Here is a 72,089-nt window from a genome sequence, read left to right as displayed (position 1 = left end):
GAACGTGCCTTAGGAATGCTGCAAGGAGGCATGAGGACTCCAGATGTGGCAGGGAAATAAATTGCAATGTCCATACTGTGAGACGCCTAAGACAGCGCTACAGTGAGACAGGACGGACAGCTGATCGTCCTCGCAGTGACAGACCACGTGTAACAACACCTGCACAGGATCGGTACATCTGAACATCACACCTGCGGGACAGGTACAGGATGGCAACAACAACTGCCCGAGTTACACCAGGAACGCACAATCCCTCCATCAGTGCTCAGACTGTCCGCAACAGGCTGAGAGAGGCTGGACTGAGGGCCCGTAGGCCTGTTGTAAGGCAGGTCCTCACCAGACATCACTGACAACAACGTCGCCTATGGGCACAAACCCACTGTCGCTGGACCAGACAGGACTGGCAAAAAGTGTTCTTCACTGACGAGTCCCGGTTTTGTCTCACCAGAGGTGATGATCGGATTTGCGTTTATCGTTGAAGGAATGAGCGTTACACTGATGCCTGTACGGGGAAGACATCCTCCTCCCTCATGTGGTAACGTTCCTGCAGGCTCATCCTGACATGACCCTCCAGCATGACAATGCCACCAGCCATACTGCTCGTTCTGTGCATGATGTCCTGCAAGACAGGAATGTCAGTGTTCTGCCATGGCCAGCGAAGTGCTTGGATCTCAATCCCATTGAGCACGTCTGGGACCTGTTGGATCGGAGGGTGAGGGCTAGGGCCATTCCCCCCAGAAATGTCCAGTAACTTGCAGGTACCTTGGTGGAAGAGTGGGGTAACATCTCACAGCAAGAACTGGCAAATCTGGTGCAGTCCATGAGGTGGAGATGCACTGCAGTACTTAATTCAGATGGTGGCCACACCAGATACCGACTGTTACTTTTGATTTTGACCCCCCCTTTGTTCAGGGACACATTATTCCATTTATGTTAGTCACATGTCTGTGGAACTTGTTCAGTTTATGTATCAGTTGTTGAATCTTGTTATGTTCATACAAATATTTACACATGTTAAGGATGCTTCTTTTTTTCCTGAGTTTATTAAAACCTACCCTAACCAGAAACCGTGGATAGATGGCAGCATTCGCGCAAAACTAAAAGCTCGAACCACCATATTTAACCAAGGCAACTGGGAATTTGGCCGAATACAAACAGTGTAGTTATTCCCTCCGTAAGGCAAAAACAACAGGCAAAACGTCAGTATAGAGACACAAAATGTATGTGGCAGGATCGATAGACAATCATGGACTACAAAGGGAAGACCAGCCACGTCACGGACACCGATGTCTTGCTTCTGGACAAGCTAAACACTTTCTTCGCCCGCCTCGAGGATAACGCCGTGCCACCAACACGGCCCGCTACCAAGGACTGTGGGCTCTCCTTCTCCATGGAACTTGTTCAGTTTATGTCCCAGTTGTTGAATCTTGTTATGTTCATGCAAATATGTACACATGTTAAGTTTGATGAAAATAAACGCAGTTGACAGTGAGAGGACGTTTCTTTTTTTGCTGAGTTTAGTTAGTTATAAAGTATTTACTCTGTGGTGGGAAGACATACTCAGTCAAGACACAGTCGTTTTTAATTTATAAAATGTTCTATACTTTTTCTTTAAATTTGTATTATTAAAACAAATCGTCTGGGGCTTTATCCTATTCAATTATGCCTATAGAGAGTTACTGTAGACCCCTCTAAAGAAGGAGGAGGTCTGCATACCTGGAAAAGGCCTCCAGGCTAATGCAGGTAATGAGCTTTAGGCCGCTTGTCCTTAAGATGAACTCGGATCAACTCCGTTTTACTCATTGGCTTTTGACATTTCTGCCATTCACCATCAAGTGTTGCACTCCCAGACTCATCAGCCGGCCTCTGCAGGCCTCTAAGCATCTGAGTTAAATCTGTTTCATATGACTTCTCTACCAGAGGTCTAACAGAGTTTATCCTGAACCTCTGTTCTGCTCTCTGACTCCTGGGTGGGTCTTTTTTTCTTCCCTTTTTGGTTTGTCTCTTCACATAATCTCCCGGGGGTATTATCATTCTGGCATCTACTAGTTTGAGGATGACAGTTGATAAGATGCTTAGCCCACTATGAGTTACTACGTGATCTTCTCTATGTATGGCCGACCATCAGAAAGACTTGAATCAGAAATGTCAAGACCGTGCACACTGAGTGGCTTAACTTTCGTCTGGTAGTCTCCGATTGCGAGCTTGCAATGAATGTTTGTAAAGGAGCGTGATTTTCCCCTCCCTCAAACTGATATCAGGCTTGTCTATTCTATTTTATTCACCAGAGGGGGGAATGGAAGCTGATAGTTGGATATTGCCAAGTTACAAAAGGCTAAAGGTGATGGAATTCCTCTCCCTCTGATAGTGTTTTCCTTGCATACAAGTGAAAGTAGCTCTCGCTCCTGGCCTCTCGGTTGCTCCCCTGAAGAAACAATACACATCCTCTGTTGCAATGTGCTATCCTTGTGTTGCTATAGTGCCTCGACAACTGCTCCAAGGCACATGCCATGTTTGCCTGTTCCTTATCCCTATTCTCATTTTCTCTTGACATGTTACTCATAAGGAAAAGAGCAATAAACTGATAGACCTCTGCCTTCCTTCACAAGCATCCATCAAGGTGCTCAACTGAGCACTGATTACAGTTACAGGACATGTTTGGTCTGTAGTCAGACTGATATTGTGATCATATTCATTGGAACAAACTTGTTCAAATATATACTGATAGAAAACTGATCTACTCGATGGGAATTGGAAGTGTACTGTCAGTGTTCAGATGAGATGTTTGTGAATGGTAAACCACAGGTGCCACACAGTCCTCCAAAACCAACACTGACCAAATGCCAAAAGTCTGTATTGTATTCCATGACCAAATCCACTGAACCCAACCAAACCACACAAGAGTGAAAGTAATGGACCCAGATCTTTGGGTTTGGAATTATAACAATGCGTTTTAGTGAGTTAAATTGGTTTGATTGCAATTGTAGATAGCAATCAGGTCTGCTACCCTACCGACGAAATGCCAGCTTTTAATTGTATTGTGTTTGAAGTCTGATGAGCATCCAAATGTGCACACACACACACACCCCCCCACACACACAAAAAAAACAATCTCAGACAAGAACCTCTTTATCCCCCCCCCCCCCCACACACACACACACACACACACACACACAGAAAAAAACAATCTCAGACAAGAACCTCTTTATCCCCCCCTCCCACACACACACACACACACACACACACACACACACACACACACACACACACACACACACACACACACACACACACACACACACACACACACACACACACACACACACACACACTCCCGTCTGGAGTACCTCGTCAGCGCAGGTGTGAGCATTCACACATTACCCCGTCATCGGCTGGTTTATTTTCTGATCCGTGGACACCCTTCTCTTGCTCTGACTTTGCTTTCTCTATAAACAAATATATTTGAACATGTTCTGTTACTGTTTATGGGACTCTGTGTGTGTGTGTGTGTGTGTGTGTGTGTGTGTGTGTGTGTGTGTGTGTGTGTGTGTGTGTGTGTGTGTGTGTGTGTGTGTGTGTGTGTGTGTGTGTGTGTGTGTGTGTGTGTGTGTGTGTGTGTGTGTGTGTGTGTGCATGTGCGCGGGAGGCAAATATTTGAGCCGATACTGTGGAAACAAGCGATATTTAGAGCTGATAGTTTCTCCCTTTAATTGCGGGAAATGGGTTTCAGATGTTGCTCCCTGGCTGATCACTTTGGGCCTGAGCTCCCTCGTCATGTCTTATAAAACCACTTCAAGGGGAGGCTGATGTGGGATGATAGCGCCTTCAGAGACAGAGGCCCAGGAGTTAGCCTAAACGGTCCTCTGGGTCCCTCTAAAATAACAACGGCAATATTAGCAGTAGCAGTGTGACCTATCAGCCCATAGGACATTAAAACAATAACAAGTCAAGCATTTAACCACGCTCCATACAGACACTTAAACCAACCGCTTTTGGGATTTAGTTTTTGGATGTTAAAAAGGCCACTAAGCATTTTAACAATGTACATCAACAACTAATTAACACAACATTTGCTGTAATTCATTTTCAACACATGTTAGAAGGATCCAAGATGATTCATGTGGATGTCACAACCACTATCCCCGTAATAGGATGATTTTGTTTATTTTCTTTGGATGACTTCTTTCTACTGGGGTGAGGACTGGTAATTCACTAAGGAGACTTGGGAGTTGATATCATGATTAGAGAGAGTTAGAGAGATGGGGGGGTTAGAGATAGAGAGAGAGAGAGAAAGAGAGAGAGAAGGGGAGAGAGAGAAAGAAAGCGAGAGAGAAAGAGATTTGGTATTTGGTATCCTTTGTTGCCCTCTGTTGGAGGTCAGATAAGGAGAGGTACACTCAGACAGAACCAGTATATAGCAACGGAACTGGGCAAAATCGGTATTCAAGATACACTCGGAAGCAGTTATGTTCATAAGTATATTTAAAAGAGTATTTAGAAATATATTTAGAAGTATATTTTTTACCCTGTATCTGATATCTCTCAGCTAGATTACAAACTTCTATAAGAGGATGAGTTTTGTCTTTAATCAAATAGATTGGTCAGGCTTGTCTTTAACCCACAAATCCAGGTCAAGGAGGAGATGCAGGGTCTGTTATGATATCCCATAATGATTTTCCTATGTTTATCTCAACATTAAGGTTTGGCAACAGGTGGAACTTCTCCCTCCAGAGACCACTGCCTCTGAACGATACCTTTCCCCAGAAAAAAAACCTTCCTTCTTCCTCTGTGACTTTTTCTCTTTTTCAACCGTGTTGTGCTATAGTGGGATGGGATTACATCATCCCCTGCATGGAACGGAGCAGAGCGCTGCTGCTAGGCGCTGCTAGGCCTTTTCAACACGTGCTGTTGATCTTGGCCCAGGTGTCTGGAGCAGCGCGAGGTCCGGGGAACAATAGGTCCCTCTCAGGCTGGGAGGAGAAGAGGGTGGCAGGACAGGGAGAGGGAGAGGGCCAGTGGTAGACCTCTACAAACCACCTATCGATAGGAATGCACCTACCAGCGGGCCTTGAAGCTGTCCCTCACTCCTGGCTGCTGGGACTGGGAAATAAACCCAACGTTTGCATCCCAAATGGCACCCTCTGCAATACGTATTCAAGGACAGTTGCATGGCTTTCGTTGAGTTATACACGTGATGCAGTTTGAGTCTTATTAGTTGTTTTGATTCAAATCAAAACATAAATCACCAATCAGCTGTTGCGTAGCCAATAGGCAAACATCGGTAGATAGACCAGTGGCAACACGGAGCTACTTAAAGTGGGTTATCACGTGAATGTCTTCTATCAAAAGAAGTGCGAGGCAGCTCTAAAGATGGTGAAACATCCCCGAACATCAAAGGTGCCAGAATGTGTTCCTGTGGTGAAGGAACCTTCCCTCTGTGAACAAAGGGTCAAGATGGGCCCCACTCTGTCATTCACTCCTGTCATAAAAATAACAGCAGGCGACCAAGTGATGATCATACTCATTTATTTATATATATCTGCTCTGAAATGAAGCGTTGAGAAGCTTTCCAGCCAATTGAACGTCCGAGTGCGATTCTCAGGCCCAGGGAGGAAGAGGGTTTATTTTGGGAGGGAGAGGGAGAGGGTCAGACCATCAAAGAGCAGGACGATGACAACAGGAGTTGTGTGTAATGTATTTATCTGTCGGTTTCTGTCTTTCATGATCCGCTTCTTGTTCAACGTAATCACGGCTCTGTGTGTTTCTCCTGGCAGGGCCCAAACATTAAGGACAATCTCCCCACACGGGGCTAGCACCATCTACTGATAGACACCAGTCAACACTCACAGGTCACAGAGCCTTTCTGATGCACAGAGAACAGGCAAGGGTGCCACCTGGCAGGAATTAAGGATACTGCACTGACTGGTATAGGCACTGGTATGATTTTATCATGACATGCCAGACAGCCCAGGCATTAAGGATACTGCACTGACTGGTATAGGCACTGGTATGATTTTATCATGACATGCCAGACAGCCCAGGCATTAAGGATACTGCACTGACTGGTATAGGCACTGGTATGATTTTATCATGACATGCCAGACAGCCCAGGCATTAAGGATACTGCACTGACTGGTATAGGCACTGGTATGATTTTATCATGACATGCCAGACAGCCCAGGCATTAAGGATACTGCACTGACTGGTATAGGCACTGGTATGATTTTATCATGACATGCCAGACAGCCCAGGCATTAAGGATACTGCACTGACTGGTATAGGCACTGGTATGATTTTATCATGACATGCCAGACAGCCCAGGCATTAAGGATACTGCACTGACTGGTATAGGCACTGGTATGGTTTTATCATGACATGCCAGACAACCCAGGCATTTTTGCAACAGGTTATTGTGACTTTTGATAATTATGACTCATTATTCTTCGGATACAAAATATGAAAAGTTTCCAAAATCACCAAAATGGCCGCTATTAGTGCTGTCATACTAATCACACTAAATCCATTAAGAATCATCAAATACTTAAAATAAATGTAACATTTACAGATATGAGAATGTAGAGAAATATTTCCTTCGGAATGGAAAAAAACCCCTGGTGAAATATTAGCTGGAGGATCAGTGGGTTGTGAATGGATAGTTTTATGAGGAGAGCCTGACAGAGCTGTGATGTCTGCCTGCTGGCTCAATCAAAGACTCTATTTAGTTAGATATCAGACAGAACATATCTGTCAAGACCAGCAGGAGAACCACCTCGCTCTGTGTTCACAATATCCACTGCCATTCTTCACATTGCTGTCCCATCTCTTCTCTGTTTCAACGGGAGCATCCAAAATACCACCCTACTGCTTTTATAGTCCACTACTCTTGACTAGGGTTCTGGTCAAAAGTAGTGCACTATATAGGGAATGGGGTGCGATTTGGGACAATTTGTTTCTTGTTCATGAAAAAGTTTTAAAAGAGTCCTTTTATTTTTCTAAGCTATATGATAAAGGGTAAAGGCTATAGGAGAATGACGAATTAATAAATATAATTTGACCAAAGAGAGTCAAAAGTTCATCAATGAGACAGAATCACATCCAGACAGAATGAATTTGACCATCCCATCTGGATATTTATTTATATTTCAACTTTATTTAACTAGGCAAGTCAGTTAAGAACAATTTCTTATTTTCAATGACAGCCTAGGAACAGTGGGTTAACTGCCTTGTTCAGGGGCAAAACGACAGATGTTTACCTTGTCAGCTTGCAACCTTCCGGTGACTAGTCCAACGCTCAAACCACTAGGCTACCTGCCGTATACCTTGATTGAGATAGCTGAATGCTCATTGTTCAGGTTCACTCGTAAGGGCTAGTATTTATTTTAATAAGCACTTTCAAGCAATCTAACCAAGTAATGATGGTAACTGCCAGAATAATGAAAACAATTGAGCAAATGAGGGATACAAAGTATATTGAAAGCAGGTGATTCCACACAGGTGTGGTTCCATCACCTGTCCACTATGCGAGAGGTGGTGTGTGTGTGTGTGTGTGTGTGTGTGTGTGTGTGTGTGTGTGTGTGTGTGTGTGTGTGTGTGTGTGTGTGTGTGTGTGTGTGTGTGTGTGTGTGTGTGTGTGTGTGTGTGTGTGTGTGTGTGTGTGTGTGTGTGTGTGCGTGCGTGCCTGCGTGCGTGCGTGAGTGTTCCCTTCCTCTCATCTGTTAGGATGTGTTATGACAATGGAGCAGCAGCTGATGTTCCCTGACAGACCGGTCCTGATAAGCACAACAGAGCCTTTTCACTGATAACTGTGCGTCCCTAAATATAGCAGCAGGTTTGTTTGCACGACTGGAGTGTGTGTGCTGCGCCTTGTGTGTGGCCTTCAAATGACAGCCTTGGATCACCTGCTGCCCTGGAAAAGGATGCTTGATGTCATTGATTTGTGAACTCATGTTGCAACCCAACACAGGTTCACACCGGATGTTTGTATGATCTCTGTTTCATCCCCGGGCAACAAACAAGGCCTCTATTACTGTACCATTAAGTCCAAAACGGCACCCTATTCCCTATGTAGTGCACTACTTTTGACCAGGGCCCAGGTTTATGTAGTTCAGTCTTTGAGCTGTTCTTGTCTATTGATGTTCTGTGTGTGTCATGTTTTGATTGGACCCCAGGAAGAGTAGCTGCTGCTTCAGAAACAGATCCAGGGAATCCAAATAAAATACGAAAAATACTAAATACCAAAAGTAGTACGCTATACAGGGAATAGGATGTCATTTGATATTGATACGTAGCCCTGCTGTAGAAGTCTGGCCCTTGGCCTTGACAGCTTTGTAGACTGGTTGGCGTTTTTCTCAATGAGATCCTGAAACGCTCCCAACACCGCCGCTGTCTTTCAGTTCTTGGTGTGGCTTGAAACTCCTCTATGATGGCCCTAACAATCGCTCCTTTTCAAGGATGGGAAAAATAGAAAAAATGTGAATGCCTCTGATGTGGTGGGAGTGTGTGTGTGTTTGTGCGTGTGTGTGTGTGCGTGCGTGCGTGTTTATAAGTGTGTGTGCTGTATTTCTCTGTTGTGTTGCTCTGTGTCTTATCAGGCTATGGCCAGCTGTGGCAGCAGACAGCTCCCCCGAGGAAGGACCTGTGATCTGGCCTGCCTGCCTGCCTGTCTGTCTGCCTGCCTGCCTCCCTCCCACCTGCCTCTGGCCACAGTGGTGTGCTAAGCCCCTGCTGAAGGGCCTGATGGACAAGGCCTAGATAAGGCAGGATACCTGATCCCTCTGTGTGCGTTTGATGTGCTCCACAACAACAGCCATACAGATTCTTCTTGTAGAGAGAATGGGCTGGGGGTATAGGCTAGTGGGAAAGTGAGAGGCTTCATCTTTCTGGGAATGAGTGACAAATTATTTCAATGTTGTAGTCCAATTAAAGTTGTTTTATTATTGCTTACTACTTCTCCTATACAATAGCATTTTTAACTGTCTTGGATTCAGTTATTTCATTGATCTAATAATGGATTCACAGACGTATTTAATTATCTGTGAATATTTTCACTCTCGTGCTTTATGAGCATTGCTCTTGCCATATAAATGATGCGTCTAAACTTTAACTAAAGAACAATTAAGTTCATGTATTTAGCATAGAAAGAGCTTTTCCAGTAATAGTAGTAGTAGTAGTAGTAGTAGTAGTAGTAGTAGTAGTAGTAGTAGTAGTAGTAGTAGTAGTAGTAGTAGTAGTAGCTATAGGCAGGTAGCTTTCATTAGTTGTGTGACTAGACTCCTGGCAGTGGCAGATGGGTTGAAAGGAGGATTTCTGTCATGATGGGCAACATTACCCTGATAGAGGCCTTGGGGTCTACCATTTTACCTTGTGGACTAATTAAATGCTAGCTTGAAGTGGTGAAGACTGTTGCTGATAGAATAGATCAACAAGCTGCTGTGCCTATGACTGAAGGACATGGCTGCCCTCTGGTGTTCGTTTTAATTGTTCAGAAACAACCAGGATGGTAAATTGAGACATATCAGTTCCTCTACTTTCCATATCTTTGAATGACGTACCACAAGAAGACAAAAAAAGATTAAATTGGATCTGTCTCACCCCACAAGCAAAGGTTTGCACATATTTTTTTTATCTCAGAATTACATGACCCTCTCTTTCTAAATTATTCAATGCATACAAGACATAAGCTAATATTTTGTTATATCTTCATAAAAAACGCAAATATGAATAGACACTTTTATCATTACATGGATACAGGTGATACACTGCACTAGCATTTAATAACCACAAGGTGACAGAATTCAACCAGCGTGAGAGTGGAACACAAGTCTGTCATTGCATCAGCACAGCAAGCACTCAATCATTAAGCTTATCTAGAAGCTTACATAATATAAACAGCTATTCCAGTACACTTGAGTTAGAACTAATCAAACTTCGAAAAATGAATTACTTTGTAGTTACAATAGAATTACAAAATCAATGTTCATTCTATTTTGTCTATGCAACTTCAGTGTTTTTGTAATACGTGCTATTGGTGATCATGAATTGCATTGTGGTCCAAGTTGCTTTTTATTTGAGAGGAACTAAATTCTTCCAACCGATAAAATCGTTTCCTCCACCCAACTCCAGTTGTCCTTAGTGAACAGATGTGATATGAAGCCTCTCACTTCTCTCTCCTATCGGACCCACTCAATCATCCCCCCCCTCCCTCTCGCTCCCTCTCTACCTCTCTCTCTCTATCCCTCATTCTCCCTTTCCATCCTTCCCTTTCTTTTGCTCAATCACTCTCTCTATCTCACACAGCGGTCATCTTTCTCCAGATGACTGACCATGTGAGGCAGCGCCTGCCTGAACTCCACTGAGCCTGGATCAAACTTTCACAGCAGTCCCTTTGCATATTCATCACAACAGTGTCAAATCTGCCGCGTCTGCAACAACACTGTGACTTTCCTCCCTCTGCTCACATCAACTCAAATTCATGTTTTATTTGTCACTTGCTTTGTAGACTAACAGTGAAATGCGTACTTATGTGCCCTTCACAATAATGCAGAGAGGAAAATATATATATATTTTTACCTTTATTTAACTAGGCAAGTCAGTTAAGAACAAATTATTATTTTCAATGACAGCCTAGGAACAGTGTGTTAACTGCCTTGTTCAGGGGCAGAGTGACAAATTTGTACCTTGACAGGTCAGGGATTTGATCTTGCAACCTTTTGGTTGCTAGTCCAACGATCTAACCACTAGGCTACACTGCCACCCCAAAATAATAATGTGAGAAATAAATACACAATTAGTAACGATAACTTGGCCATATACACAGGGTACCAGTACCGTGTCGATGTGCAGGGCTACTGAAGGTTACTGAAGTAGATATGTACATATAGGTGGGGGTAAAGTGAGTAGGCAACAGGATAGATAATAAACAGTAGCAGCAGCGTATGTGATGAGTCAGAAGAGTTAGTGCAAAAAGGGTCAATGCAGATAGTGTGGGTAGCTATTTGGTTCACTATTTACTTTACTGCTTGCCATGCGGTAGCAGAGAGAACAGTCTATGACTTTGGTGGCTGGAGTCTTTGACAATTTTAGGGCCTTCCTCTGACACCGCCTGGTATACAGGTCCTGGATGGCAGGGAGCTCAGCCCCAGTGATGTACTGGGCTGTACGCGTTATCCTCTGTAATGCTTTGTGGTCATCGTACCCCTGCACATCGATACCAGGCGGTGATGCAGCCAGTAAAGATGTTCTCAATAGTGCAGCTGTAGAACTTTTGAGGATTTGAGGACCCATGCCAAATATTTTCAGCCTCCTGAGGGGATGAGGCATTGTCATGGCTTCTTCGCGACTTTGATGGAGTGTGTGTGGACCATGTTAATTCCTTAGTGATGTGGACAACGAGGAACTCTCGACCCGCTCCACCACAGCCCTGTCAATGTGAAAGGGGACGTTCCCTATAGTCCATGATCAGCTCCTTTGTCTTGCTGACCTTGACAGAGAGATTGATTGTCCTGGCACCACACCGCCAGGTCACAGACCTCCCTATAGGCCAGGGGTGGGCAATTCCAGTCCTCGAGGACCTGATCGGTGTCACAGTTTTGCCCCAGCCCCAGCTAGCACACCTGACTCCAATAATCACCTAATCATGATCTTCAGTTTAGAATGGAATTTGATTAATCAGATACACAAATATATCTCTGAACCTCATAGTTATCTATCTAGTTTAAAACGGGTCCAAAGAACCTCAAAAAGAAAAAATACACTACATGACCAAGAGTTGGGATGGAGAAAAAGTGTATTATCAATCAGGCCCCCGAGGACTCCCGAGGACAGTCTATGAGAGAAAACAGAGAGAACAGTCTATGACTAGTGTGGCTGGAGTCTTTGACATTTTTTAGGACCTTCCTCTAACACCGCCTAGTATAGAGGTCCTGGGTGTTAGGAAGCTTGGCCCCAGTGATGTACTGGGCCGTACACTCTGTAGTGCCTTGCAGTCGGAGGCCAAGCAGTTGTCATACCAGAAAGTGATGCAACCAGTTAGGATGCTCTCAATGGTGCAGCTGTAGAACCTTTTGAGGATCTGAGGACACATGCCAAATCTTTTCAGTCTCCTGATGGGGAATAGGTCTTCACGACTGTCTTGGTGTGCTTGAACCATGTTAGTTTGTTGGTGATGTGGACACCAAGGAACTTGAAGCTCTCAACCTGCTCCACTGCAGCCCCGTCGATGAGAATGGGTACATGCTTGGTCCTCTTTTTCCTGTAGTCCACAATCATCTCCTTTGTCTTGATCATTTTGAGGGAGTTGGCACCACACGACCAGGTCTCTGACCTCCTCCCTATAGGCTGTCTCGTCATTGTCGGTGATCAAGCCTACAACTTACTGATGGTGTTGGAGTCATCCTTGGCTGCGCAGTCATGAGTGAGCAGGGAGTAAAGGAGGGGACTGAGCACGCACCCCTGAGGTGCCCCTGTGTTAAGGATCAGCGTGGCGGATGTGGAATAATGTCTTTAACAATTTCTAGTTAGTATAACAAAAGAGCCGATCATTGATTGATTCGATTTGATCAGTCGTCATCATCAAGGTTCATTGAAGTCTTGTTAGGTAAGAACACTTCCCACTTCCATTCTGTGTGTCTTCATAACTTCACTATTGACAAAGTGTGGCTACTGGCTAGCATGTATGATCACATTGATCAGAGCTTCTCTCAGTTCCCCTCAAAGAGGGCCATGAGCCAAGTCACTGAACAAAGACGAAGACTGGCCAGGCTGTTGGAACGAACAGGGTGTGTGCCAAATTGCAGCCTATTCCCTTTATACTGCACTACCTTTGACAAAGGCCCATGGGGCTCTGGGCAACAGTAGTGCACTAAATAGGGAATAGGGCACCGTTTGGAACGAAGCCATTGTCTCAGATTTCCCCATGCCATGAACAACCATATTTCTCAGACAGATCCTTCTTGTAGGAGGTTCTGTAAACATGCTTAGAACCAGTTCACAGTTCACAAACCAGTGTCAGTTCCTGCGAGCTAATAAAATAATAAAATTGTCCTCGCAACTACCTTGCCTATGAAGTAGACTTACAAGTTGTGAGACCAGGATGAAGGTAGATGACGCTATGAACGCCATAAGACATTTGGGTGTATGTTTGCAGCCTGTTTCCATTGTAAAGCTCTCGGAAAATAACATTAAGCTCTGGTTAAGTAACCCAGTGTATTTTTGCCAAGTCTGGTCAGTCTTGTACAGTGGACAGTGTTCTAGCTAATAGGATCTACTATATGGGTTCCTAGAGGATGCACAGTATGATTGGACAACGAGATTAGTAAATTAGACTATAGGGCAAGGAAACACAACAGCCAAGGGCAATGCAATTTGGTGCTATAATGTATAAATACTGTATTGTGTATAACATTTTGAATAAAAAATGAAGGAGTTCAGTTTACACCTTCAACATTCAAGTCACAGTTCTGTCATCTGTAAATGAAATGAAAATACTGTAAGCCAATTCACCAGCACTACTGTCTTCTTCATTGAAAAACTACTTCCAACTTGTGGTACTACAGTGTTTAAAAAGTAGTTAGTTATATGGTTTGTAAACCTATAACAGCTTTTGCAGGACACAAATAGCATATCTAATTAACAAATAACATCAAATCTAATTTCATGGCGTCCCAATCTTTAAATATTTCTGTTCCCAAGAAATCTGAGCTCCTGGTTGTAGATGTGTCCATAAACTAGAATACACATGTATTTGTTGCTGGGATTTACCGCCCCCATGCTGCCATGGAGGATGCTATTGCTGCTATATCTGAGTGTTTAACACCTTTTCTGTCCTCTGAGTTTTTCTGTCCTCTGAGGGGATTTGAATCTATCTAATCCCCAAGCCTCCCCCATTTCTCCTTCACCCAAATCCAGATATCGGATGTTCTGAAAGAGCTGCAATATCTGGACCCCTACAAATCAGCTGGGCTAGACAATCTGGACCCTCTATTTCTAAAATGATCCGCCACAATTGTTGCAAACCCCTATTACTAGCCTGCTCAACCTCTCTTTCGTATCGTCTGAGATCCCTAAAGATTGGAAAGCTGCCGCGGTCATCCCCCTCTTCAAAGTGGGAGACACTCTAGACCCAAACTGTTACAGACCTATATCTATCCTACCCTGCCTTTCTGAAGCCTTCAAAAGCCAACTTAAACAAACAGATCACTGACCATTTCGAATCCCACCGTACCTTCTCCACAATGCAATCTGGTTTCCAAGCTGGCCATGGGTGCGTCTCAGCCACGCTCAAGGTCCTAAATGATATCATAACCGCCATCGATAAAAGACAATACTGTGCAGCCCTCTTCATCGACCTGGCCAAAGCTTTTGACTCTGTCAGTCACCGCATTCTTATCGGCAGGCTCAACAGCCTTGGTTTCTCAAATGACTGCCTCGCCTGGTTCACCAACTACTTCTCAGATAAACAACAATTTACTACCTGTGATGTGTTACAAAAATCCACTGGGGCTGATATGCTTGATCCATTTCTGCTGCAGCTCTCTGCCCCCCTGATTGCTGAATCATTAACCCATATTTTTAACCTGACAATTATATCTGGCACTATCCCCAAGGTTTGGACGGTCGCCCATGTACTCCCCCTTCACCAAGGTGGTGACCCTTGTGACCTAAATAACTATTGCCCTATTTCTGAACTTTCTTGCCCACTAAAATATTAGAATTCTTGATTAATTCTCAGCTAAGATCTTTCTTCTTTATCTAATGTATTGTAAATGTACATTGGTCAGGTGTTAGACCAGGTCATAGCGCTATCTCTGTTGCATCCCAAGTAATAAATGATGTGGTTAATTGCGTGAATAAATGTAACATGGTGCTGCCCTCTTCATTGACCTGTCAAAGGCCTTCAATACTGTGTATCACTCACTGCTAATGCAGAGGCTTTCCTCAATTGGCATAGACCAACCTGCATGTTTATTTTTGTATTTTATTTGACCTTTATTTAACAAGGCAAGTCAGTTAAGAACAAATTCTTATTTTCAATGACGGCCTAGGAACAGTAGGTTAACTGCCTTGTTCATTTAACAGGTTTAAGAATTACTTGACAGATAGAACTCAATGTGTATCTACTGATGGTGTTAAATCAGGTTTTTTGGACATAACAAAATGTGTTCCACAGGGGTCCATTCTGGGTTCTGTACTTTTTACAGTTTATATTAACAAAAACGTAATCTGCCGATGATACTGTTGAACATGCTATTGCCCCCACGGTTGACAATGCTCTATCTGAACTACAGTATGTCTTCATTGTTTAACAGAAAAACTTTATTGACCTGAAAGTAGTATTGAATGCAGGTATAACTAAGTACATGTTGTTATCTAGAGCGCATACAAATGACTCTAATGATTTATGCGTATGTACTTTGGATGGTCCCCATATTGATTGTGTCCCTGCTTACAAATATCTGGGCATCTGGATAGACGACAAGTTATCTTTTAAAAAAACACATTGATTAGTTAGTTAAGAAGCTGAGAAACAAATGGGCTTCTTCTATAGAAGCAGGTCATGCCTCTTGCTAAATAGTAGAAATCAGATTGTTAGGTCCACGGTTCTATCAGTCCTAGACTATGGCGACAACATGAACGCAGCTGCCACTTCACTAGAGCCATTATATGCAGTTTATCATAGCGGACTGAACTTTATCACGGGCGACAGGTTTAGTACTCATCAGTGCATTATCTACCAGAAAGTTGATTGGCCTTTTTTGATTTCACGTAGGTTGATACACTACTATGTTTCATTTATTAAGCCCTTTTAAGCCCTTTTACAAAACTCCCACTGTGCCAAACATCATTACTAACCTTTAGACATATGAGTTACCAATCCCGGTCTCATAGATGGTTAACTTTTGAAATTCCTTCCAGTAAGGTAAAACAGCTATATATATATTTTTTTTTTACGTATTTATGTAACAATTTTCTAAATATTCTTACATTTGATGTTTTGGTGCCTCTAGGGGAATTGAGAAAGCTGATTGAGGACCTTATTACGGATTAATGTGTTGGTATTGAATTACATTTTTTGAATTATTTTTATGCTTAGTACCATGTTTTTCTTTCTGCTTACATTCTGCATTTGTATTTTGATGTGTGTATATCTGTCATTTCTGTCATTCAGGGCTCATCTGTAAAAGAGACCTTGGTCTCAGTATGACTCCTTGGTCAAATCAAGGTTAAATAAAACATATCATAAGGTCATGGATTTGGCTTAGTTGTATGGTTTTGATCAGTTATATTGCAACATGACTGCTTGTCAAGGTTTGTATGAATAAGGCAAGAATAATTTCCAGCAATTATTATGCATTATTGTTCAACCCTTTTAGATTACAACTTTATTGTTAGAGTTTTTTTTTAAATTAAGTTATCATTAAGTATTTTCTTTCAAAAGCCCTAATTTCCCCTAAAGATATACCTTGCCATGTGGGCCCTCAATTGCCTTTCTTATTCTCAAATGATTCATATTGCCTTGTGCAATGTTGGCCTGGAGGTTTCAAGTCTCATTATTTTATTCAAATCCTTATGACTCAAAGACAGATGATTGATGTTATGGTGTTTAATATGATTAACTCATCTACTGATTAGCTTTGCTCTCATTTTCATATTTGAAGATTAGGTCATCTATCATTGGAAGCTTGTTCTAAAATGGTCACTGATTATCTCATTGGTCTAACCAGCTGACGGTCTTCCTATGTATTGGGGGCAGGGCTCTAAAGTGCGACCTATTTGCTTCTACTCCAACCAGGTCAAAGGATCTGACACACATTACCACCACAACAATACCTGTAGTGGGTCGCCTGGACAGCATTTTTCATTCATAAACCATGTCATAGGCAGTTGTAAAACTACTCCCGCGTAGTTGACATTTTGTTTACACTTTGTTCAATCATGTTACCTCGTTTTCTAGCTAGCTAACAACCTGGTTACTTTACCGATACATCTAAACATTTGGGGTCACAAAAAGAAAGGAAAAAGGATAGCTTCTTCAGGAGATCAATGATCATTGCAATAAAGGAATGACCGATCTCTTGCATGTCGTCATCACAGGCTTGATGTTTAGAGAAAAAGTGTGATTTTACACAATGTAGAAACATAATATTACACAAATTACTGTGTAAAATGACAGGCATTCGTATTAGCATTTTAGCTTTTATAATAAATGGATGTATTTACAGTGTTAGGCTACATGTCCGTTTCTAGGGCATAACATGTGCTTCAAAAGTAGCTAGAATTCATGTAGACCCAATATAGTATCTCAATCAATAACAAATTAAAGCATGTATTTTCTGTCGCTTCTAAATTGTATGTGGCGTTCCTAACTCTTTTTTATTTTTTTAATTGGGAGCACCAGTGCAGCCAATTAAAAACGTTAATTTAGAGCCCTGATTGGGGGTTGGCTAATTCTTCAGACTTGAACAACTAATCCTCGTTGAAGGAACTGTCCCTGCTGGTTTTGACTCTCCGAACATTCCCTGAGTGTGAAGGTCTGTCTGTATACAGCTGACTGCTTGTGGGGTAGTGCGCTGTAGAGGGAGTGTCGTGTGAGGCGACCATTGCCTCCTGGAATTTCACTCATCAATATCCACTCAATTCCTATGAGAATCTATTTCCATCTGTCAACGCAATGGACCCGCATAGTCAATGGATTTAAATTCGCTGCTCTGACTTGACCGCTGTCGTCTAGGACGACTTCTCCGCAAGCAAGGAACGCCGCCCGCAAACGAGGAACGCCGTCTCTCCAGGCTGTAGCCTACGCCGTAGCCTACGCTGCAAGAATGGGGACGGTGCTTTCCATATCTCCAACATCTAAGAAGGAGGCTATTCTGGATGACAGAAAAGAGGGTGACCACGCAATCAAAACGGGGAGCGTAAAGAACAATTCCCTGCTTGTCCCAGTTCTCACATTGAAGAAACTGTTTACCACATCGACCAAGAAAAATAGTTGTAAGCAAGTCAACCCAAACGCCGCACAGGTGAATAACAGCCACGTAGACCAGCAAAATAATGAAAATAACAAAAAATCCCAGCAATCGAGTACGGATGGTAAGAAAGCACCACTCGCTGTACCAGTACCGGCCGTTCCTACCCAAAGCCTTGAACCTAACCAGCCCCAGGTCCCCTCTGAGAATGTGAAGCTTTTGCCTGTCCAAAAGCAACCTAGTAAAGTAGACCTCTCGCCGAGGCGTGTGATTATCCAGGCATCGACCGGGGAGCTGTTGCGCTGTCTTGGCGAATTTATGTGCAGGAGATGCTGTAAAGTCAAGCTCACCTACAGTGAGGTCATCCTATGGTTCCGAAATGTCGACCGAACCCTTCTCCTCCAAGGCTGGCAGGACCAGGGATTCATTACACCTGCTAACTTAGTCTTCGTCTACCTGCTCTGTAAGGAATCGATACCCGATGATATCGACAGCGCATCCGAACTCCAAGGTATCTTCCTGCTCTGTCTCTATCTATCCTACTCGTACATGGGCTGCGAGATATCATACCCTCTGAAACCATTCATGATTATGGAAAATGAGGATAATTTCTGGGATTGTTCTATGAGCATCATCAATAACACGAGTGCCAAAATGTTGCAGTTAAATGCAGACCCGCACTTTTTCACGGAGGTGTTTCAAGAGCTAAAAGATGAAGGCGAGTCGAGGGACAAAGACTTGGACCGTTAAATCAAAGGAGAGCTCCGATGTATGTTTCTCAAAAGCCCTGAAATAGTGGTTTGAATGTAATATTCAACAGTTTAAGGCCTATGCCTACGAGATTAGGAAAATCCAATCTAAAGTGAATATACATTTCTAAGACATGCGTGTTGACTTGTACCAGTGAGTGTTAAAACTAATTGTATTGCGTAACCACGGATCAGTATATGCATGTTGTATTCTGAATGTAGGCCAATCTTCTTTTGTACACTTCTGCGAATACTGTAGGATAGTCACGGGGACTCCGTGGATCAATGGAATGTCTGCAAATACACATATGTGGGTAATCTGGACTACTTTTATAATTGCCTTGATGTTCACTTATGGAGTTATGTTGTGGGCAAAGAAAAGCTGTATTTTATGCGTCGAGAGGTGGAGCTATCCAAGGTACTGGCGTAGCCTTTACGCATCGTAAACCTATGCTAGCACTTAGGACATTGAAGGGAATGCACAAAGAAAGATTCTTTAGCATAATTTGTGCCAAGTATCACAATATTAAACACTGTGGTTTACATCATTATTTATTTGTAACTATTATACCAGATTGTTTCCATTTGAAAAAATATATTTTAATTAAAAAAATAATTGTTGCCATTTTGTTGATGTACTTGTTGAAGTGACAAAAAAAAATCAGTTCTAATGGTTTATTAATGTTATTTACCCTATTTGTGAACTCGTAATGGTGCAATAGTTACTGGTAAAAGCTGGTGGTTGTTTTCAGCATTGTCGGTGCATCTCTCCAATCTACTGTTTATCTGTGGCTCAGTGCTCTGCATTGAAACATTGGAGCCTGAAAGAAGGCCCTGGCAACATCATGTAATTGTGTTTATTTAAACTAGTGCAGCATTCACTAACAGTAAAGCGTTTACGTTATTTAGTGTCATGGTAATATGCTAGTGCTTGAAGGAACTGGACTGTTACCCCTACTAATTGGTTCAGAAGATGGACTTTTCTTCGACATCTGATGAGCCACCATGTTCACAGTTAGCTGATCTGTTACTGTGGCTCATTTGCATATGTTTAATCATACATGGCTTTCACTTGCACAATGTGATTATGTGCTCAGAGCAATCAGGAACCACTCTGGTATAGCACTTATTTCTGGAGAGCTGTTCTCAAACATAATGTAACTTAAACAATGCAATGATACACTAGTGAACTGTCAATACTTGTCTATGTTATTGCTGTGGAATTAAAGAACTTGAAGTACATGTTGCTGTCTGTGTTTTTGTGTGTGTGTGTAAATCTGAGCATGAGAGAGCTGGCCCTAGTGCTGAAAGGAAAACTCTTGCTGAGGCAGTGATGACCTGAAAGGCCTCTCATCCACATTCACGTCCTAAGCCTTTAGCTGTTGGCTATTTGCATTCTTGTTATCCACTTTGTACGGTATTAGGCAACCTGTAACACATGCCTACATATGCTTAACACAAACGTAACATATAGGCTACTACAGTATAACATTAGGGTTTTTGTGAAATAGTCTTAAACTAATCAAAGGATTTTACGCATTTCAAGAAGGTGAAACACTGATACGGACAATTTGGGCTATTCGACACCCAGGTAACGTACTTGGTCTTTAAAGATTCCTATTTAATTTTGGAAATCAATTTGGGTCAGGAAAAGATAAGTTTATACTTAATATTTTATTTCAATTTAGCTTTTGGAACAATATTTCCTGACCCACTTTTCTCTGAAATGTCACAGTGAATCTTCATGAGACTGTGTGGCTCACATGAAACAGGAAGCAGTAGAGTTCTACTTGGAGTTAATAATCCAGGGCTGCATCCCAAATGGCAACCTTTTCCCTATATAGTTGCCCTACAGATGTAGGACCTTAATTTGACCTATACTGTCACAGAAAAATGATCCTTCAGCAACAGGATTTGAATGTTTAGTCAGTAATGTTGCTTGATCGTGGTTAGGCAACTATCTGGCCAAACGTAGGCTACATGAAAAGTGCAACACTGTTAATGTTAGTGTGGGTTTTCATTGAATTTATGTGAACCTATACCTTTGACCAAGACCCTGATCAAAAGTAGTGCACTATATAGGGAATAGGGTGCCATTTGAGACGCAGGCCAGGTCTGATTGCTGGCTGGTGCATTCCTCTCCTCCTTGTCTCTATGGTAACCAGTGGATTACTGAATGACTATTGGCCACATCATCACATCAAGCAAGCGTGGGCTGAACAGCAGCAATGCAGACAGAGCCATACTGTGTAATCAATAAGGACACTCATTCACAGTGATTATGAGATGACTCATATACTGTACCCACTGGGCACAGACGTCATTTCAACATCTATTCTACATTGGTTCGATGTCATTTTATTGAAATGACGTGGAAACAACGTTGGTTCAACAAGTGTGTGCCCAGCGGGTAGCCTTACATGACAGCTTTGCTGTGGGCGGATATAGGCCACCTGAAGCACATTAAGCTTCTCAAAGCTTCTTTATCTATCATACTGAGATACAGTGCATTCGGAAAGTATTCAGACCCCTTTACTTTTTCCACATTTTGATAAGTTACAGACTTATTCTAAAATGGATTAAATATATTTTTTAACTAATCAATCTACACACAATACCCCATAATGAAAAAGCAAAAACAGTTTAAAAAAAACAATGTTTGCAAATGTACTACAAATAAAAAACAGAAATACCTTATCGACATCAGACCCGTTGCTATGAGACTCAAAATTGAGCTCAGATACATCCTATTTCCATTGATCATCCTTGAGATGTTTCTACAACTTGATTGGAGTCCACCTGTGGTAAATTCAATTGATTGGACATGATTTGGAAAGGCACACCCCTGTCTATATAAGGTCCCACAACTGACAGTGCATGTCAGAACTAAAACCAAGCCATGAGGTCAAATTAATTGTCCGTAGAGCTCCGAGACAGGATTGTGTCGAGGCACAGATCTGGGGAAGGGTACCAAAAACTTTCTGCAGCATTGAAGGTCCCCAAGAACACAGTGGCCTCCATCATTCTTAAATGGAAGAAGTTTGGAACCATGAAGACTCTTCCTAGAGCTGACCGCCCGGCCAAACTGAGCAATCGGGGGAGAAGTGCCTTGGCTAGGGAGGTGAGCAAGAACCTGATGGTCACTCTGACTGACACAGTTCCAGAGATCCTCTGAGAAGATGGGAAAATCTTCCAGAAGGACAACCATCTCTGCAGCATTCCACCAATCAGGTCTTTATGGTAGAGTGGCCAGATGGAAGACACTCCTCAGTAAAAGGAAAATGACGGCCCGTTTGGAGTGTGCCAAAAGCCACCTAAAGGACTCTCAGACGATGAGAAACAAGATTCTCTGGTCTGATGAAACCAAGACTGAACTCTTTGGCCTGAATGCCAAGTGTCCATTCTGGAGGAAACCTGGCACCATCCCTACGGGGAAACATGGTGGTGGCAGCATCATGCTGTGGGGATGTTTTTCAGCGACAGGGACTGGAAGACTAGTCAGGGTCGAGGGAAAGATGAATGGAGCAAAGTACAGAGTGATCCTTGATGAAAACCTGCTCCAGAGCACTCAGGACCTCAGACTGGGGCGAAGGTTCATCTTCCAACAGGACAACGACCCTGAGCACACATCCAAGACAACGCAGCAGTGGCTTCAGGACAAGTCTCTGAATGTCCAGCCAAAGCGGCCATTCAGAGTGGCCCAGCCAGAGCCCGGACTTGAACCCGAGCAAACATCTCTGGGTGAGACCTAAAAATAGCTGTGCAGACACACTCCCCATCGAACCTGACAGAGCTTGAGAGGATCTGCAGAGAAGAATGGGAGAAACTCCCCAAATACAGCTGTGCCAAAACTTGTAGTGTCATACCCAAAAAGACTCAAGGCTGTAATCGCTGCCAAAGGTGCTTCAGGAAAGTACTGAGTAAAGGGTCTGAATACTTATGTAAATGTGATATTGCAGTTTTTATTTTTAATACATTTGCCAAAATGTCTAAAAACCTGTTAAAACCTGTTATTGTGTGTAGATTGATGAGGGGAAAAAACAATTTAATCAATTTTAGAATGAGGCTGTAACGTAACAAAATGTGGAAAAAGTCAAAGGGTCTGAATATTTTCCAAATGCACTGTATGTTATCTGTAAAGGATACCTCACACGTGATGCAGAATGTCATTGTAGTGGTGCTGAAGGATTTCTTGGTGGTTCCGTCTGTTTTCGCCATCAACCAACTCCTCTCTGTGTTCATATCAACATTGATTTCTGAGAGAAATGGCCTGAGAGAGAATTTCAAGTCCACATGATCTACAATTCCATAAATTCCCTTTGACCTGACAATTAAAGTGTTTGATCTCGTGCTATGTGTTACGTGTGGATCATCTTGACCAACTATTGAGGAAGTCAACGGAACCTTTCCTTTGTTTCTGCAACTACCTCCCCTTAACAAGCAACGTTTGAAATATGTTCTACTCTCTTGTGGCTTTGAGCCAGGGACTGTCATCAAGGAGTGACATTTATACATACTAATAGTGTTCTTCAGTCCCTCTAGTTATGTCTATATTATGTGAGTGCATTTTAACTCCTAATTACCAACATTATTTCGCATCGGCAACCAGCTGTTAATACTGTAGCGATCCTCGTTATGATCCATGTTGCAATTCCCACCAAGTGGGTTAACTCTATTGGTGTGATGCGTATGGTGTTTGCCTTTCATGCCAGCAACCTCACCTTCCTGTCCACCGTTTGCTACAATACTGTAATTAGACAAAGTAAGCTGCTCTCTAGATGTCTATTACATACACTGACACGGCATCAGACAGTGGTGAATAACAATGTTGTGCTGACCGATAATTGGTTCAATTACACGCCTTTTAATATTCCTTCTAGTGTGGGATTATTTCAGACTAGCCATTTATACCTTGAAACATTTTCATTTATGTGTTCAAGGGTAAAATAATCTGTACTTGAGCATGATGTCTATCATTTATGTCATGTTTAGAAGGGTTTATGACTGTTGATCCAATGGGAATATATGTTGTGTTTATTGACATCTTAAAATGGAAGATGATTTGATAGAGGTGATTGTGGTTAGAGGTATGACCTAAATGCAAAGTTCAACCTTGTGGAAACTCAAATGGAACGGCGAACATGAAGGATTATGTGCTATTTTGTTTCTCTCACTTACTTTAACTACACTCCTAATCTGTCAAACAAGATTATACCTGCATGTACCTGCGGTCGACAAGCTACGGTGTAGGACACCACTCAGCTGCAGCTATATGCAGGGATCTTAATCCATTTTAGCCCAGCTTACAGGGAATGGGTTGAGGTAGGAGATCACACTGTGGGTGGCAGAACATGTAATTGTGTATGGTAGTTTATACGTCACAGGTTCGTGTTGTTTCCTTATGAGAAAGATGGCAGACATTATTTTGGGGGGGATTTCTGAAGCTCCCTCTGCTGAAAATGCGTGATTACAAACACTTTCAGAAATGAAACAATGCATAGCCAAGAATAGTGATCATGAAATAAAATAGTACACGTTTAACTTTGCTCGGGTCCTTGCGTCCCACCTTGGGTGTCTGATTGGTCAAAGCTCTGTTATTTGCTGTTGTTGAATCCAGGTAATGCAGTGGCGATGCTCCTGGTGACGTTTTAAACAGCGCAACCAAGAGACTTCCCAGAATGAATGGTGGCACATCACAGAGTATCTAGTCGTTTACGTAATAGATGACTGGCAGAGCAGAGGACACACGGGGAAGAGGCATCTTTCTTGATGAGAAAAAAAAATCACACGTAGGACTTTGGCAGCCCATCTTTTCAAAATGCTTATTTCATCCAAAAGAGATTTAGAGGACATAACCATTTACCGTTTACCGTATATTACATTTAAGCATCACAGTACAGTATAGCAGTTTGATTTCATCTACACTGACTTGCAAAATCTCAAAGGAATGAAGAACTGGGTTAACAGTCAAATAATCATCTCGTCTCTCCCTCTTCTCCTCTGAGGCAGTTTATATATAGATAGTTGGTAGGTGTGCTGTGTGACTGAGCTCCATAATACCTCACCCTGGCTGGGAGTTAGAGTTAGTCACTGACTGGATCACTTCAACACAACAGGCACAGCACAATGACTCAAGCCTCGGGATAACACCTCCTCACAGATAGAGTACTGAGGTACTTAGAGTAATCAAATGTTGAAGAGCATCTGAATAATTTGAACGGGTTTACCATGAAATCAATGGCTCGAATGAGCAGGCAATGGATAGACATTCTGCCCATTTCTAAAGTTTTTGGGAGACTTTTAAGTTGAGCTGGTGGATCCATTAGTGAAATTAGTGGATCCATTAGTGAAAGAAAAATTAAGAATTCATGTTAAAATGTCATTTCTGGCCAACAGCAAATAGACAGAGACAATGTCCCATAAATAGATTGTGCAGGGAGGGATAAAGGAAATGCAGGCATATGAAGATTATTCCTAATATTCTCAGTTAGTGTGTTGATCCTTTTGTGTACCTGTTCTTGTTTGCTGTACTTTCTCATTCACACCATGTAAACCCTGATCAGGGAAAACAATTTCGCACCCACCTGTGTGTTATGTAAGCAGAGGGATGCTGGATTATAGCACAGATAATGTGGAGATTAACTCCAACGTAGACTGTCTATCTTAAGAACACAATACTGTTGCAACTCACCCAGGTGAATTTCCAATATAAATGTCTAAGCCCCAAAGGTCTAGCCAGGTCAATGTACTGAATGTACAGTACCAGTCACAGGAGGTTGGTGGTACCTTAATTGGGGAGAACGGGCTTGTGGTAATGGCTGAAGCGGAAAAAAGTAGAGTGGTATCAAATACATCAAACACGTTTGATGCCATTCCATTTGCTCCGTTCCAGCCATTATGAGCCATCAGCAGCCTCCACTGGTACCAATACAAATTATTCAAATGGCGCCGGAAAAGAAAGCAGACGATTGTGTTTTTTTGTTCGTTTATTTGCGTTGTTTGTAACTTTTTTTTTTTACTTATTTTGTACATAATGTTGCCGCTATCGTCTGTTATGACCGAAAATAACTCCTGGACATCAAGACTGCGATTACTCACCACGGACTGGCAGAATCCTTTTTTTCCTTTAACTTGTCTGACGAGCCCGACGCGAACGATATACTAATTTCTCGGGAACAGGCCCAGATCCCTGTGATTTGCATGAAGAGGAGGCGGAGAAAAAGGGGCCAGAGGGCGGGCTGCCTTCTGAGAATTCGTAGGCGATCGAATAAACCCCCACTTCCTTCCATTCTGCTAGCAAACGTGCAATTTTTGGAGAATGAAATCGATGACCTAAGCGGAAGATTAAACTACCAACGGGTCATTCAAAACTGTAATATCTTATGCTTCACGGAGTTGTGGCTGAACGACAACACTATCAACACACAGCTGGCTGGTTATAAGCTGTACCGGCCGGATTGAACAGCGGCGTCTGGTAAGACAAGGGGCGACGGACTATGTATTTTTGTAAACAGCTGGTGCACAATATCTAAGGAAGTATATCTAATAGTATCTCATGATAAGCTGTAGTCGACACTATTTTTTGTAGCTATTTACACACCACCAAAGTCAGAGGCTGGCACTAAGACAGCATTGAATAAGCTGTATAAGGCCATAAGCAAACAAGAAAACGCACACCCAAAGGCGGCGCTCCTAGTAGCTAGGGACTTTAACGCAGGGAAACTTAAATCAGTTTTACCAAATTTCTACCCATGTTAAATGTGCAACCAGAGGGAAAACAACTCTAGACCATCTTTATTCCACACACAGAGACACATACTAAGCTCTTCCTCTCCATCTGGCAAATCTGACCATAATTCTATCCTCTTGATTCCTGCTTTTACAAGCAAAAATTAAAGCAGGAAGCACCAGTGACTAGATCAATAAAAAAGTGGTCAGATGAAGCAGATGCTAAGCTACAGGACTGTTTTGCTAGCACAGACTGGAATATGTTCCGGGATTCCTCCGATGGCATTGAGGAGTACACCACATTCGTCATTGGCTTCATCAATAAGTGCATCGATGACATCGTCCCCACAGTGACCGTACATATATACCCCAACCAGAAGCCATGGATTACAAGCAACATCCTCACTGAGCTAAAGGCTAGAGATGCCGCTTTCAAGGAGCGGGACTCTAACCTGGAAGCGTATAAGAAATCCCGCTATGCCCTCCGACGAACCATCAAACAGGCAAAGCGTCAATACAGGACTAAGATTGAATCGTACTACACCGGCTCTGAAGCTCGCCGGATGTGACAGGGCTTGCAAACCATTACAGACTACAAAGGGAAGCACAGCCGAGAGCTGCCCAGTGACACGAGCCAACCAGACGAGCTAAACTACTTCTATGCTCACTTCGAGGCAAATAACACTGAAACATGCATGAGAGCACCAGCAGTTCCGGAAGACTGTGTGATCACACTCTCCGCAGCCGATGTGAGTAAGACTTTTAAACAGGTCAACATTCACAAGGCCACAGGGCCAGATGAATTACCAGGACGTGACCTGCGAGCATGCGCTGACGAGCTGGCAAGCGTCTTCACTGACATTTTCAACCTCTCCCTGTCCGAGTCTGTAATACCAACATGTTTTAAGCAGACCATCATAGTGCCTGTGCCCAATAACATTAAGGTAACCTGCCTAAATGACTACCGACCTGTAGCACTCACGTCTGTAGCCATGAAGTGCTTTGAAAGGCTGGTCATGGCTCACATCAACACCATTATCCCAGAGACCCTAGACCCACTCCAATTTGCACATCGTCCCAACAGATCCACAGATGATGCAATCACTATTGCACTCCTCATTGCCCTTTCCCACCTGAACAAAAGGAACACCTATGTGAGAATGCTATTCATTGACTACAGCTCAGCAATCAACACCATAGTGCCCTCAAAGCTCATCAATAAGCTAAGGACCCTGGGACTAAACACCTCCCTCTGCAACTGGATCTTAGACTTACTGACGGGCCGCCCCCAGGTGGTAAGTGTAGGTAACAACATATCCACCACGCTGATCCTCAACACAGGGGGCCCAGGGATGCGTGCTCAGTCCCCTTCTGTACTTCCTGTTCACTTATGACTGCACAGCCAGGCATGACTCCAACACCATCATTAAGTTTGCCGATGACACAACAGTGGTAGGCCTGATCACCGACAATGACGAGACAGCCTATAGGGAGGAGGTCAGAGACCTGGCCGTGTGGTGCCAGGACAAAAACCTCTCCCTCAACGTGATCAAGACAAAGGAGATGATTGTGCACTCCGGGAAAAAGAGGACCGAGCACACCCCATTCTCATCGACGGGGCTGCAGGGGAGCAGGTTGAGAGCTTCAAGTTCCTTGGTGTCCACATCACCAACAAACTAACATGGTCCAAGCACACCAAGACAGTCATGAAGAGGGCACGACAAAACCTATTCCCCCTCAGGAGACTGAAAAGATTTGGCATGGGTCCTCAGATCCTCAAAAGGTCCTATAGCTGCACCATCGAGAGCATCCTGACGGGTTGCATCACTGCCTAGTATGGCAACTGCTTGGCCTCCAACCGCAAGGCACTACAGAGGGTAGTGCGAACAGCCCAGTACATCACTGGGGCCAAGCTTCCTGCCATCCAGGACCTCTATACCAGGCGGTGTCTGAGGAAAGCCCTAAAAGTTGTCAAAGACACCAGCCACCCTAGTCATAGAATGTCTCTTCTACCGCACGGTAAGCGGTACTGGAGCACCAAGTCTAGGTCCAAGAGGCTTCTAAACAGCTTCTACTCCAAAGCCAATAGACTCCTGAACACCTAATCAAATGGCTACCCAGACTATTTGCATTTCCTCCCTCTTTTACGCTGCTGCTACTATCTGTTATTATCTATGCATAGTCACTTTAATACATGTACATATTCCCTCAACTAATCGGTGCCCCCGCACATTGACTCTGTACCGGTAACCCCTGTATATTGTCTCGCTATTGTTATTTTACTGCTGCTCTTTACTTGTTACTTGTATTTCTTATTCTTATCTGTAATTTCTTTAAACTGCATTGTTGGTTAGGGGCTCGTAAGTAAGCATTTTACTGTAAGGTCTACACCTGTTGTATTCGGCGCATGACTAATACAATTTGATTTTATTTTAAACGTATGATACAATGCGATGGTACGCAGAATCAATGGACTGCTGCACATAACAGTGGTCTCTTTATGTATGCGGTAGTGTCAACAGGTCTCAATAGTGCAACTAATTCGGTCGCATTTGCAATTAAATATTTTTTATAATTTGGGAGCACTGAGCAACTATGATTTTTTTGTTGTTGCAGATAATAAGAATTGGAATGAAAAGTGTTCTCCATACCGTTGTTTCTGAGTGCCCTATAGTGCAAATGTGTTAACGTCATGGTGGCACCATTATTGCATCAAAAACGGCTTGCTTGTTTACCAACTAGGTCAAAAGATTTTCATTTTACATTCATAAACCATGTCGTGGGCCGTTCTAAATCTACTCGTGCGTCGTTAACCATTCGTTGAAATTTTGTTCAGTCATGTTACCTAATTGGCTAGCTAGCTAACAACCTGGTACCTTTACCAGTAGGCAATATCCAAACATTTGAGGTCACAGAAAGAAAGGAAAAGGGATACCTTCTTCAGGAGATCAATGATAATAGCAATTATGAATGAAGACACATCTCTTGCATGTTATAGTGACAAACCTGAAGTTTTTAAAGAGACAGTGTACAATTTCCAATGTAACGCGTCTCAATAGGAAAATGGTGCTTTTACACAATGAAGAAACCTAATATTGCGCAAATGACTTTCAGTGGCAGGTATTCCTATCAACATTTTAGCTTTTATAATAAACGAATGTATTCAGTGTTACCTATTAGTTTATTGTGCACAACATGTGCTTCAAAAGTAGCTCAAATTCATGTAGGCCCATAGGCAGTATCTCAATCAATTTAGAAAAACAGATTTTCTGGTGCTCCTAAATTTCATGTGGTAATCCTAACTTTTTAAAGTTGAGGGCACCAGTTTTACCAATGAAACATTTTCATTTAGAGCCCTGAGTGTACGTATGTGGGTAGTTTTAAACAGTTTAGATCAGTAACCGTCTTGCTTGTGGTCCGTTCTTCTTTTCATCCTTTGAAAGTGCATTTCATAATATGTCTTGATAGGGAAACCTATTTTAAGTAGGCTGCCTATAGTGTGAGAACAGGAAGAGAGAGAAACTGAGATCATGTCTTTGCCTCAGTTGGCCTGGCAATGTGCGGACAGAGGGAGGCGAGGCAGGGGATTTGAAATGCGTCTGGTGTCTCGAGCGCTGCCTGCCTGCCTGTCTGCCATCAATAGATGACGGGGTCCCTGGTGGCTCTATTGATATGCAGGTCACACACACACTCCTGCGTTCTTATCAGCCTCCCCACAGTATGCAACCGTGGAGGAGGCATTCTCTACCTATGACATCAAATTAGCTCCACAGACAGGGAGTGGTGAATGGTTGTTCCTCTGGCTCTCAAACCACTTGCCTGACCACACTGCATGTCTGAATGTAGGTTAAGGTTTAGTTTACATAAGAGCTTACCACAAGTAATCCTTTACCAGATACAGGCAATCTGACATGGATGGGTGAATATATACCATCAATTTAGATTTTTTTAAATTCACTGCTGGGTTTGTAGAATATTAATCTAGGCTAACTGGGATTAGGAATACAGCATTTTCTGTTGTTTGAATATTGTTTTTTCTTTTTTAGGATTTTTTTTTCTTTACATAAATAATTGTATTTCATTTCTGCTTACTGAGTAGACTTTGTTTGTGTTCTAAATTGCATACTATTCCCTACATAGTGCATCACGTTTGACTTGTGTGTCCCAAATGGCATCCAATTCCTCATATAGTGCACTACTTGGGCCAGGTCAAAAGTAGTGGACTATGTATGGTTAATGAGGCTGTTGTTTTTTAGACTGGAGTGGGCTGGGGGTCTGTTTGGTAAGCCTATGTCCCAATGTAGTGCACTACTTTTGACCAGGACCCATAGAGCTCTGGTCAATAATAGTGCCATGTATAGGTATTAGGGTGCCTTTTGGGACACAACCTAAGTGTGTGATGTCATCCACAGCAATGAAGTTGAAAACAAATTTAAACTAGGACAAAACGTTTCTCCATCAAAACAGAATAGCACATGGAACAGTGGCTCAAGTTTTTAAAATGTAGATGAATCCAATTGCCCATAATATCCTTATAGGACACATCACTGCACTCTATACTCCTCTGTAAACTTCTCATCTATGTATACCTGTTGCAAGACCCACTGGTTGATGCTTATTTATAAAACCCTCTTGGGCCTCACTCCCCCCTATCTGAGATACATACTGCAGCCCTCATCCTCCACATACAACACCCATTCTGCCAGTCACATTCTGTTAAAGGTCCCCAAAGCACACACAACTGTCTTTTCAGTTCGCTGCAGCTAGCGACTGGAACGAGCTGCAACAAACACTCAAACTGGACAGTTTTATCTCAATCTCTTCATTCAAGGACTCAATCACGGACACTCTTACTGACAGTTGTGGCTGCTTTGCGTGATGTATTGTTGTCTCTAACTTCTTGCCCTTTGTGCTGTTGTCTGTGCCCAATAATGTTTGTACCATGTTTTGTGCTGCTACCATGTTGTGTTGCTACCATGTTGTTGTCATGTTGTGTTGCTACCATGCTGTGTTGTCATGTGTTGCTGCCTTGCTGTGTTGTTGTCTTAGGTCTGTCTAAAGTAGCCTAGTGGTTAGAGTGAAAGGTTGCTGGATCGAATCTGTTGTTCTGCCCCTGAACAGGCAGTTAATTGTAAATAAGATTTAGGATTAGGATTTTTTTTCTTTACATAAATAATTGTATTTCATTTCTGCATACTGAGTAGACTTGTAAATAAGAATTTGTTGTTAACTGATTTTCCTAGTTAAATAAAGTTTAAATAAAAGAAAATGTAAAAAATTATGTTGTGTTGTCTCTCTTGTCGTGATGTGTATTTTGTCCTATATATAAATATATATATAATTATTCCAGTCCCCGTCCCCGCAGGAGGCCTTATGCCTTTTGGTAGGCCGTCCTTGTAAATAAGAATTTGTTCTTAACTGACTTGCCTAGTTAAAGAAAGGTTAAATAAAATAAAAAATTCATCATGCAAACAGTACACCTGTTATATGCAGAGACGTAGCGCCCCCGTGTGGCTGGAAAGAATGTAAGCCTAATCTACAATATGTTATCAGATCATCAACCCACACTGAAAGAGAAAAATGTATTGCGCATTTGAACAAAATGATCTGCAAATTCTGAGGATGATGATGGTTTTATACAACATGGTTGACGGACTTGAAAACAATTTTAATACATTATGTGATAATTCGGCAAAATTAAATGTAGGCCTATGTAAAATAACATCACACAATTTCATGCATGATATCAACTGGCATTTTTAGCCTAAAATTTCAAAGAAATAAAAGGTTTAAAATTATAATTAAATAATCTATTGCTTTTTTTAATGCATAAAATTTCCAAATAAAACGTATAAAGGAAAAAACTAACGTGGTTGTTGTCAAAACTAAAGGAGATGCCTGCACTGTATCTAGACTGCCTGTGTATGTCTAAAGTAGGCTTAAAGGCCCAGTGCAGTCAAAAACGTGATTTTCATGTGTTTTATAATATATATATATATATATATATATATATATATATATATATATATATATATTAACTGACTGTGGAAGAAGCTGTGTGACTGCTATCTAAATGGGTCAGAACACAATGTAACACCTCTCTGTTGTAACACCTCTCACCTCTCTGTTGAGTTTTTGCCTACCCTATGAGGTTGGAATGTTACTGTTAAATTGTGAAAATTAGGATAATGCCCTTTTAGTGTAAGAGCTGTTTGAAAAGACCACCTGAAATTTCAGCCTGTTTGGGGGGATGGAGTTTTTGCCTGCTTGGTGACATCACCGGACGCTATAATAGACCAATAGGAATGTATTTATTTTAATTTTAACCTTTATAAATAGGCAAGCCAGTTAAGAACAAATTCTTATTTACAATGACGGCCTGCCCCGTCCAAACCCGGACAACACTGGGCCAATTGTGCGCCACCCTATGGGACTCCCAATCACAGCCGGTTGTGATACAGCCTGGAATGGCTGTATCCCCTCCGCACTCAGACCACGCCCAGACAGTGCTAACAAAATTCTTGCTTGAGAAATTGCTCTTTGCTATTTGTTTCTTTTTGACCATTTTAATTGAAAACAAAGACAGTAAGGTACTTAATAGTTACCCAGAAATTTTATTTTTATTTATTTTTATTTTACCGTTATTTTACCAGGTAAGTTGACTGAGAACACGTTCTCATTTGCAGCAACGACCTGGGGAATAGTTACAGGGGAGAGGAGGGGGATGAATGAGCCAATTGTAAACTGATTTGATATTGAGATAAACACGTCTGTATTGGAACTTTAAAATAACGAAGGCTATTTAAAGTGGGAGTCATCAGGGAATATATTGGCGACGACATATCTTTATCTCCATAATGTTTTTAGATCGACACTAATAATCCTACTTTGAAATTAGTGCACTGCAAACCTATCTGAGATCAATTCAGTATTTATATGTTTAATTTATTGCCACATGATGGCGCTAAAGCCCCAGGCAATTTCAGAGGTGTAGGCACCAGTGTCCTGTCGATTCAAAGACAAAACAAATTGTCAAGAAAATGGTTCTTGATCTGAATTTAGTCTAAAACACATAGCCTATCTGAAAATGCATGTTATTGCATTTGAAACATTCCACAAAATGTATAATGAATTGCGCCTTGGCATATTCAGTTAGGATAAGACAATGTTTCGAAAGTAAAAATCATAATTACGCCTAATCCAAAATGACACGCCTTAAACTACATCAATCATCGAGAATTATGATTATGCCTCATTGGTGGATTAATAGTAGTCAATTGTAGTGGTTATTGATGTTATTCAGGTTGTTGATGTTGTTGACACAGTTGATGTGCGAAGCGGACACAGCACCAAACGGACCCGGGGGTTGGAGGTTGTGACTGTGGTAGAGAGTCGGTGGCGAACCCGGCCAATAGGAGAATCCGGACGGACCAACGCCTGGACCAACAAGGCTTAGTTTGGAAATCCCTGAAAAGGGAATAGGGGCAAAATTACTCTGGAATTTATAAAGAGCTTGCTCTGTTGTTGAGGGTTGACACACCTGGGCCAAGCCGTGAAAGTCGAACTTGTAAGCATATCGCTTCCCATGGACCTTTGTCATGATGTTTTTGTCATAGTAGTAGCGCAATGCGCGGCTGAGTTTGTCATAATTCATGTTGGGCTTGCTTTTGCGCTCGCCCCATCGCCGGGCCACCTCATCTGGGTCAATTAGCTTGAATTCTCCGTTCGTCCCTTCCCAGGTAATGCAGGACATGTTGGCGCTGTCTGACAGGAGTTCGAGGAGAAACTGCCATAGCTGAATCTGTCCACTACCTATTCAAAATAACACATGAATAAAGATTTGTGAAGGGGGGAAAAGTGGGGAAATAAGCATTTATTTGATAGGCAATCTGGAGAACAAATGTTACTTGGTTTCCAAAAGAAATGGCCAATTACGCATAGAATAAACACGTGGATACGCTATCAGTTGGACAACAATTAGCGTCAATGTCTGTTTTGCAAAAAACAGAATCACGAAAGAAAAGTATTTGTCTAAAAAGCATGCCTCTTGGACAAACAACACAATCATGAAGGAAAAAAAGGGATCATTGGGGTTCTTTTAACTGAGCAATGATCTCTAATCAAATCAATAATAGTGCTCCTATGGACTCTAAAATATTAAAAGTAATATATAATAATATATAAATGTAATACAAATGTTCTAAATGCATACAGGGTTGGAATGCATATAATAAATCAACATTTCAAAATGTTCTTACCTTTTTGCGCTCCTGTATTTATGGGACACCAGGATCCACTTTTGCTTTCTTTCAACAGATTTTCTGTTGGATCTGTAAAATAAATAGAACGGTCATTAACACAAATAAATGTGTTAGTAAAAAAAGATTAGTATAAATCTAATCTAAAATTAATATTAATTGCCAAAGGTATATGTTTAAAACACAATTCACATTTGGATAATTCGATAGGCTATATTCCTTGTGGAAATACTTCCGTTCAGATTGAAAATATTATAAAAGCATTTAAAAGCTATGATTCTATCTTATAATCGAGTCTCTCTAACTAATGCTCCCTTTTCTCATATTTGTGGTTTCTTCGTCCAAGCTTCACAACCGAAGCCAGGAAACGCGTTCAGGAAAGAGGATATCCGATTTCCGACAAAAGAGGAGACGGGTTTCAGATTGAAAAGGCAGAGCAAACGCTAGCTGGAAGCAGCATCACTACCCGAGGACTAAATACTAGTTTCCCTCATCTGAATATAAAGCAATAATATTGATAATTTCACGTACAAAAGCACGAACCTGAGAGATACATGTTAAACATAAGGTTTCCTCCGCAGTTCTGTTTCATTGTAGCTGTTGTTCAAGAAAGGGTTGGATTTCATTCGGGCAAAGATTTGTATTAAACTTTATCTTATAACTGTGATCTGGAATAAATGTGGGACAGATTGAAGTTACCAGGCAACTGTCACAAACCCCATCTCTGAGACAATATTCAGACAGCAATTTCCTCTCGTGCATTGCTTTAATTAAAATAGCAATTTACCTCTGTCATCTCTCCCCGGTCTCCACAATAAAAAGAAACCGAGAGAAATTCGGTCTTATCAATCCACCATCAGGGTTTAATAAAGTTTCCGCGTTAAGATCAGAGTTTCTATGGAGAATTTAAGTGTATGACATGGAAGCCAGTTCAGATCCTCTCTCTCTTCCGCCTCTTTACCTCTTTGCAAACACAAAGGCCTATTTCATGTTGGGAAAAAATATTTACCTTAAAAACATGCCTCAATGCACCTGGGAAAACAAGAACATTTTATCCACGACCTTCTGTTTATAGGTATAAGGCTGTATACAATCGTCTTGCAATGAGGTTGTGAATTTAAAACCATGAAGGCTACTAGGCTATGAGGTTTTTTGACGTAAAGCCATGACAGAACATTTCACTATTAATTAAAAGCAATCCTTCCAAGACATTGTCCAAGCTATACCTCACAAGTCCCCATCCACAAAACCCCATGAATAATAGCATAATAATAACAACAATAGGCCTAATAATAATAATAATAATAATAACAATAATAATAATGGTAAACAATAATAATACAGAGACTCAGTATAAAAAATAATGTATTTGAAATACAATAACTTGAAATACAATAACTGCCTGCCTCTATTGTAAGCCTAAGGAATATGAAGAAGATACATTGTGGGTAGATCAAATCAAATCAAATTGTATTTGTCACATGCGCCGAATACAACAGGTGTAGTAGACCTTACCTTGAAATGGTTACTTACAAGCCCTTAACTACCAATGCAGTTCAAGAAATAGAGTTAAGAAAATATTTACAAAATAAACTAAAGTTTTAAAAAAGAACAACAATTATCAAAAGTAACACAAGGAAATGGCATGACAATAACGAGGCTATAAGCAGGGGGTACCGGTACAGAGTCAATGTGCGGGGGTACACGTGCAGGGGTACATAACATTATTGAGATTAGCTGTGAAAATATTCAGTGAGTAAGTGCATTAAAAAGGAAATGACAGTCAAACAGTATTTAAGGCATTGAACGTTATTAGTTGGCATATACCATGGACATGCGAAATGTACAGCAAATTGTAAATGTTGTATATGCCTGCATTCTAAAAGGTTTTCCACTGCTTACACTAACTCAATAGTAGGCCTTTTGGGATTTCTAATCACAACACATGGCAATAATTAAATAGACATAATAAACATTACATTTTCGATCACAATACACATTATGGGTCGAGTCCAAACTTGATCATGCCTAACTTACGCGTGCATAATTGCATTTTGCGTAAATCCTTATGCATTAATTCAAATTAAATATTTTAACGAAAACTCCTTTACAGTTACCCGCGCGGATTTCAAGTTATGATTCGTTTCCCGGTGGGGCGATAACAGGAGCAAACGATATGAGACCTGAGAGCAAGCCTATATATGTGACTGCTAAGCAATGCTAGGCCTATATGACTCATGGAATCGGCTATCACTCCACATCCCCACCACGCCACTCCCTCTCCACCAGTAATGCCGCTGCCGCTGTGTTCTGAAGAGTGGTCTCTGGCGTCCCAGACTTGCTTTAGCTGCCTGAGTCTTTAAACAGGTCGCAGGCAACTTAAAACAAGCCTCGAATGCTAGGTCATTTCTGAAAGATTTGAATTAAATATTATTGGCCCATTCTGGCTTCTGTAGGCTACTAGAAGTTCTGGTGAAAGTTTTGGTGGTCCATTATCGTTTTTGCAGTTTCACCGTAATATTTGTCCATTATTAGAACAAAGGATATAAAACACTTCAGGTCGAATCATAATTTGACACCTGCGTGGGTAAATCGGAATAACGTTAATGGTTGTAACGGGAGTTACGCGCGCAAATCTAAAATTTGGATATCAACCGTCAATAACATTACATATTAGGCGTACTGACTGTAACATAATCCCATAGAAATATATTTAGAAGTCTATATAGCTGATCACAAAATGAGCACATCCTATTTTTGCAAATATTAGACCAATGGGGAGTATCCAAGTGTCTTACCTCCTGCATTTCAAATAATTCCCAACTGGTTCACAGGCACAGAGAGTGTTAGGCTTCCTAAAAACTATTTTTTACCTTCTCTTATTGTTGGACTGACCTTTTATTCAGGATTGAAACACCAACCAACAGTGGCCTACCCTATTATCCTCACCACTCGAAACGCCTGGCCAGCTCCTTTTCGCTGTGCAGCCGTTTTAATCAGTCTGAACAGAAATGTGTATTTGAGAAAGGTGTGTATAGTTGAACATTTATTAAAAGATCCTGGACTGGGTGTGGGACTCTGTGAGACGACTTGGCAAACAGAGAATTCAAAGCAACGGATTCAAAGCAGGATGTAGCAAGTGTTGCTTGACAAGTGATCCGGTTCAAGAGAACATGTATATATTATCCAACCACAACGTGGCAGACTTATTAGCAGCATCATGCAATGGCAGTCTCAACGATACATAATAGGCCTATACCTGCTTCCCCCCTATTTCTATAGTTTATTTGTTGGTAAATTAGTTTGTCATGGCCATAGTAGCTAGTAACACTGACAGGTCAGCACCTTGGACAGCTCACATGGTCTGGCAGCACGTTGCCTCGCCTTGGGCCAGGTTCAGAGTAGCAAGTCATTCCCGAGTAGGCTTTAGACTAGAGACATAAGCTCTGCCTTCCAGGGCCTTACATTTACAGTTGAGAGTTAGAATAGTAGAATACACAAAGTGCAATTTCTTGGTTTTGCATTAGCAGTTTCTCTCTTGTTATGCCTCACTGACAGTCACTCAATTAGCATATGCCAGTTAAAACATTTTGGATTGGTAAATTAGTCTAGTTAGTCTAGCCACCTATCTAAACTTGCATGCCAAATTTCTGACCAGGCAAGCAGGGCACGTGCCCATGCTCCCTTACCTCCAGGGGGCCCCCTACTTATTTTGTTAGTCACTCTCACTCAGATTTCATATTCACATGGCATGGCGAAATGTGTAGAATGTCAGGAAATTGGCTTTAAAACTGCAAAAATGTCTCCGTCCCATGTCAAAATGTGTAGAATTGCAGGAAATACGCTGCAAAACTGCCAGAAGAAAAAGTTCTGTAAAACAAATGTATTTGTTAACCTTTCGTTAATATTAATATTAACTTTTCTGTTAACAGATCCCTCTGTACATATTCAATTACAGTTTTCAATCCCGGTGCTGAGCTAATGTGGGTTAATGTGCAGTGGCTAATTGTATAGCCAATAGGCTATGTGTTTGTAGATCAACTGAGGTGAATGAACCTATTGCAACCAATATGATAATGGCTGTAGTAACATTTTCTTGTTTTTGCTCTTTTCCGAACCTCACTAAAACTCAAAACATGACAACGGCCCTGCTGCCTTCGTTCATTGATATGTTTGTGGTTGAGTGCTACATACGTTGTTATTTCAAGGCATAAATACAGAAACAATTTAGATTTATTTTTTATTCTTTAAACATATTTTAAGGTATTTTAAAAGTTTTATTGACAGCTTTAGGATAGATACGCATTGTCTTATATCAGATAGCGCAACGATTCCACCAGCACTGATTGAGGGTTCACACTAGAAGGGCCACCAGCGAAGATAAAATTGGCTATATCATAAAAATGTACAAAAAAACATGTCGCTTTTTGGTCTTAATTCAAGATTAGGGTTAGGCATAAGGTTAGTGTGGTTAAGTTTAGGGTTAAGTTAGGTTTCAAATCAGATTTGAAGAAGAGAAATAGCTGGCCCAGATATTTGAGTGGTGAGACTAAGCAACCGAATGTAGACGAAAGTCGAGGAGAGAAGTTGAGGAGACGCAAGTCGGACACTAATGTGGTTTTCCAACAGCAAGGCTCAGCTCAACATGACAGTGTTGCCAGTGTTGCAAGAGTTGCATGTTCGAGCGGATCACTTTTGTCAAGTCGTGACCATCGTTGGTCACCGCCTTCCAAAGTGTTGCATTATGGGGATAAAAATTGTCAGACTTGCATCTACATGACAACGGCATGGGGTTCAAGCTGTAGAACCTAGTTCCTACATTGGAATATAAAAATTGATTTTATCAAACAAAACAATGCTATATTTTAAATCTGGGAACCTCAGGATGACAAATTAGAGCATGATTAATGAATGTAAGTACATTATTTACCTTCAGAGGTGAATGTATCACACCAGTTGCCGTGATAAAAGTATTTTGTTGTTGTGCACTCTCTTCAAACAATATAATTATATTTTTTCACTGTAATAGTTACTGTAAATTGGACACTGCAGTTAGAACCTTTTCTCAATAGGGGGTGCTGTTTTCACTTTGTAAAAATTCGTTCCCAAATTAAACTGCCTCGTACTCAATTCTTGCTCGTACAATATGCATTTTATTATTACTATTGGATAGAAAACACTCTCTAGTTTCTAAAACCGCTTGAATTATATCTGTGAGTAAAACAGAACTCAAGTTGGAGCAAACTTCCTGTCAGGAAGTGAGAAATCTGAAATCGGGCACTCTGTTCCAGGGTCAGTTTATTAATTTACATGTATTTTATTGGTCGACATGCACTGCATACGCCTTCCCCTGGATGTCAGCAAGCAGTGAGAATTGGAATGGAGTTGCTAGGCAGATCTGAGGCCATATAAAGGGTCTTGGTAGGTGGGGTACACTCTTTTCAACATTCGCCATGACGCAAGACAGACCTCAGGATGGCGTTCTGGAAAGCTCTCGTTATAAGCCTTAGATATATCCGGCTCTGATTTTATTCGATATAGGTGTTAAAAACGTCATAATGTAGTTATTTTAAACCGAGTTATATCATTTTATATCAGTATATTGCGATTTTCGGAATTTTCTTAGTGCTGCGTTATAGAGAGTTGGGCACGTCTTCGCCACATGGCTAATGTTTGCTGCTAATTCAAAAGTTGAAGGCGACAATCTACAACCGAGCAACGATTCTTCTGGACAAAGGACAACTTGCCCAAGATTCTGATGGAAGCGCATCAAAAAGTAAGAACTATTTATGATGTTAATTCGTTGTTCTGTTGAAAAATGTCAAACTACTATTCCGCCATTAATTTCGGTGCGGTCTCGCTTTAACACACGCTGTATGTCGTAGTAACGTTAATTTTAAAAATCTAACACAGCGGTTGCATTAAGAACTAATGTATCTTTCGTTTGCTGTCCAACCTGTATTTTTTAGTCAAGTTTATGATTAGTTATTGATTAGATTAGGTGCCTCTCCCAAGATTTCTCCCGACATTTTGTTGGCAGCTTGGCTACTATTCTCATTGTATAACCACGACTTGTGCCGCTAAATATGCACATTTTCGAACAAACTCTATATGTATTGTGTAATATGATGTTATAGGACTGTCATCTGAAGAAGTTTGAGAAGGTTAGTGAAAAAATGTATATCTTTTGCTGGTTTATTCGTTATCGCTATTGTTGGCTTGAATCAATGCTGTTGTGTGGTTGGCTATTGTAGTGGGCTAATATAATGCTATATTGTGTTTTCGCTGTAAAACACTTAAAAAATCTTAAATATTGTCTGGATTCACAAGATCTTTGTCTTTCATTTGCTGTATGCTGTGTATTTTTCATAAATGTTTTATGATGAGTATTTAGGTAATTCACGTTGGTCTCTGTAGTCATTCTAGTTGCTTTGGTGAGAGTTGTGATGGTGGCTGCAATGTAAAACTATGATTTATACCTGAAATATGCAGATTTTTCTAACAAAACATATGCTATACAATAAATATGTTATCAGACTGTCATCTGATGAAGTTGTTTCTTGGTTAGTGACTATTTATATCTTTATTTGGTCGAATTTGTGATAGCTACCTATGCAGGGAAAAAATGGTGGGAAAAAAAAGTTTTGCTATCGTGGTTAGCTAATAGAAATGCATATTGTGTCTTCCCTGTAAAACATTTAAAAAATCGGAAATGATGGCTGGATTCACAAGATGTGTATCTTTCATCTGGTGTCTTGGACTTGTGGTTTAATGATATTTAGATGCTAGTATTTACTTGTGGCGCTATGCTAGGCTATGCTAGTCAGCTTTTTTACTGATGAGGGTGCTCCCGGATCCGGGATGGTGACTCGTGAGAAGTTAACAAGAATTGAGCTTTCTGCCCATATAAGACATGTCTATGTCCTGGAAAGTTGGCTTTTACACTTTGTGTACTATTCTAACTATTCTAACTCTCAACGTTAGTGTCACGTTCCTGACCTTATTTCCTTTGTTTTGTCTTTATTTAGTATGGTCAGGGTGTGAGTTGGGGTGGGCAGTCTATGTTATTTGTTTCTATGTTTAGGGTTGTTAACTAGCCTGATATGGTTCTCAATCAGGGGCAGGTGTTTTACGTTTCCTCTGATTGAGAACCATATTTAGGTAGGCTGTTCACACTGTTTGTTTGTGGGTGAATGTTCCTGTGTCAGTGTTTGTGCCACACGGGACTGTTTTTGTTCGTTTCATTTCGTGTGTTCCTTCCTGTTCGTGCGTTCATGTTATATGTTCTCAAGTTCAGGTCTGTTTACGTTGTTTATTGTTGTAGTTTGTTTAAGTGTTTTTTCGTCTTCGTTAAATAAATCATTATGTATTCAACCCACGCTGCGTTTTGGTCCGATCCATGCTCCTCTTCAGACGAGGAGGAAAACGACCTTTACAGTTAGCAACAACCGTGGCGATTTAGGGACACCGATCCCATAGAGGTTTAAAATCTATTTTTTTTCTCACCCATCTACACACAATGCCCCAAAATACAAAGTGAAAACATGTTTTTAGAAATGTTTGCAAATGTATTGAAAATGAAATACAGTAATATTACATTTACATAAGTATTCACACCCCTGCGTCAATACTTTATAAAAGCCCATTTGGCAGCGATTACAGCTGTTAGTCTTTCTGGGTAAGTCTCTAAGAGCTTTACAGAACTGGATTGTGCAACATTTGCCCATTATTAAAAAATTGTTGTTGATCATTGCTAGACAACCGTTTTCAGATCTTGCCATAGATTTTAAAGTAGATTTAAGTCAAAACTAACTCGGCCTCCCGGGTGGCGCAGTGGTCTAGGGTGGCGCCACCAGAGTCTCTGGGTTCGCGCCCAGGCTCTGTCGCAGCCGGCAGCGACTGGGAGGTCCGTGGGGCAACGCACAATTGGCCTAGCGTCGTCCGGGTTAGGGAGGGTTTGGCCGGTAGGGATATCCTTGTCTCATCACGCTCCAGCGACTCCTGTGGCGGGCCGGGCGCAGTGCGCGCTAACCAAGGGGGCCAGGTGCACGGTGTTTCCTCCGACACATTGGTGCGGCTGGCTTCCGGGTTGGAGGCGTGCTGTGTTAAGAAGCAGTGCGGCTTGGTTGGGTTGTGCTTCGGAGGACGCATGGCTTGCGACCTTCGTCTCTCCCGAGCCCGTACGGGAGTTGTAGCGATGAGACAAGATAATAATTACTAGCGATTGGATACCACGAAAATTGGGGAGAAAAGGGGGTAAAAAACTAACTCGGCCGCCACTCAGGAACATACACTGTTTTCTTGGTAAGCAACTCCAGTGTAGATTTGGCCTTGTGTTTTAGGTTATTGTCCTGCTGAAAGCTGAATTCATCTCCCTGTCTCTGGTGGGAAGCAGACTGAGCCAGATTTTCCTCTAGGATTTTGCTTGTGCTTCGCTCCATTACAGTTTTTTTTATTCTGAAAGAATCCAAGAATCCAAGAATCCATAGTCTTTTACAAGCATACCCATAACATGATGCAGCCACCACTATGCTTGAAAATATAGAGAGTGGTACTCAGTAATGTGTTGTATTGGATTTGCCCCAAACATAAGACTTTGTATTCAGGACAAAAGGTTCACTGCTTTGCCACATTATTTTGCAGTATTAATTCAGTGCCTTGTTGCAAACAGGATGGATGTTTAGGAATATTTGTATTTTGTTCAGGCTTCCTTCTTTTCACTCTGTCAATTAGATTAACATTGTGGAGTAACTACAATGTTGTTGATCCATCCTCAATGTTCTCCTATTACAGCCATTAAACTCTGTAACTGTTTTAAAGTCACTATTAGCCTCATGGTGAAATCCCTGGTTTTCTTCCTCTCCAGCAACTGAGTTAGGAAGGAGGCCTGTATCTTTGTAGTGACTGGGTGTATTGATACACCATCCAAAGTGTAATTAATCATGTCTGCTTCTTCTTTGCGAGGCATTGGAAAATCTCCCTGGTATTTTTGGTTGAATCTGTGTTTGAAATTCAGGGCATGTGAGGGACCTTACAAATAATTGTATGTGTGGGGTACAGAGATGAGGTAGTCATTAAACAATAATGTCACACACTATTACTGCACACAGAGTGAGTCCATGCAACTTATTATGTGACTTGTTATGCAAATTTCCACTCCTGAAGTTATTTAAGATTTCCATAACAACGGGGTTGAATACTGATTGACTGAAGACATTTCATCTTTTCATTTGAAAATGATTTGTAAACATTTCCCAAAAATAATTCCACTTTGACATTATGGGGTATTGTGTGTAGGTTCGTGAGTGAGTGATTTGGGCTTGGAGACATGTTAATCAACATTTAAAAAATATGAGGTTGGTGGCACCTTAATTGGGGAGGACGGGCACGTGCTAATGAGCTGGAGCTGAATAAGTGGTAAATTATCAACAACATTAAACACGTCTTCCATGTGTTTGATGCCATTCCATTCGCTCAGTTCCAGCCATTATTAGGATCCTCCCCTCAGCAGCCTCCACTGTCACATGTTATGTTTTCAGTTTGTATGTGTGTGATATAGAGGTATAGAAACGTTTATTTTGACATTTTGAAATATCTTATTTTTTAAAGAAACAATAGCAGCCATGTTAGCACTGCCATGTTCATCTGAGTCTTGCTCTTGAAAAATCACCACTGTCTAATTTTTTGCTGTCGCAGATGCCCCTACCCCGACTTCACTCAAGGACTCTCTCATACAGTCAGCTTCTTTAAAGGCGCCACATGTTCAATCGTCCGTCTGCATTTGGTAGCGCAGCATTTACGTTGACATGAGCTTCGCCGAGCAGCGCAGAGCTGTCGTGAAGGAAGTTGACAAGGACGTGAGTTTGTGTTTATACAGGACCTCCCGCCCGTACCTACAGTCAACCAATCATGTGCGGAGCTACAGGAGCCCTCCGCATTGTAGCCTTACTGCTCGAACACATCCAGTGGTCGTCACACCCAATGGTCGTGTTACTCTGCTCAAACGTTGCTGCCGTATGCCAGATCTTACAAGGTCTGGATAGGTATTTTACCTATCAGCTGAGCACACCATGTGTTATAGCAATCTGGTTCCCGACTTCACGGTCGATGACGTGGCACGCAACCATTGGTTGATGGATGCAACATCTGAGCAGGGGAACACGACCAATGTTAGATACACAGATGGGGAGATAGAGTACAGGGATATACTAGAGAAAGTGAAGGGAATTCGGAGAATGAAACCGCTGTCTCCAGGGGCATATTTGTGGCATTTATTGTTGATTCCATTTCGTAAAATTGTATCGCTCTTTTGATTGATGCCACAGTATAAGGTAGTGGATCTATCGAATCCCCCAGTGAAGTCAAATTAGCTCCCAAACTCTCTTATGTTCCTCTGTTGGAGTATATAAATAGCCACTTTGGTGGGTTGTTAGGAATCTACCACAGGCTGTTGAACAGCTCTATGTCCTGATCGAGAAAAGGCGGTACAAAAAAAGCAAGGAATTGCCACAAGCACTGTTTCCGTAGTTTGCATAAAGCCTTTATTGCCTATTTTAATACATGGCATGGTCGGTACATGGTAGCCGCTGGAGGATAGTGTCAAGTGGACTTAGTGCTGGATTCTGCGGATAGACTGGACCTGGTTGGTGTGAGCCTGAGTGCTGTACTCGTTGTAGTGTCTGTACTCTCCCTGGTGTCTGTCTCTCTCCAGGATGTACTGGTAACCACGGTAACCGGGGAACTGATAGGCCACCCACCTGTAAAGAGAAGGACATGTGTTATTCAGTTTGATAATTGTTCTCTCTACGACCAAAATGCGGCTGCTTTGTAGATAATATGTGCCCGATGCAGTCCTATGCTTGTTATAAAATCTACAAAACCAATCGTCTTGGAAAGTAATGGGTGACTGAGGATCTGCATGTTATTATGTGGACAAATTATGTCCTTGTCAATGTGTTTACGAATCAATAGCCTGGGGCCCCACATTTTGGTTTTTGCCCTAGCACTACACAGCTGATTCAAATAATCAAAGCTTGGAAGGAGTTTGGGAAACCCTGCCCTAGAGTGTTTATGAAGGCATATCGGATGCTGAGATAATGGGATACTGGTAATCTCTGTAAATAGCCATGTTATTTTTCCTCCTTGTTATTCGTTATTCACTGTGTATTTATTCCTCGTGTCACTATTTCTATTTTTAATTAACAATTTATCTTAAACTCGGCATTGTTGGAAAAGGACCTGTAAAGTAAGCGTTTCACTGTTAGTCTACTCCTGTTGTTTTACGACGCATGTGTCAAACACAACTTGATTTGATTTGAGACTCACGCTCCGGAGTTGACTTTAATTGAGGGAACCTCCTTGCTACACCAGCCCATAGCCTGTAGAGAGGGGTAGTCATCACACATCTCGAACTTGCGTCCCTGGAAGTCTTCACACTCGTACAGAGTCACTTTACTGTCACTGTGGTTCTGTTGGCAGAGATGAGCCTTGAATCGTTTCATATATGGTTTTGTTAAAAAAAACAATTGGGGGGGGGGATATCAAAAACAGACGGATTTGAGAGTTGTGGTATGATGGTGTGATGATACGATATAAATACTAGAATCATGTGTGGATCTATTAACCTTCAATACAACATTAGTATTCCTGTGCTTCATTCCTAAATGTGTTTCAGATGTAGGCTTTTTTCCCACCTTGAAATGACACATTTCTGTGGGAGGAACTTACAGCGCACTTGATAGGTCTAAAGGAAAGCATGTGCTCGGTTCTGTAACTGCTGTTTCCGCTCCAAGCCTCGTAACGGGGATAGTCTCCCTTCTCAAGGATAAACTGCTGGCCCTGGAACTCGGGATACTCATAACCCAACCAGCTAAAACACAGGCGGGGAGAGAGAAAATGAGAGAGGGAACGAGAACGAAAGAGAGAAAACAGAGCGTCAGGTTAGTTAACAAAAGTGCAACGCCCCATGGCAGCGAGATCCTTTTTGATTAGAGGACAAAGGGCCAAAGCAAACACCACATGCTGCACATATGGACCATTATCAGACCATCAGTCAGCTGCTGCAACAGAACACTAGGCAGCCAGCTGGGACTCACTGGAGATTACATCTGTAGCCTGACTCTGACTGACTGTCAGAAACAAAACAACAAGCTACATTTCTGGCTAATAACTCACACCAATCGGTGCTCTCCCCTAGTGTTCAGCTATAACATTTGCTCCATAACAATGTAAAAAACATGCGGAAACTAAATTGCAAAGAAATTTTCCAAAATCATTGAATCGAAATAACAGTCATTATAAGATTCCATATTTTACAGTCAGACAGTCAAGTGTTAAGGGACATGATAATGATAATTTAATGTTGTATTGTCATACATTGTAGTATCACAACAAATGAAATGACACAGCTTTGATTTGAGGGCCGGTTCACAACAGTACAGTACACATGCGATGTATAATATAACATTCAAGTATACATTAGCTTCTGAGAGGAACTAGGTCTGGAAATGAATGTTATATTGAATACATTTCTCACTTCTCACTCAAACACGACTAGAACCAATTACTGGAAAAACCTAAAAAAACATTTGTTGACCGAACAAACTCCATGGGTCTAATGTAGTACTACTACTACTCTGTCGTAATAATGTAGTACTACTCTGCTAATAATGTGGTACAGATCCTCGGTTGTAGCCTAGTAGAGTAGAAATCCAAAGAGACACTTACGGTCCGTTCTCGACCTTGATGGAGCGGATCTTGTGGAATCCCCTATCCATGATGTTCTGACACTCCAGCAGGAACTCACAACGCTTGCCCTGGAAGTTCTCTTCCTCCCAGACAGTGATCTTGAACTGGCCCATCTGCTCCATCTGCTGAGTGTTCATGTTTGCTTTTTTCCACCGTGGGGTTGCTCTCTACCAAAAGGGGACAAGGAAGACCAGAGGTGAGGAAACTAGGCTAAAATGGGGTGCTTCTCTCTGGGTGCTCTGGTATCTCTACATGAAAGTGAACATTGATTCTTGAGCAAAGAGCAAGAGCGTACTACCATTTTTTTTAGCTCTCAGTTTGAGCTCTCAGTTTGCACTGGGGAAATATCCGATACAAATATGAGATATACATCTCCCATATTGGATGTCATCAATCCTCTTTCTTGGTACACCAATGCACAGCAATCAGATGTTCACGATCTACCTAGGTAGTGTGAATACTTACAGAGAGTACTGAGGTGGGACAGATCCAGAGTAACAATATCGAGTCCTAGGCCCCCCACTTCTGTTTTTATACTACCAAGCCCCTCATTTAATGCCGCTTTCGCACAAGCCTTGCATACTCAGCAGCGGCAAACTGAATGCATGCATTAGTCCACACCATTGTGGAGGCTCCCGAGGCCCATTGTGAGAGGATTAGATCCACTGACTCATCAAAATGGTACCCAGGGACTGTGCCTGCCTGACAGCCGGCCACAATGGCAACACACTGACACAACAGTTTGATTGGAAATTGGGGACTATGGCAGCATTCTGGGAGATTACCCCAGAGGTAGGTACAAGGGCACCAATGCTTCCCTCAGTCCACAAGTATGGCTGACTCTGCCTCTACCGCTGCCTCTGCGCAGCACCCACCCAACATGGCATCACTGTCGTCTTTCATAGGATTCAACATGGGAAGACAGACAGATTAGCTGATCAATAATTCATATTCTTTAATGTCGGATCATGTTTGTACTTCAACAGGTTGAAAAGAAGGCTTTTGAAATGTATGACCTTTTTAATACCTGTTGGTTTTCACACTAAATCTATTCTGATATGAACTGAAAGGGATCATGAGAAACGATTCTGACATGTTTCTAGCAGCACTAGTTTCTCAGCCATTTACAATGTTGTTTTTAATGTTCAATGTTTGCCAGTTACTGAATTGTCAATGGGTCCGAATTGTTCCTGTGCCTTTGTGAGGCGTACGAATGCAAAGTGGAATGTGGATGAATGTGTATCATATTTTAAAAAGGCACTTTGACGTTGCAACTTTACTTTATGTTCTGGATTGTCAGTATAATAACACAAATGGAACCTAGTGATGTAAATCAATTGGAATAATACTTGTCTGTAGTGACATCTTGTGGCATAACAGTTCATTACAGTGACTGGTGATAACACCCGGTTTTGTTTGAATGAAGAGAAATTCGACGTGAGGCAACATATCACAGAAACATATGGTCCGGTCAGGTTAGGTTATACCAGATATGCTTTTACATTAGCGGTGTGGTGCATGCTTTAGTCTTTGTTTGTGTCCCAAAAGACACCAACTCCTTATGTTTGACCAGAGCCCATATAGTGCACTACTTTTGACCAGCGCCCTGGTCAAAGGTCGTGCACTATGTAGGGAACAGGGTGACATTTGGGATGAACCCTATATTGTATTTGCTGCTGGAAATGTACAAATAATCAGACTTCAGACTTGGATGGTTCCTCTGCAATGTGTTATTATTGTATTTACACCCTTTTCTGCTGTCTCTGTGTGGCCATATGTGTGCCTATATGCTTCATTGCTTGTGTGTACAGCGGCCCCTTTGAGTGGGCTGGTTCCATTGTTCTGTCTTACCTGTGTGGCCTTGTTTGGCTTGGGGCAGGTGGACAATGAGACACGGTGACAGAGCTCTAGTCACCCAGCTGCTGGTCTTTGATCCCCCCCATTGGATAGATTAGATTTGTCACCTCGTCAGCTGACGCCTCATTTCACTGGGAAATGTAGCTCTCCCTATTTGCATCTGACAACATAGGGCCTATAGTAGCCTACAGCTTCATAACTCAACACTCTACTTTGAATCTTTATCTTCTCTGCAGTGGTAGTACAATAGGCTAGTCTATTCTTCTGAATTGGTCACATGGGTCTCTGAAAGAGGGATATTGCTCACTAAGTATAGAAATATCGTTTGTAGCCTTTTTACATTTATACATGTACAGTATGTTGTGAGATGTGAAATATGAACTGATCAGATGCATTTGACATTTTAGTCATTTAGCAGATGCTCTTATCCACAGTGAATTACAGTTAGTGGATTAATTTTAAGATAGCTAGGTGGGACAACCACATATCACAGGTGGTGGGGGGTGGGGGGGTAAAGTGTGAGTGTTGGTTCAGGAAAGTGTATTTTGTGTTTTTGCTTTTTTACTGTGTAGTGTAGTTTGTGTTCATTTGTACAAATGACCTTTTCTAAGAAATTACTTATTTGTGTCTGATAAAAACAGACACAACACAAATAAATGTCGGTAACACTTTCTATGAGACATACACAGATAATGCCTGCAAGTGCATTAGTAATGCCTTCTAATACACTTACGCACACTTATAGTGACTCACTATAAGATATCATAATATCTCATAAGTAGTTCTAGCATCCTTATAATACATTGCTGTAATGCATTATAAGCCCAGAGAGCACACCTCAACAGGTTGAGTATTTTATTTCGCACCGTTTGCACAATGTTTGCACTTCTGAGTAGCCTAACCTGCAAACAGCTGGCTGAGGTGCAGGCTGGAATAACCAGTCAGCCAGGCAGCAACCAGAGCAAACAACATTGTTTGAATATCCGTTTTTTTTCTCCCTCCCCTCATTTTCTCGTATCCGTTCATTGTATCTTACACTGTTTGGGAATAAACCATAGAGTGATAAGAGATGAACCAGGATAGAGACAACTGAATTTTTTTTTCAATTTACCCTCGCAATTTCTGTTCACATCAATACCCCTCCATGGGACCACATGCGTATGTGTGATAACTGTGTGGAGTAAGTGAGGCGGACTGTTTCTCAGGATCCAGTTTCGCCATGGTAACAGAGCCAGCCAGCCCCGTCAGAGTGGTTGCATAAGCATTGATGTATCGTCAGGAAGTGATGCTGTTATTGCTCTTGAAAACAGACATGTTGTTTTATCATCACGCTCTGTTTTTATTCACAAATTCATAGTTTCAAGTAGCCCTTCAAATGCATTTTGTATTTATTTGATTTGTATTTGTACTGGGAGGCAACATTGACACAGATCTCTTCATTTAAAGGTTTTCTTCCAGGGGTGAAGGAGAGGACCAAAGTGCAGCGCGGCTAGTGTTAAACATGTTTAATACCAGAACAAGTGAAACACTACAACCAACATACAAAATAACAAATGTGCAAAACCGATACAGACCTATCTGGTGCAGAACACAAACACAGAGACAGGTAACAAACACCCACAAAATCCCAACACAAAACAAGCCTCCTATATATGAGTCTCAATCAGAGACAACGACTACCATCTGCCTCTGATTGAGAACCCACACTAGGCTGACATAGAAACAGACAAACTAGACACACAACATAGAATTCCCACCCAGCTCACGTCCTGACCAACTAAACACATACAAAACAACAGAAAACAGGTCAGGAACGTGACACTTCAAGTGAACCACTCAAACAACATACAAAAATTCAATACATGTAGTATTTAAGAGAAGTCTGCTAGTTACATATTTGAACCAAGTACACATCCATACATATCCTGAGATCACATGGTAAGTCAGGCTTATTTAACTTAGAGATGTCTGCTTTACATACACTACATGATGCTCGTCAAACATCTCATTCCAAAATCATGGGCATTAATATGCAGTTGGTCCCCCTTTGCTGCTATAACAGCCTTCACTTTTCTGGGAAGGCTTTCCACTAAATGTTGGAACATTGTTGTGGGGACTTGCTTCCATTCAGCCACAAGAGCATTCGTGAGGTCGGGCATTGATGTTGGGCAATTAGGACTGGCTCGCAGTCGGCGTTCCAATTCATCCCAAAGGTGTTCGATGGGGTAGAGGTCAGGACTCTGTGCTGGCCAGTTATGTTCTTCCACACCGATCTCGACAAACAATTTCTGTATGTACCTCACTTTGTGCACGGGGGCATTGTCATGCTGAAACAGGAAAGGGCCTTCCCCAAACTGTTGCCACAAAGTTGGAAGCACAGAATCGTCAAGAATGTCATTGTATGCTACGATTTCTCTTCACTGGAACTAAGGGGCCTAGCCCCAACCATGAAAACAGCCCCAGACCATTATTCCTCCTCCACCAAACTTTATAGTTGGCACTTTGCATTGGGGCAGGTAGCTTTCTCCTGGCATCCGCCAAACCTAGATTCGTCCATCGGACTGCCAGATGGTGAAGCGTGATTCATCACTCTAGAGAACGTGTTTCCACTGCTCCAGAATCCAGAATCCAAGATCCAAGCTTGTCATTGCGCATGGTGATCTTAGGCTTGTGTGCGGCTGCTCGGCCATGGAAACCCATTTCATGAACCTCCCGACGAACAGTTCTTGTGCTGACATTGTTTCCAGAGGCAGTTTGGAACTCGGTAGAGTGTTGCAACCGAAGACAGACGGTTTTTACGAGCTCCAGCATTCGGCGGTCCCGTTCTGTGAGCTTGTGTGGCCTACCACTTTGTGCCTGAGCCGTTGTTGCTCCTAGATGTTGCCACTTCACAATAAGCTCTAGCAGGGCAGACATTTGAAGAACTGACTTGTTGGAAAGGTGCAGGGGCAATTTTAGCATGTACATCTTGTTGGGACAAAAAAAAGCAATGTGGGATGTTTTCCAGCAAAGCCCCTACACAACACAACACTAAACAATACATTAACTGGACTATAACAGTGACAAGCGGTGCCCACAAACTGTTAGGCATTACATAAAGCTGTCCCAACACCTTACCACTGCCACACCTGGCTATCAGCGTAGTTTCTACTGACAATTGAGATGTACAAATTATGGCATAAGAGGACGACAAGCGTATAAGAGGCAATCCGTAATTTCGATTAAGACATTAGTAGGACGGACGTAGGCAATATAACTAATTGTTCAGCACAGAATTCAGAACATGGGCCATTCTTACAGTGTTCTCCCTGTACACCAAGTCAGAACCGTAGAATAAATAAAGGGGGCATATAAGCAGATAATGAAAGCTCTTACAATATTCAATGATTGCATTTCTGAAAAACAGGTTATAGGCTACATGTGCACCACCAAGTCAGAACAGTAGGCAAACTTAAGAGGTGAAAATAGACCAGATTATTAAGGTGAGGCACATGGGCTACTAACAGCTTACTACACAACATACACTTAGTATTACTTTCTTAGCTAGAGTATACATATCTCCCTGGCATATTAAATAATTTATGCAGCAGCATACAAGACATTTTTGGATTCTGTGCTCACTTGAACAGGAAGGTGGCGTCCTTCTTGGGCAAATTTTGTCATCAAACTTTGTCATCAAAGTCTGTCATGCTTTGTATTTATGGTGCTTTCAAGACAACTGGGAACTAAGACAAAATATGTTGAATCATGATGACGTCAGTGTTCTTCAGGTCGTAGCTCTAGAAAGAGGCCAGAGTTCCCGATTTGCAAGAGTTGGATGAAAGTTCAAAATGTTTTTTCCCCAGTTGTAGCTCATTTTCCCCGAGTTCCCAGTTGTCTTGAACTCACTAAAGTCAGATTTTGCAGTTCAGAGTTAACAGTTGTTTTAAGCGCGGCACAAATCATGCTTCATTGACAGCATTGCCAATGTTGTATGTTTATAGTTTTAAACAAGGAAAAGAGACCCTTAATCTTAGACTTTGGATCACACCGCCACTGCCATTCCACTGAATAGCAGGCTAATGATTGCTTTGCAATGCTTGCAGTTAGCCACTGATTCCTTCCAAACCACTCATTGTTGAATTTGCGATTTCCAACTTGTTGTGTAATGTTTATGTCCAATGGCCGATGAGCACCGATACGTTTAATCTATAATTTCTCTTCATTATTTCTCTTCATATGACAAGGATTAAAAAGGATTTGCCAGTAGATTGTCGTCTTGATTCAGGATGATGACTGCTAGCTAAGATTTTGAAAGTAAGATGTTGACATGATCAGTCCAATCAAAGCTACTGAAGATATAACGTGATTTGACGTCATTTTATCTGTGGCCAATGACCTTGAGCCTCCTTGGATGGGCACTTCTAATGTAACTCTTTGGCAGCACCCAAGAGGCTAGAATTTTCGAGGTCTACCCTTAGACTTGGTGGTAGTGTCCCCATGAATGACAGAACACTGAGCCGATCAAGGCACAATGCTCTATATTTTCTGCTGACTTGCCCCACCACCACAGAAAGCACTGAGCTAGGCTGAAACATCTGCATTTTGGAGCTGCCTTACTCAAGAAAACAAAAAGAGACCATGTTTGTATGAGGCTTTATTAACTCAATTATATATATATATATATTTTTTTACATTGTTTGCAAACTGATACGTGACACGTATTAATGCCAAAATAACATGCAAAACAGGCAAGCCCAATATATATATATATATTTATGTTTTGCAAAAAATGTGAGCCACCTGCCCTGAATGACGGGCATCTTATGGCATCCTATGACGGTGCCACATTGAAAGTTACTGAGATCTTCAGGAAGGCAATGCCACTGCAAACGTTTGTCTATGGAGATTGCATGGCTGTGTGCTCGATTTTACACACCGGTCAGCAACAGGTGTGGCTGAAATAGCCGAATCAACTCATTTGAAGGGGTGTCCACATACTTTTGTATACACAGTGCGCCTGATCAGACACTGATTTCACCATGTGCAAATAGTCAGTAGCAGCACCTTTCTTCAGAATCTTGCCTTGAGAAGACACAACACAGTAGTCGATAAGCGACACATACAATACACTATTGTCTAACGTCAATCGGCAATTTCTCTTTTTGCATTTTTTTTATTAAATTAAACTCAGTTCCAGTAATGGCCAAAATGTTGTAAATGGACAGGTCTTGTTTTCTGTGTCAATGTGAGTTGGTACCATTTGAATAGTCAGTGAGTAAGCAGACCCAGACCACCACCAAATGTTCTGCTCCCTGTGTGTTGTTTCCCCTCTCTGCTGCTATAGGAACTAATCCTCCTAAGGACCTGACAGCGCATGCAGGTGACATCTGCTCTGTGAATGGCTCTGCGTCGGAGTGGACCACAACAGGCAGGCAGGTTTTACCCGAGGACAGCGAAAGGGTGCGTCCGTAATGGCAACCTATTCCCTATACAGGGTACCCATAGGGTTCTGGTCAAAAGTAGTACACTATATAGGGAATAGGATGCCATTTCAGATGCGTCCAGAGAGGTGCTGCAGTCCTGGGTTCTCTCCCTCCCTCCCTCTCATACCCCACCCCCATCTCTGTGCTCACTGCTCAGGTAAAGCCAGGCAGTTACAGGAGAAACAACTCCCAGGGATTTACATATTCCATTAGCAACCCCTTTAACTGTCAGTTGAAACAGCACACAGCCTACGGGGCAACTCTTGTCTTCCATAGAGGAAGTAGGTAGCAGTTGAGCAGGCATCACAAATGCAATCGTGCTTTTCTACAGACACACACAAATGTCCAAGTATTATGATAGCCACAGGTTGAAAGAATAATACTGGGGGGGGGGGGGGGGTCTTATTTTATCATACACATAATTCTCTCAAAAGTATATAATAGGTTAATAAGAGAAGGTTGATTTTATAGCTGAAAAGTCAGGATTAATTGCAACTCACTTTTTTTTAGAACAATAGCCTATGTTGCATCTGTGAGAGAACCAGCCCAAACTTTTGTATGTTGCTGAGACAGGGCAACTAATAATTAGTCACGTTTATCCATAAAACAGCACAGATATTAAATGATAAACTATTGCATTATGAAAGTCTGAAAGATTGAAGACTTGCTTGAGACAAAGAAATACTAAATGTTTGACATATTTTACAGAGCCAATAACTGCTCTGTAGAGTAAATTGAGCAGGTGTTAGTTTGGAGGTTTAGGGTGTAGCTGCAACATGAACTGTCTCTGGCAGGTGACCAGGATACAGGCTGTGAGATCCCCTTAATCCGACTTTAAACAAATATTTACCGGCCGTTAGTCAAATAGAGATACATGAGAGCAGGAATAATGACATGGGAAAGCTTTAACCATGCTGTTCATTGTTTCACGCGACGAAAACTGGATATGCAAATGCATACCTGCAGTTATGCTCAAAATAGAATGGGACTATACAGATACCTGAGGTACTGGTGTCAATAATCTGGGTGGTGGGAGATTGGGTAATACAGTTGGTACTGTCTGAGGAGGAAACGGGAAGTGTCTGATTTCAATGATAGGCCTGTAGTGTATGATGCCTCTGTGCTAAACTGAAATGCAACATGTTTTACAGTGCATGAGCAATGGAGAACACTGCTTCAATGTTTTTACAGCGATGTGGTGTTTTTATGATGAGCTGTAGTTTATTGGCTACATTCTCCATTTACTGGAATAAAGTCCACACCTCCATGGATGTCATAGTTAATATAACAGAGTAGCCTAGCCTGTACAGAGGTGCAGATCCCAGGCAGATGAGGATCCAAACAGCAGATGGTCCATATCAGATGCTCTTTGGCTGGTTAATGATTAACATAACTCGTACTTTATCATTAAACCATGACGATAAAGAAAAACCAAATGGCATTTAATAAAAGACAGTACTAGGTAGCCTAATAAAAGTATAACTAGTCATAAAATCCACAGAGATACGCGCATACTAAATCATATTGAGTGAGCAAAAAAATAATATAAATACTTTTTCAAAAATAGTAACGAAAACTTTATCCATACATACAGCAATAAAAATGATCCACTTGCCTAAAAAATTGGGGTCGATAATTTGTATCCGTTGTCTTCAGAGGGAAATGAGCCCAAATGTTCAAAACACATAAGATATTCAATATAGCCTTAAGAATGCAAAAAACACGAAATGTATGACTATAATTTTAGTGTACAAAAACTCAGTATTTGTCACAGGACAAGAGAGCACCATCAACGACATCTGTCACAATATGAACTTGCTCTTGCTGCTTTGTAGAAAATCTGTACCTGCTTAACGCGAGCCGAACGAACAAAACTTAATCTTCAGGTATTGTGCGTATGGCTCAACGTGAGGCAAATACAGAAAATCAATCCAAATATGATGATGATCCAGTCTTGTAAAAAAGGACTCAGACCACACTACATCAGGTTTGTACTCTCCATATGTTGTTCCATCCCCACACCTGGAAAGAAAGTCGCAAAAGTTTATATTGTCGGTAAAATGGTCATTTACATGTATTCCTACATACAAATTTGTCCTAGATAAAACTTACCATTTGCCTATCTGTTGTCGAAAAAAAGTTTGAGTGGATTTAAAAAACCTACTATATCGGTAACACCTGCAAATTGTGCTCATCTTGTAGGCAACACTGAATGGAGTGTGGCCCGTTGCAGGTAGCCTATATATACTCGGGACATGGTAGGCCATCCTTCCATTTATCTTCACTCTCTCTCTTTTTTTTCCAGATTGGTTTTAAAGAGAGAGGATTCTCCAGCGGACACCTGTCGCATGGTGCGTTGCTCAGTTCCAATATTGACACAATAGTCTGGGGAGTGCAGATTAGTTAAACTCCTCTCTATTATGCCAACCCTCTCCTCTCTATGCAAACCAACAGTGCGTTGCACTCCCTCAAATTGACGAAATGGAAGGATTCGCTGACCTTTGTGCTCGCGCTGAACCTAGAGAATGGGCCATTGAGCGGTGACTTCATTCACCTGTGTTGAAGGTAGGAGAAAACCCACCTGCCACCTCTGTTCCCATGCCATTTACACATATTTTCATATCATGTGACTTGCAAATGAGTTCCTTTAATACTCAACGTCAGACCTTCCCTTCCAAAAAGGTTGGGGTGTGTTATGTAGGCTATGCCCGATGTCACAAATAGTAGAAAGAAAGTAGACCCCATAACTGAAACAACCCATGCACATTCACTGTTTATTAATGATTAGGGTACAGCGTACACCCGGGACATCACTCGGAACCACTAGAGGTTTATGGACTAACGTGGTTCATCACACATTGGCATCAAATAACTACCGTTGTGAACAGGTGATTGTTGTAATGTCGATGAACAAATGCACAACGCCAAGGATTGTTTTGTAACCTGAATCTCTCCACAGTTATCCATCACAGAGATAGTAGCCCATCACAGAGATAGCAGCCCATCACAGAGATAGTAGCCCATCACAGAGATAGCAGCCCATCACAGAGATAGCAGCCCATCACAGAGATAGCAGCCCATCACAGAGATAGCAGCCCATCACAGAGATAGCAGCCCATCACAGAGATAGTAGCCCTAGCATCCACTGTGTTCTTCTATAGAAACCACCCTTGCTGCAAAGGAACAGAATCCTAGGCTAGAGATGTTTAAAGTGACTTAAAAAAAAAACACTGATCATTACAGAACATGTCTACTGAATTCATTTCGCATTTCGCAATTCCATATTATTGGTTAACACAAATAATCAAATTTGAATGTTTCAAAATGATCATATACAAATAACACTATGGAGGGAGAGAAAAAAATCCTGAAATGTTTCCCTGTTGCAAAAAAATGAGCATTGTCGCAGTTCAGTTGATTTCGCAAGCAAGGGTTATAACAAGCAGCTACAAGAGTAAGAACAGGCTCCAGCAGCTGTTTGGAGGGAATAATCATGGTTTCACATTAGCGATGTGGTGCCTGCTCTAGTCTCTGTCTGTAGCCCAAATGGCACCTCTACCCTGTAGTTTACTACTTTTGACCAAACCCCATAGGGTTCTAGTCAAAAGTAGTGCACTATACAGGGAATAGGGTGCCATTTGGGACACATCCCTGTTGTTTGACTTTTCATTGTCTTGATGCGGTGAGTCTCTTGACGTAGGCGTTCCAGCCGGCCTCTCTGTACTCCGCAGCAGCCTTCACCCTATCAGAGGCCCCCAGGATACCACGGCCAACAATGATGACGTCAGAGTCTTTTTTATAGATCACATCATCGGGACTGGAGTACTGCTGGCCCAGACCGTCTCCTGAATAAGAAAGGAGGGATATGATCAATGAACAGTGTGGCGCTGAAGAAAACGCCACCCTACAGTTTGTTGCTGAAGAGGTTAAAAAAAACATCTGGAATCAAGGGTTGCATTCAAAAATCGCACGCTATTACCTACGTAGGGCCCTAGTCAAAAGAAGTGCACTATGTCGGTAATAGGGTGCCAATACAGTCACAAATGAACAAGGCAATTAACCCACTGTTCCTAGGCCGTCATTGTAAAAAAATAATTTGTTCTTAACAGACTTGCCTAGTTAAATAAAAGGTCAAATAAAAAAAATACAACAAACAAGATGACAAGTGATCCAGCCTACATTTCTTGGACAATAGCACCATCTAGTGGCAAGGAAAGAGTACACCAGGGGGAATGTTGTCCTGCGAATGTTGTTGCTAAAACGTGATAAAGAACACTGGACAGGATGAATGATGTGGTTAACAGGTAGAGAATGTAGTACCTTCTGACTGCATCTGCACCCCTGGAGTCATATGTAAGAATTCAGGCTTGCTGCTGATCTTGGAGCCAGAGATGAACCCAAACACAAAGTCAGAGTGCTCCTCAGCCATTTTCACCTATAGGAATGACAGACACAATCATATTAAATCCTCGAGGATGAAAGATTAAGGATTACATTAAGGTAATCAACTAGTACTTCAGTTAAGCTGCCTGATGGTGGAAAAAGTCATCTATTTTGGAATGGTAAAATTAAGACACGCATGCAAACATCATTAAAACATACTGAAACGTATCAGGCCTTCACTGTCGCCCTGCGAGGTGACAGTATCTCCTGAATTTTACATATTGCAGAGGGCGGTGGGAGGTAAGCGAGAGGGACAGAACATTCTGTTCTCATGTCATTCTCACTGAAGAACAGCTGGCTGGATCACTTTGCTTACCACAGCCTGCGTGTAGTCCCCTGTTGCTAGGGAACCCTGGGAGCTCATCTGAGCTATGAGGAGACAGCCACGGTCCAGTGGGAGGCCCACCACACTGAGCCCCTCTACCACCCCAGGGCCTGGCACCGCATGGGCATTCACCATGTGAGACCACGAGGAGATCTGGTAGAGCCCACCTGAGAAATACAGAGGAAAACACACAACAGCCAGGAGACTTAGAAATCATAGCAACCAGGCATTCATTAGGATGGATTAGGATTCAAAAACATGTTTCAAAGGTTTAGTGGACAAATATTGCCCTTATTTGCTGGAGTTGGACAATGCATCCATTTTAGCAATAGGTGCATTCGTTTTGCATCGCTCAGGGCCCCGGGTGGGCGGAGTTTCCACGTTTTAGACCATTCTATTGGACCTAAAGTGAAATCTCCACCCACCTGGGGCACACGGCGATGCAAAGTCAGTGCGCCCACTAATCACCTTCATACTGGTGCTTGACCGTGTTCCCGATGTCAGCAAACTTGCGGTCCTCAAAGATGAGGAAGTTGTGTTTGTGGGCCAGGTCCTTGAGGGACTGGATGAAGGCTGGGCTGAAGTCCTGCAGGATGTCCACATGAGTCTTCAGCACGCACATCTGAGGCCCCAGAGAGTCAGCCAGCTGCAGCAGATCCTCGCAGCCTGTCACGTCCGCCGACACACACAGGTTGGTCTTCTTCTCCTCCATCAACCTAAAGAGCTGGGCAGCCAGAGGGTGTGTGGTTTGGAGCTGGGCCCTGTCGCCATAGGTCAACTCCGCCAGCTTGCTGGGCTTCTTAGCCACAGGAGAGCCGTTCTTCTCCTCCTCCCCCGAGGGCTTGTAGGTGTTGTTCTCCTGGATGAACCTGCGCACGCTCTGGGCCGTGGAATCATCGATGCGCTTCGCCTGGAGCAGGACGTTGAGGAGATTGGAGATGGAGATGACAGAGTGGAGCGCGATGCCCTTCTTGGCCAGCATGGCCCTACCTCCCTGCTCCCTGTCCATCAGCACGATGGCATCGGTGACCTTTAAACCCTCTGCCTGAAGCACCAGGGCCGTCTCCATGACGCTGCTCCCGCTGGTCACTACATCCTCGATGATCAGACACGTGTCTCCAGGGTGAATGGTCCCCTCTATAATCTTCTTAGTTCCTAGAATCAAGAGATGGTGGATGTCTGATATGAGTTATCTGAAATCTAATGTAGCTAGCTAACACGTGTTAGACTAGATCATTTTAACTGTTGACTGATCTGATGGGATGCAGCAAAAACATTGTCATAATGAGAATAATCAAATTTGATAGGTCATGAAATCGCACCATAGTCTTTGGCTTCTTTTCTTCGGATCAGCATAGGCAGCTCGTGTTTGGAGCAGATGATTGTAGCCAGGGGCAGAGCAGTGTATGGTACACCACACAGTGAGTTGTATTTCAAGTCCTCATCTTTGGCGCGTTGGTAAAGATAAGTTGACACCTAAAAGGCAAAACAAACGCCAACAAATTCCAACATAAATTCATAACATACATATTTTACAACTAGTTGTTCTTGGTTCGATTGCCTCCGAACAGACTAAATACTGTAGATGTTGTTTCCAATACAGTGCCATTCATGGGAAACACGTGTTTACCAACCTGGTTCATAAGAGATGGGTAGGAAACAATAACTCTGAGATCAAAATAAATCGGCGATGTTATTCCACTCTTCAGCGTGAACGTTCCGAATTTCACGGCCTGAACATCATGTAACTTTAAGATTAAACTTTCAAGGCAATCGTTTTCCATGTTCAAGTTTTTACTAATATCAATAGACAGCAGTCTCGTCCAAAGTTCTCGTCTCGTCGCAAACATAAATATGTTCCGGTTACGAAATAACGCGCGGAACTATGGGACATGTCGTTTTTACATTATTGCGTTGCTCCAGCCATATAATAAATTGTTGATCATCACAAGCAAACCACACCGGCCACGTTGCATATGCGAACGTTGCAAGAGAAATATACACATTTGGTATTTGATTAGGATCCCTGTTAGCTGTTGCGAAAGCAATAAACAATACAGAACATGAAGAAACAAGAACAGCTCAAGGGCAGAACTACATACATTTAAAAACGGCACACGTTGCCTACATATCAATTTCACCCACACCGCTGGCTTGCTAAAAATAGAACTTCGTTCTATTTGAGATGCTCCACATGCTAAAAGTCCCTTCCTTATTGGATATCAGGAAGATACAAACCCACGTGGATGCTTGAAAGACAAGGCAAGTTGTTGTGGGTTGTGCAGAGCTGTTGGCCGGGGTATGGGTAGCCGTAGAAAAAACGCTTATTGAAATTCTCAATTATCGTGGATTTATCAGCGGTGACAGTATTTCCTAGCCTCAGTGCAGTGGGTAGCTGGGAGCTGCTCTTATTCTCCACGGACTTTACAGTGTCCCAAAACTTTTTGAATTTGTGCTACAGGATGCTATATCTGTTCTTATTTCTACATTTTTTGAATGAGGCATGCTTATTTAAGATGGTGAGGAAAGCACTTATAAAGAATAACCAGGCATCCTCTACTGACGGGATGAGGTCAATATCCTTCCAGGATACCCGGGCCAGGTCAATTAGAAAGGCCTGCTCACTGAAGTGTATTAGGGAGCGGTTGACAGTGAAGACGGGTGGTCGTTTGGCCGCGGGCCCATTACGGACGCAGGCAATGAGGCAGTGATCACTGAGATCCTGTTTGAAGACAGTAGAGGTGTATTTAGAGGGCAGGTTGGTCAGGATGATATCTATGAGGATGCCCGTGTTTACGGATTTGGGGTTGTACCTGGTAGGTTCCTTGATAATTTGTGTAAGATTGAGGGCATCTAGCTTAGATTGTAGGATGGCCGGGGTGTTAAGCATATCCCAGTTTAGGTCACCTAACAGTACGAACTCTGAAGATAAATGGGGGGCAATCAATTCGCATTTGGAATCCAGGTCACAAACTGGGGGCTGAGGGGGGTCTATAGCAAGCGGCAACAGTGAGAGACTTATTTCTGGAAAGGTGGATTTTTAGAAGTAGGAGCTTGAACTGTTTGGGCACAGACCTGGATAGTATGACAGAACTCTGCAGTAGATTGTGACCCCGCCCCCTTTTGCAGTTCTATCTTGGCTGAAAATGTTGTAGTTGGGGATGGACATTTCAAAAATTTTGGTGGCCTTCTTAAGCCAGGATTCAGACAGATTCCGCGTCAACAACAAAGGGTCCAGGCCAATTGGTAAAAGAGGTATTGTAGACCTAGAATTAGCTGGTATATGAGCCTAGCTCGTGGCAGCTCAAGGCTAACTGGTGCTTGCTTTGGGACAGAGGCATTAGCTAACAGTAGCCACTCGGTAGCAGCTAGCTAGCTGCGATTATCCGGTGTAATGATCCAGAGCGGCAGGAATCCGGTGATGTGGTAGGGAGGAGCAGTCCGATATGCTCTGGGTTGATATCGCACTGTGCAGACTGGCATGTATTGTTGGAGCTAAATCTGGTGGTGTCCGAGCTAAAAGGTTAAAAGACTGCTAGCCGTGGCTAACAAAAACTAGGAGCTAGTTAGCTGGCTAGCTCCTGACGGAGGTTCCAGTTACAAGGAATAAAAATTGGGTGAGGCGGGTTGCAGGAAAGTATATTTAGTTCGTAGATAGAAAGTGAGATTAAAATGTATACGAGAAAATAAAAATAAAAAACGCCTATTTACACGGGATAAGACAAAGACACGACCGACTGCTATGACATCTTGGAACTTTTTCTGAACTACACGGAGGGAAAAGTACACTGTGCATTCAGCACCACGGGCAGAACTCTTGTTAACGGATATACACAAAAACAAGAAAGTGAGAGCTCAACTTTACATTTAAACTACTCAATCAGTTTGAGGAGTGAAGCCTCTGATGGGCATTGACTAGAGCAGTGAAGTCAGGTATAGTTTCTGACGTCGCTATGCGCAGGATTGCCGAAACTTGAGAGTCAGTAAGAGATGATCTGTGCCTTGACTTGTTATATTTCATCACTGAAAATGCCTGTTCACATACATAGGTTGACCCAAACAGTACAAACATCTCCTGAGCATGACTCCTAATCTTCGGGAAGTTTTGTTCATCGGGAGATGCATATAACCTCGTCAGTGACATTGTTTTGAATAGTTCTGCAATCACTGCATCAGACTGAAGATTGATAAGCTCAAGTTGCAGGTCAGTGGGAGCATTATCCACATTGAAGGTGAAAGGAGAGGAAACCAACAGCATGTCATTTTCCAACACTTTGAAATCCTCAAAACTTTGAGAAAACTCACTGTTCAAAGCTCGCAGCAGCAATGTATACTTCTCCCGCTGGTCATCTGATAGGGAACAGACTAGTAGTGTCGGAAGTTGGGTGAGATTGTTGGCTTCTACTTGGCGGGTCAGAAGGAGTACTTTTCCCTTGAAGGCTTAGACAAGGCTGTACATCTGATGTGCAAAAAGGCCCTTCCCTTGTAGTTTGGAATTCAGTTCATTCATGAGGGCCATGATGTCCACGGTGAAGGCAAAATCAGCCAACCATTCTTTATCTTGCAGTTGAGGGAAATACAATATTTTCCTTTCATTTGCAAAAACTCAGCAATCTCCGACTTCAGGTCCCACACTCTTTTTAGCACCTTACCCAAACTCAGCCATCTCTAGTTTGTGTGGTATGGGAGATCTGCATGACCCGAATCTGTCTATATCAACAGTGAGACAAACTGCCTGTGGTTTAGAGATTTTGCTCTTATGAAGTTTACCACTTTCGTGACTGTATCCAGAACATGGCTAATTTTCAGAACACATTTACAGAGAAATTTACAGATGAATAATGCAATGCAGGAAAATAATATTCTGATCTTGGTTCAGCTCAGCTACTTGATCTTGTATCCTTTTTAAAAGGCCAATGTTTTATCCTGTCAAGTTTGGGCAACATCAGTGATCACACAGGATAACTTTTCAAAACGCAGTCCCAGCTTTGCCACACACTTATTTACCTCCTCCAATAAATCTTTGTGCTAAGTCGTTGTGCTCTTCATTGACTGCACTGAAACAAGCTCCTCTGTAATTTCAAAGTCTGGGGTTATGCCTCGTAAGAATAGCAACAACTGCCCCGTGTCAAGTGCATCACTGCTCTCATCCAGGGCCAAGGAGAAATAGGTGTAATCCTTTACTTTGTTTTTCAACTGTTGTTTCATATTCTCTGCGATGTCCTCAGCACGCCGTGTCACTGTTTGTCTTGAGGGAAACATTTTCAAACAGCTCTTTCTTGTCGGGGAAAAGTATTGCTGCAGTCAATTTAACATTCTTTAATGAATACGCCGTCAGTGAATGGCTGGCTATGTTTAGCAATTTTGTGGGACAGTACATACATAGCTAGCTCTCACAATTCCATCGTTTACTGAATGCAGTTTTGTGAAAAGTCCTTGCTGCTTTTGCAGCTGAGAAAGCAACTCTTTCGATGCACTTGCACTCTGCTCATTAGACATATTCCTATATTTCTCTGCATGCTTCGTCTAGAAGTGTCGGGACAAGTTGTAGTCTTTCAAGACAGCGATGCTCTCTTTTCACACTAAGCACACAGCTTTCCCTGATACCTCAATAAATACATATTTTGTTATCCACTCTTGCTGGAACACCCTACATTCATTGTCTACTTTCCTTTTCTTTGAAATCTTTGAAAAACAAACTTTTGCTAAATTTCTAGCTAGCTGCTATTTGTAACTGTGATGTGTGTATCAGCCTGTCAGTCACTGTCTGTCCTCGTGCAGTTGTTATTTATAGGTGCCTTCAAAATAAATGTCCCACAAGCGGCGGGAGTTAAATCATTACACAAAGGCGAGTATTCATTGCGCTTTTAATTTGAATAACAAATACGTTTTTCAAAATTTTACTCTCAAATTCTTTATGTGAAGAAGCATGATTCCGTAGGCCGTATTGAATCAGGTTGCGGGCTGCATACGCCCCCCTGGGCCGGCCTTTGCCCTGTCCTGCTCTAATGCATGCTTTGGTGTTGCTTGCCTCGAAGTGAGCATAGAAGTAATTTAGCTCATCTGGTAGGCTTGTGTCACTGGGCAGCTCACGGCTGTGCTTCCCTTTGTAGTCTGTAATGGTTTGCAAGCCCTGCCACATCCGACGAGCGTCGGAGCCGATGTATTACGATTCAATCTTAGTCCTGTATTGACGCTTTGCCTGTTTGATGGTTCGTCGGAAGGCATAGCAGAATTTCATATAAGCGTCCGGGTTAGAGTCCCGCTCCTTGAAAGCGGCCACTCTAACCTTTAGCTGAATGCGGATGTTGCCTGTAATCCATGGCGTACAGTCACTGTGAGGACAACGTCATCGATGCACTTATGGATGAAGCCAGTGATTGATGTGGTGTACTCCTCAATGCCATCGGAAGAATCGCAGAACATATTCCAGTCTGTGCTAGCAAAACAGTCCTGTAGCGTAGCATCTGCATCATCTGATCACTTTTTTATTGACCGAGTCACAGGTGCTTCCTGCTTTAGTTTTTGTTTGAAAGCAGAAATCAGGAGGATAGAATTATGGTCAGATTTGCCAAATGGAGGGCGGGGGAGAGATGTGTATGCTTCTCTGTGTGTGGAGTAAAAGTGGTCTAGAGTGTTTTCCCTCTGGGTGCACATTTAACATGCTGGTAGAAATGAGGTAAAACGGATTAAAGTTTCCCTGCATTAAAGTCCCCGGCCACAAGGAGCACCGCCTCTGGATGAGCGTTTTCCTGTTTGCTTATGGCCTTATACAGCTCAATGAGTGCGGTCTTAGTGCCAGCATTGGTTTGTGGTGGTAGATAGGCAGCTTTGAAAAATATAGATAAACTCTCTTATTAAATAGTGTGGTCTACAGCTTATTATGAGATACTTTACCTCAGGCGAGCAAAACCTCGAGACTTCCTTAATATTAGATTTCGTGCACCAGCTGTTGTTTCCAAATATACACAGACCGCCACCCTTTGTCTTACTGTTCTATCTTGCCAATGCAGCGTAAACCCCGCCAGCTGTAGGTTACTCATGTCGTCGTTCAGCCACGACTCGGTGAAACGTAAGATATTACAGTTTTTAATGTCCCGTTGGCAGGATATTTGTGATCGTAGCTCGTCTATTTTGTTATCCAATGATTGTACGTTGGCTAATAGGACTGATGTTACAGGCAGATTACCCACTCGCCATCGGATCCTTCCAAGGCACCCCGACCTATGTCCCCGTTACCCTCGTCTCTTTTTCATGCGAATGACAGGGATTTGGGCCTTGTCGGGTGCCTGAAGTAAATCCTTTGCGTCTGATTCGTTAAAGAAAAAATGATTTGTCCAGTATGAGGTGAGTAATCGCTGTCCTGATACCCAGAAGCTCTTTTCGGTCCTAAGAGACGGTGGAAGACATATTATGTACAAAATAAGTTACAAATAAGGCAAAAAAAACACACACAAAAAACACACACAAACCGTAAAACGGTAGCCATCTCCTCCTGCGCCATTCTGATAATATTAGGTTTATATTTGTTTTAAAGGTCTGTGGAATGGCGTGTTCAATGTACTACTCAACCTCGTCATACATAGGCTACATTGACTCATTTAGCCTACTCATGGAACAGCGCATATATTGCAATGAAATAGATGCACAACACACCCTTCAAAGGCCAACTTCAAATACCGACATCAATGTGAATGTAACCGGAGCACAAAACTGACTGTGAATGTAAATTATGCCAGATAAATCCTACACTTGAATTGAAATAAAAGGCATACATCAAAGGGTTTTACTTAGGCCTACAATCGACAAGGATGCAGAAAGACCAGCAAACTCGACCAAATAATTAAGAAAATCATGACACACACAAAAAGAAAATGTACACATTGAGGCCACGCCCGTGATTCTTCACTGCTGAATGGACAGCGCCTATTTACAGGCAAGCATAGTGGAGCTCCGTGGCCTGTGGCTGAATGGACAGCGTCCCGGTAAGTCTTGGTGACCGGTTTCCTGCCATTCAACCCTACTCTGCTTTCTAACACATAAGAGTCTAAGCCCTTCAAGGTAGGGGTTTTCTACTAAGCTATATGGAATTGATTCACCAACAATCATTTAGCTATTTGATTTGGAATTATAAGACCCCTTGAAGTGTCTTGCTGCTATTAGCCTTTACAAACGCATTGAATATCCTATTCACTACATGGAACAACTGATTGTCCTCCCAAAAAAATCTAAAGGAAGTATGTTCTGAAGTGTCTGTCCTATATCTGAGAGATATAAGAAAGATCAGGAAATATTAGTACATATGTCTTAAATAAACGATGGACTGTCGTTTCTCTTTGTTTGTTTGAGCTGTTCTTACCATAATATGGACTTGGTCTTTTACCAAATAGGGCTATCTTCTGAATACCACCCCTACCTTGTCACAACACAACTGATTGGCTCAAACGCATTAAGGAAAGAAATTCCACAAATTAACTTTTAACAAGTCACACCTGTTAATTGAAATGCATTCCAAGTGACTACCTCATGAAGCTGGTTGAGATCATGCCAAAAGTGTGCAAAGCTGTCATCAAAGCAAACGCTGGCTACTTTGAAGAATCTCAAATATAAAATATATTTTGGTTTGTGTTAACACTTTTTTGGTTACTACATAATTCCATGTGTTGTATCATAGTTTTGATGTCTTCACTATTATTCTGCAATGTCGAAAATATAAAACTCTTGAATGAGTAGGTGTGTCCAAACTTTTGACTGGTACTGTATATATTGTTCTACATGTATTTAACCCCTTATTTTTGGCACTAAACAGTCTCCATCTCTACATACGTCCATTCATTTTTGTTCAACTGGTACCGGGGACCTTCAGAAGAGTCTTGTGAGGCATGTTGGCGTCCTAGAGAAAAACAACCGTCATGTACGTGTTCGTGAGAGTCTCAACTTTCCACAGCGGTCATACCGTACAGTGTATTAGTGTGTATTAGTGTGCAGCCCAAATTGTTCAGACAGAAGTTGGCTGACCGGCTGTGCCGACTTCAGACCTGTCTCAAAAGGTCTCATCTTTCCATAGAGGGGTCGTACTAGTTTTTCTAGGCCAAACCGTTCACACGCTACAGATGATTTTGTGAGGAGTCCAATTTTTGGCATGTCTCATGGTCTGACCAACACCCCTTTAGCTCTGTCACCTTTCACCCCAGATGCGGAAGTGTGACATCGGCGGATGGAGCCGTATCCAATGCAAAAACCAGATATTTAAATTATATCTAGCTTAATTACATTTCTGCAGGGGCACAGAAATCGACTCGAAGGGGCTAAAAGTTAAAGGCACACAGGTTGGCAGCTGTTCTCCGAGCAACGTTCCACATGGTCCTAAAGCCAGCCAAGACGGTAAACAGCCTCTTCATTTGAATTGGGAATGGAATGACTTGTCAACATTTGTTGTTGTTGCCTTCCTGCTGGGGGGATGGGTGGCGATGATTGGCCAGCTACAGATGGCATCCATCGGTCCGTTAATATAGGACTAGTAGGCCCAGTGCATTACTTCGGTGCCATTCTTTTCTTCTTTTTCTTCTGCAGCACTCTCAGAACCCCTACTTCCCGCGGTTATGCTCAGCAGAAATCAACATCTAATTGGCATGACATGTGGTTGCGAACTCGGGCTACACGGCAAGAATCATGCCAGGGGTTATTGTGAAGTGTGTAGGGAAATGAAATGTATGGAGTTAGAGTCATTTCAGTAAGGTCAGATTTTCTCCATCTACCTTTTATGATCTTTTTTAATGTTAGTCAAAAAAGTGCCGTGCTGATATAGAAGCAATCGCATCGGGCATGAAATGACTCCTACAGATTTAAAATAACCTGTGCAAATTCCATTGTCAGGAGAAACAAAGGCACATGTCTTCTAGAAACAAGCACTTTTTATTATTAAACATTCAGTAACAAACAAACAGCCCATGTGGTGTAAGAAAGGACATGCCTGGTATCATTTGTACACACAGACTTATGTACAATGATGTGCTATAGCACAGGAAATGATGTCAACTTTTTTTTGAGGAAAGCATAGGCTACTGTATTGAACTAGAAGCATTTTACCACCCAGTTTTAGGTAGAAATAGAAATGACTATCTTGCCAACATGAAGTGGAACTGATACACCAATTTGCTCAGTAGTAGGTTTGAAGCGTTGTACAATGGAGCATACTATCAGCCTTGTTTGGTTCGATATGTACATATGGTTGTTTATGAGTTGCCATTTCAATGCCATTAAGATCAGCATAATATTTTAAGTGATTGATGAAAAAGACCATTCTTCAAAATTCATGAAGAAAAAATGCTGAGTCTACATACTTGTACATCATACCCACAGGAATGCTTAATGTGCTTCCCAAATGGCACCCTATTGCCTATAGTGCACTATGTTTGACCAGTGCTATGTGCCCTGGTCAAAAGTAGTGCACTACGTAGGAAATAGGGTGCTATTTGGGAAGCACCCTTAGAGCCTGTTGATGTACACAGCATGTGTCACAGAATGCCACTTATCAATGATGCTCTGTGGCCGCTGTAACAAAAAGTTAGAAACAAATATAGTTTCATAATAAGAATAAATAAATGAAGACTTCAAATCAAGTTCTAATACTTAAATAACAAACAAGACTTCAAAAAATAAGAACTAAAGGCTGAGTTTTCCAATCCTACACTGTTGTGACTAGGCTCAATCAACATTACGTGCTCAATCAGTGTTCTAGACCCGTCAGTGCTCATCGCACAAGCAAACAATCATATTGAGTAAATGGCGGACAATAAGCACTAGAAATGAATTACCCCCCTCATCAAAAATGTGAAGACTTCAGATTTATTGTAAACGATTTGGGTCTGAGAACAGAAATATACAACACTTATCAATGACTGCCGATTTGGATCGAAATTTGCAGCAGGTCCTTCCATAAGTAGTTTTGAACATTCAATTACAACTGAGCGTAAGTCTTATGAACGGTCTCTTAAATAAACATAAGTGAAGCAACAAAACACATTTGAAATGATCATGGAGGTGACCGATGTGTACTGACACAAATTCGGTGTGATGTGACAAGTCAATCGCGTTAGATTCTTTCATTCATACCTCAAATCTCACAATTGGAAAAATAGGCATTATACTATATCTACACATTATGCACACTCTATGGCAGGGGTTCCCAAACTTTTTTCACTCTGGGTCCCCCTTCCAAGTAATGGGGAACATCCCGCGACACCGCCACATCTATTTCTATGTGCACAAGCACTGTTCATGACAAACTGTTCAACACCCCTCTTATTGGTGGAGAGCATTTTGCAGGTTTAAAACTTATATTGTCATGGGGTGCAAAGAACATTTTGCAGTTTTAAAGTTCATTTTTTTGTAGTTCTATACATGTTGCCATGTCTAATGTGTATTCATTTGAGTGACAAAAAAATGGGCTAAAAAACCTAAATATAAAAATGTTAGCTGACATGGGCTAGTTGATCTGGACATTTCTGACAGCTTTGCACACTCTTGGTATTCTCTCAACCAGCTTCATGGGTTAGTCACCTGGAATGCATTTCAAATAACAGGTGTGCCTTGTTAAAAGTTAATTTGTGGAATTTCTTTCCTTCTTAATGCGTTTGACCCAATCAGTTGTTTTGGGACAAGGTAGGGGTGGTCTACAGAAGATAGCCCTATTTGGTAAAAGACCAAGTCTATATTATGGCAAGAACATCTCAAATAAGCAAAGAGAAATAACAGCCCATCATTACTTTAAGACACGAAGGTCAGTCAATCTGGAAAGTTTCAAGAACTTGGAAAGTTTTCTCAAGTGCAGTTGCAAAAACTATCAACGGCTTTGATGAAACTGGCTCTCATGAGGACCGCCACAGGAAAGGAAGACCAAGAGTTACCTCTGCTGCAGATGATAAGTTCATTAGAGTTAACTGCACCTCAGATTGCAGCCCAAATAAATGCTTCAGAGTTCAAGTAACAGACACATTTCAACATCAACGTTTGATGAGTAGGTGAACGGATGATCTCCGCATGTGTGGTTCCCACCGTGAAGCATAGAGGAGGTGGTGTGGGGGTGAGTTGCTGGTCTGTGATTTATTTAGAATTCAAGGCACACTTAACCAGCATGGCTACCACAGCATTCTGCAGCGATACGCCATCCCATCTGGTTTGAGCTTAGTGGGACTATCATTTGTTTTTCAACATGACAATGACCCAAAGCACACCTCCAGGCTGTGTAAGGGCTATTTGACCCTCATCAGATGACTTGGCCTCCACAATCCCCCGACCTCAACCCAATTGAGATGGTTTTGGATGAGTTGGACCGCAGTGAAGGTAAAGCAGCCAACAACTCCTCAGCATGTGGGAACTCCTTCAAGACTGTTGGAAAAGCATTCCAAGTGAAGCTAGTTGAGAGAATGCCAAGAGTGTGCAAAGCTGTCATCAAGGCAAAGGGTGGCTACTTTGAAGAATCTAAAATATATTTTTGATTTGTTTAACACTTTTTTGGTTACTACACAATTCCATATGTGTTATTTCATAGT

At 42.0% G+C, this 72,089-nt stretch overlaps 5 protein-coding genes across 10 annotated transcripts in view; 1 reads left to right on the top strand and 4 right to left on the bottom strand.

The window, feature by feature from the left end:
• The first annotated feature begins 17,471 nt into the window (after positions 1-17,471).
• On the top strand, positions 17,472-19,954 carry LOC129821345 (cyclin-dependent kinase 5 activator 1-like). Its single transcript, XM_055878939.1, has one exon. The coding sequence runs from the start codon at positions 17,820-17,822 to the stop codon at positions 18,711-18,713; it is 894 nt and encodes a 297-aa protein (XP_055734914.1). The 5' UTR covers positions 17,472-17,819; the 3' UTR covers positions 18,714-19,954.
• Positions 19,955-32,054: 12,100 nt separating this feature from the next.
• LOC129821344 (protein FEV-like) lies at positions 32,055-35,696 on the bottom strand. The gene is made up of 3 exons (XM_055878938.1): positions 35,242-35,696; positions 34,699-34,770; positions 32,055-34,252 (listed from the first exon to the last, which is right to left on the bottom strand). The coding sequence occupies exons 1-3, from the start codon at positions 35,288-35,290 to the stop codon at positions 33,714-33,716; spliced, it is 660 nt and encodes a 219-aa protein (XP_055734913.1). The 5' UTR covers positions 35,291-35,696; the 3' UTR covers positions 32,055-33,713.
• A 9,518-nt stretch (positions 35,697-45,214) lies between these two features.
• On the bottom strand, positions 45,215-47,999 carry LOC129821546 (beta-crystallin A2-like). The gene is made up of 5 exons (XM_055879213.1): positions 47,911-47,999; positions 47,425-47,612; positions 46,426-46,567; positions 46,024-46,166; positions 45,215-45,455 (listed from the first exon to the last, which is right to left on the bottom strand). Exons 2-5 carry the CDS (start codon positions 47,580-47,582, stop codon positions 45,308-45,310), a joined length of 591 nt encoding a protein of 196 aa, XP_055735188.1. The 5' UTR covers positions 47,583-47,612; positions 47,911-47,999; the 3' UTR covers positions 45,215-45,307.
• A 9,528-nt stretch (positions 48,000-57,527) lies between these two features.
• LOC129821343 (uridine 5'-monophosphate synthase-like) lies at positions 57,528-61,410 on the bottom strand. The gene is made up of 6 exons (XM_055878937.1): positions 61,170-61,410; positions 60,858-61,011; positions 60,004-60,690; positions 59,527-59,702; positions 59,088-59,202; positions 57,528-58,612 (listed from the first exon to the last, which is right to left on the bottom strand). The coding sequence occupies exons 1-6, from the start codon at positions 61,383-61,385 to the stop codon at positions 58,434-58,436; spliced, it is 1,527 nt and encodes a 508-aa protein (XP_055734912.1). The 5' UTR covers positions 61,386-61,410; the 3' UTR covers positions 57,528-58,433.
• An 8,021-nt stretch (positions 61,411-69,431) lies between these two features.
• LOC129821342 (kalirin-like) overlaps positions 69,432-72,089 on the bottom strand; it is a 259,834-nt gene continuing 257,176 nt past the window's right edge. For all 6 annotated transcript variants that reach the window (XM_055878930.1, XM_055878932.1, XM_055878935.1 and 3 more), the window contains one exon: positions 69,432-72,089. This exon is cut by the window's right edge and continues 1,068 nt beyond it. The gene's annotated coding sequence lies outside the window, so the exon portion shown is untranslated.

Source organism: Salvelinus fontinalis, chromosome 23, assembly GCF_029448725.1.
Source record: "Salvelinus fontinalis isolate EN_2023a chromosome 23, ASM2944872v1, whole genome shotgun sequence".
Taxonomy (NCBI): Eukaryota; Metazoa; Chordata; class Actinopteri; order Salmoniformes; family Salmonidae; genus Salvelinus; species Salvelinus fontinalis.
This window is presented reverse-complemented; position numbering and strand designations above follow the sequence as displayed.

Bases quoted from the DNA above. Each gene is read 5' to 3' on its own strand.
- LOC129821345 (XM_055878939.1), top strand. From the start codon at position 17,820: ATGGGGACGGTGCTTTCCATATCTCCAACATCTAAGAAGGAGGCTATT.
- LOC129821344 (XM_055878938.1), bottom strand. From the start codon at position 35,290: ATGAAACAGAACTGCGGAGGAAACCTTATGTTTAACATGTATCTCTCA. The intron at 34,771-35,241 runs GTTCGTGCTTTT...TTTATTTTACAG, and splicing joins GTTTAACATGTATCTCTCAG to ATCCAACAGAAAATCTGTTG. The intron at 34,253-34,698 runs GTAAGAACATTT...TATTTTGAATAG, and splicing joins AAATACAGGAGCGCAAAAAG to GTAGTGGACAGATTCAGCTA.
- LOC129821546 (XM_055879213.1), bottom strand. From the start codon at position 47,582: ATGAACACTCAGCAGATGGAGCAGATGGGCCAGTTCAAGATCACTGTC. The intron at 46,568-47,424 runs GTAAGTGTCTCT...CCTGTGTTTTAG, and splicing joins ATCAAGGTCGAGAACGGACC to CTGGTTGGGTTATGAGTATC. The intron at 45,456-46,023 runs GTGAGTCTCAAA...TTCTCTTTACAG, and splicing joins ATTAAAGTCAACTCCGGAGC to GTGGGTGGCCTATCAGTTCC.
- LOC129821343 (XM_055878937.1), bottom strand. From the start codon at position 61,385: ATGTTTGCGACGAGACGAGAACTTTGGACGAGACTGCTGTCTATTGAT. The intron at 60,691-60,857 runs GTGCGATTTCAT...TCTTGATTCTAG, and splicing joins AAAAGAAGCCAAAGACTATG to GAACTAAGAAGATTATAGAG. The intron at 58,613-59,087 runs GTACTACATTCT...TTTCTTATTCAG, and splicing joins GGTGCAGATGCAGTCAGAAG to GAGACGGTCTGGGCCAGCAG.